Source organism: Mytilus edulis, chromosome 2, assembly GCF_963676685.1.
Source record: "Mytilus edulis chromosome 2, xbMytEdul2.2, whole genome shotgun sequence".
NCBI lineage: Eukaryota > Metazoa > Mollusca > Bivalvia > Mytilida > Mytilidae > Mytilus > Mytilus edulis.
In genome coordinates, this window is record NC_092345.1 from 14375283 (window position 1) to 14439267 (window position 63985).

The 63985-nt window shown below is 33.2% G+C and overlaps 2 protein-coding genes across 2 annotated transcripts; both read left to right on the forward strand.

Moving 5' to 3' along the window:
• The first annotated feature begins 8018 nt into the window (after positions 1 to 8018).
• Positions 8019 to 33186, forward strand: LOC139511514 (epidermal growth factor-like protein 7). The gene is made up of 8 exons (XM_071298310.1): positions 8019 to 8450; positions 10136 to 10246; positions 19562 to 19683; positions 26230 to 26325; positions 27237 to 27356; positions 30511 to 30599; positions 30896 to 31127; positions 32387 to 33186. The coding sequence occupies exons 1-8, from the start codon at positions 8371 to 8373 to the stop codon at positions 32422 to 32424; spliced, it is 888 nt and encodes a 295-aa protein (XP_071154411.1). The 5' UTR covers positions 8019 to 8370; the 3' UTR covers positions 32425 to 33186.
• A 7944-nt stretch (positions 33187 to 41130) lies between these two features.
• LOC139511534 (Golgi-associated plant pathogenesis-related protein 1-like) lies at positions 41131 to 54188 on the forward strand. Its single transcript, XM_071298356.1, has 4 exons — positions 41131 to 41445; positions 49636 to 49797; positions 51781 to 51903; positions 53750 to 54188. The coding sequence occupies exons 1-4, from the start codon at positions 41433 to 41435 to the stop codon at positions 53917 to 53919; spliced, it is 468 nt and encodes a 155-aa protein (XP_071154457.1). The 5' UTR covers positions 41131 to 41432; the 3' UTR covers positions 53920 to 54188.
• Positions 54189 to 63985: the final 9797 nt, after the last annotated feature.

Genomic DNA, 63985 nt, shown 5'->3' on the forward strand with positions numbered 1-63985 from the left:
GCGGATTTACCCGAGTATTGCCGATTGAATTAAGATGCTGTGTTCATTTTGTATCTATCATTAGTTTTAAACATGACAAAAAAGAGAAAGGCCCTTTTTTAAGAAACACGATGGTTTTTTTTTATTCATGTTATTATGAAACAATGATTTTAAAAATTGAATGCTTCTTTTTGTAACTTCATTGGGGTGTAAAAGCGTTGACCGTTGACGTACATATTGTATTGTACTGCCTATACTACAATATATATGAATTCGTTCTAATCGGCCTTGTCTGGCTATACAGCCCTTACACGGTCGGCTCCAATATTCAATAAGTGGAAGTTTTTGCCGACCTTGACTGGCTATAGGATGATATTAGATTATAATAAACAAGAATGTGCCCCCAGTACACGGATGCCCCACTCGCATTATCATTTTCTATGTTCAGTGGACCGTGAAATTGGGGTCAGAACTCTAATTTGGCATTAAAATTAGAAAGATCATATCATAAGGAACATGCATACTAAGTTTCAGATTGATTGGACTTCAACTTCATCAAAAACTACCTTGACCACTGAAAAACTTTAACCTGAAGCAGCGGGACAGACGAACGGACGGACAAACGGACGGTACAACAGACGAACGGACGCACAGACCAGAAAACATAATGACCCTCTACTATCGTAGGTGGGGCATAAAGATAAAGTTAAATAAGTAAAGGAGGTATAGATTAAAGAAGTAATTTTCAAATATCTTTATTTGTTAATTGTTCTAAGCCCACGGTAGAAAAATAGTAAAAGTATTATTATGCCCCATTTAAATGGGCATTATGTTTTCTGGTCGGTGTGACCGTTCGTTTGTCCGTCTGTTCTGTCGTCTGTACGTTCCTCCGACCCGCTTCAGGTTAAAGTTTTGGTTAAAGTTTTAATCGAGGTAGTTTTTGGTGAACTTGAAGTCCAACCAACTTGAAATTTGTAAAACATATAAATTGTTCTTTATGATATGATCTTTCTAAATTTAACGTCAAATTAGAGATTTTACCCCATTTTCACGGTCCAATGAACAGATTGAGAAAATGATAGTGAGGATGGGGCATCCGTGTACTTGGGACACATCCTTGTTCTGATATGTTTTTGCATACAATTTAGATTTAATCTTCTTAAAATTAAAATAAAACAACATACGTTGAAGGAGTACATTGTGAAAGGTGAAAAATTATTATTTGAAAACAACTTTGAAAGACACAACTATTTTAAAACGACATAAAGCTTAGGTAATGACTGTTAATCAACAGTGTGCTTGACACCAAAGCTGTCAAATGAAGCCATGCACTGAAAGTGAAATGGGTCAGTTAATTTGAGTTTACACAGCTATAGTAGAACTTCTTGTCCAAGGAGAAATACGAATTTACCGGTATTGCAATCGCTTATGATATCAGTCTGAAGGCTTTGAATCCAGGTGAAAACGGGTCATTTTCAAAATTCCCGGGTTATCTTTTCTCAGGTTACATCCGCAGGATACGGGTCAGTTTAGGGACGACATCAAAAGTTCAATGTAGGATAAAAAACTTAATTCACATAGTTTTTTCGCTGACCCCCCCCCCCCCCCCCCCCTACCCCCCTTCTTAACTTAATTTGGGAAAAATTGATTTACCTATATGGATATATGTAAAATCGATTTTAGATTAACAAAACTTGCAGCAATGTTGACCCCCCACCCCCAAACTATTCGATTTAAGTTTTTTATCCTACATCGATCTTTTGATGTCGTCCCTTACAGGTATGAAGACGTCATACTGATCGATTTGACACATGATGTTTTGTGTAAAAAAAATGTACAATCGTTCCATGTCTTTATAGGCATGCTTTTCACAGACAAGTGACTGTATGTCGGACTATCGGGCTGTCGGATTATAGGACTGTCGGACTATCGGTCTGTCGGATTATAGGACTGTCGGACTACAGTACTGTCGGATTATGGGACTGTCGGATTATGGGTCTGACCCCGTATCTTGTACAATTGATTATAGGCGAAATTATACTGGTTTGTGCACCGATTATATTTCTGTAAATTATTCCTGCACATGCACATAGTTGCTTACATTAATCAGTTGCTTATCAGTGCTACACTTCAAAAGTAGTGGTACTCCAGATAGTGGAGGAAAGAATAAAGAAGAAGAAGTAGTAATTAAGTAATTTTAATTGAAATAAAGTCCAGACAGCAGGCTTAAAGAACATCAGTTGTTCCGACCTGTTAGTCAAATGCGTTTTGTTTAAATTTACTTTTTCACTATTTTTGGTCTTTTGGAAAATGTTGTTTGTGCTGTATTTAGACCCTTCTACAACGAAATTTGTTTTACATGCACACGTATAAAAATTGCGATTTTTATCCAACGCAATCATAGTTTTGAACGTAGTTTTCAATTTAGACTTGTATATATATATATCTGTAGTCAAGATAATCATGCCGTCTGCTGTGGGTATTTTTTTTTTTATCCCACATTGTCGCAGGAAGGCGTCTTAGAAAAAAAATTAAAATAGCCTTGCCAGACGTCACAATTATTTGGACTTATGTCACTGGTGTTATATATTTATATCTTAGTTATTATACCAAATTTGAAAAAAAACAGGTAATCTCCATTAATTGAATAAAGGCAACAGTAGTATACCGCTGTTCGAAATTCATAAATCGATTGAGAAAAAAACAAATCTGGGCTACAAACTAAAACTGAGGGAAACACATCAATGAAAATACTTTAATACAAAATCCGACGACAATGCACAAGCCTATCTCATGAAAAAGGTAGTCGGACCTCACATTCTATTATTAAAGAGGTGACATAAAATAAGAATTTTGGAAATCGATTTCCAACGTGCAACATTTGTTTTTTAACATTCAATATTCCTTTTCCAAATTCTAGTTTTAATATCCAATATTCGATTTCAACATTCAGACAGCATTCAAAAATAATTCCCATTTCTTTTTTTTTTACCATTAACATTCGTTTTCCAACTCTCGTCATTCGTTTTTAACATTCGACATTCGTTTAAGGAAATACACTTTGTATGGATAATATTGATTCTCATGTTGATCTCATGATGTTGTAAAAAGGAATCGTGCAAAAAAAATGTTTTACAGTACGGATTACATTATCTATCATTTTTTATAAACTTGTAGATTCGAAAGATTCTGATTGTTAACAACTTTGTTGACGAATAATTCATTTTAACCCCTCCCTCTAAAGCACAACATATGGGTGGCGGTACTTTCGACCGTTTATGCAAGCCTTTTTGCAGCGGCTCTTGGTATCGTTATATTGATATTGATGAATAGACATCATCTTTTGTATTGGTGCCATGTAGTATGTACATTGAAGCCATAGGTTAACGTGGTTTGATTAACAATGAGGCAACTTTCCAACAGAGACGAGCTATAGTGACATAGAGGTAATGTTCGTAGGCCATTCCCATAAGATCACCATTGTTTCAGTGTAAACACACCATCTCTGAGGGGGGGTAGGACCTTTATCGGGACTCCGGGATCGGGTGTTTTTAAGCTCGGGATTTCGGGATTGACTCTTTCGGGATCCGGAAATTCTTTTTTTCTGATTTCGGGACCTCGGGATATACTTTATTTAAATTCGGGACCTCGGGATTTCGTGTTTTTAAGCCCGGGATTTCGGGATCAGGACCCCTCCTATCCCCCTCATCTCTGCATTTGAACAACAACGATTTTCAAAATGATATACTGAGTGAGAATCTGTATCAGTTCAAAATAGTCCCAAAAAAGATGATACGTTGATTAATTTTTAGTGTTCTTTTCAGTGTTTTGTTTATTGTAGTATGTCCGTCTTTTACCTGTGTTTTGGTGATTATCTTTCATCTTCCTCTCTCTGTTCTTGATTATCTCTTTCGTATCATGTCGTCGCCTTTTTTTTTGTGCAGATGCATTAAATTAGTGATAAAAGTTTAAATTTGTGTTGATTTTTGTTTTGAATTGAAATTACTTTAAACAATTTGTATTAGGCTTGTTTTTGTGATTTTAATTAAAAAAGTGTTTAGATCATCTGACCCATAGATACTGACCCCATCAATTGGCGTCTTCCATCGTCCGTAAACTTTTGCAAAAATATTATCCTCTAAAAACTACAGGGTGAATTGACACAATCCGTAGCAAGTATCATCATCAGGGTATCTTTACCAACAGGGCTAAAACAGAAAATAGGGATAAAATGGACTCGGTATGTTCTATTATCATGAAAGTTGCTATAGTTACAGAAATTAAAAAGGAAAGATTGACGGAATCAGATCTAACTGTAGTTCATTTCGTTAAAAAAAAATGCACAGACAACTCCTTTTTTGAGTCATTGCCCTTTAATTAAGATTTTTACATTTTTAAGTTTTCTTTTGCCTTTAATTTTGAAAAACCAGAAATTTAAAAATGCAAACATTATCAGCAAACCAAGATCTACAAATGAAACATGTAGACAATTTCTATAGATTGAAGAGTTATTGCCCTTAAGTATATTTCTTTTTTTCGCGAAAACAGATAAAGAGAAACTTCAAGCAGTAAAAATGATTAGCAGGACAAGATCTACATATTTGTCAACATGTCTTTGGGTCGACTCGATCATCATATGAGTAATTGGTCCGAAATGATGATTTTCAACATTTTTTGCGGCTTTTGCTCATCATCTCGAAAAAGAGAGGAGAAAAATACAAAAGGGACATTCAAATTCACAACTAGAGAATAACCTGAAACTGCCATGACTGAAAACGAAATACACAAACAGACAAAGAACAGTATACAAAAAACAACATAGAAAATCAATCTGGAAGGATGAACAGATTCTGCTCCACATTGTGCAGCCGTCGTGTTGCACATGTTAGTACAAACACAGATGATATTTCTTATTCGGTTGGTCATCTTCGGAGGAAAGGGAACATGATTGTATTTATGACAATTGGAACATATCTGTCGTCATTTGTGAAACAGATATTCCATAATGATCAACCAACTCGTGATAGCATCAATAAGATTAAGAAAGAGACGATTTTAACAGCAGCAGTGGGAATGCTTGGTCTGACCATTTCCTCGTGAGCAGCAACCATTTAACATGATAGGTAATAACAGCCTTGGAATATCATATTGACTGAAGGATATATATTCCGTATCCAGGCGCTGCTGGAATGTTGCAACATATTAAAGAAATATTCACAATTAGGGAGCTAAAAACATATGTTTTGTTGTTAAGATTTGCTTTCAACCTACCTTTATTGTCAATTTCTCGATGTGAGTCAAGATATGAGGCAGACTTAACTGTACCACTATCTGTTTCATTCTTCATCTCAAATTCGATGGAGAAGATGCGTTCAAAATAGTCACCAAATTTTGAATTCTCAAGTGAGAGAACATCATCTTTATAGTGGAAAATAAAGTTAAAGGATACTGCTCACTTCTTTCTTTCTCCCATACAAGTTCATGTCAATGACATCCTCACATGAATATAGAACAAGACGACAAGAAGAGGAGCACAGTTGTTTCCCATGGGGATGTCCATTGGTTTTTTTAAAACACGTCATTCAAACGTTACAAAATGTTGTCAATCAACTAATGAAGCACCGTGATGATCATATCAATTTCATAGGTTTTTTTTTGTTTGATTCAAAGTACAATTTATCCTCCATAAGAAAAGATATTTATTGTATCTACTTTGGCCAATTTTTTTTTTAATGAAACAAAATAGAACCAATAGATGATAAATGAAGAATAACAATTAATTTGAAAAGTTGTCAACAGGACTAGATCTAAAAATTTGCAAGATGGAAAATCTAGACTAGCCTTTTATATATTTGATAAAATCTGTAGAAGATAAAGAAAATTTCAAACAGTAAAAATGAAGAAAGAAATCTACAAAACTGCCTAAATTAGTAGTTGACTTTTTTAGTTATTGCACTTTACTGACAAAATAACTTATTTTTATCCTTTTATATACATTTGAAGATTATTGGAAACTTTGAAAATCAATATGATCAGCGAAGGCATACACAACAGAAATAGTAAGTCCACTTCTTATAGAAGTTATTGCATTGAACGACTCTCATTTTACCCCAGGTATAACTCACCATGACCATTTATTAAGAAAATACCAGATTGATATTGTCAGTTTTGATGGACTTCCCCTTCTTTAATTTACCTTGAAGTTCGGCAATTCTCCCCTTCTTTAATTTACCTTGGAGTTCGGTAATTCTCCCCTTCTTTAATTTACCTTGGAGTTCGGCAATTCTCCCCTTCTTTAATTTACCTTGGAGTTCGGCAATTCTCCCCTTCTTTAATTTACCTTGGAGTTCGGCAATTCTCCCCTTCTTTAATTAACCTTAGAGCTCGGCAATTCTCCCCTTCTTTAATTTACCTTGGAGTTCGGCAATTCTCCCCTTCTTTAATTTACCTTGGAGTTCGGCAATTCTCCCCTTCTTTAATTTACCTTGGAGTTCGGCAATTCTCCCCTTCTTTAATTTACCTTAGAGCTCGACAATTCTCCCCTTCTTTAATTTACCTTGGATCCCCCCTTCTTTAATTTACCTTAGAGCTCGACAATTCTCCCCTTCTTTAATTTACCTTGGAGTTCGGTAATTCTCCCCTTCTTTAATTTACCTTAGAGCTCGGCAATTCTCCCCTTCTTTAATTTACCTTGGAGTTCGGCAATTTTGTTATATTTTTTCATTCATTTTATTGTATTTTGAACAAAATCTATCATAGTAGGTAGAGATAAACTAAAAACAGAAGAAAAAAATATCTGCAAAACAAGATCATCAAAAAAGAACTTAGTCAAGAACTGTTTTTAAATGTTGGACAGTAGACTTTTTTGAGTCTCTAATATTACTAGAACATTAATGAAAATAGTGATTAAACTTATAAAAATAAAAGCAAACACAGTGTTGTTGCATAGTTCGATGTTAGGTCGTTTCATGCATGTGCGGTTCTGTTAATAAAATTTTTATTTTCTTATAATAACATTGCATACACGCTTATTGAAAGTATGGATCTTTAAAATTTTATGTTTTAGACAAATTTATACACACTTGTATATCGTCGTTCAATTAAGTAGAGCCATTAAATTAACACTATTGCTTAACCGGTGGGAATTTATTTACCAACAAAAAAAATCAGATAAAAGAGATTAGACACATCATTCATCAAAGCATGATAATTCAGATACGTGTTGCAGGTGCACTGATAAGTCGTAATTAAAGATAAAAGATCCAAGCATTCTGAAAACTTTAAAGTTTTTTTTTTAATTTTCCTATTTCATACAAACTGTAGTATTTAGTAGATATTGTCCATCCTTTGATTTCCCATGTTGAAAACTGAATGTCTAGAAGAATGGAACTATCGGAGTGTTTTTTTTTTTTCCAAATCTGCTAAGAATATTTTCACCACTAAAGAGACACTGTGTTTTCTTTTAATTAAACGAAAATGTCTTTATTAACTTTTCTGTTTTTCATTGATACTCTAATTGATTTATTTTCCAAAAGAAAGGAAAAAATCGAATACTATTTTAAAAGCTTGTCACGTTTAAAAGGTTTAAGTTTTTTTAAAGTCCAGTTATGATAAGTTATGTCTATTTTGAAGTAATTTAGCATACATATCTTTAGTTCTGGGAAATAACAGCTAACGGAACATGTCTATTTCGAAGTAATTTAGCATACATATCTTAAGTTCTGGGAAATAACAGATCGCGTCACAAGATCTGGTTTAGCCTCTCTTTCAACGGTTTTCTTATTACAGCCAGAAAATATGGCGTAATTTACACTATTCCACCAGTGAATATGTTTCATTGTGTTTTTAAACTTTTGCATTCTCTTAAATTTACATTTTCGTGTTACTCCTGAAAAACTATTGTTTTTAAGTTATAAATTTATTACCTTTATTTCATTTTTCAAAATTCTGATTGCACACAAAGGTACCATTCTACGAATTATTAACTATGCAAATTTTATTTCCTTAAAGCATATTGCCCACTATTTTCGTTTAAGATAAAATGAAATTAAAACTAAGTGGTAACATGATCATTTTCTGTTTGTCAGAAGCTATGAGGTACTGAGTGTTAATCAAATTAATGATGTAACATATCCGTATATACTACAGTGTTTTATCATAAATTCTTTAATTTCATTTTGCAATAGTATTGCTGAATAATATTTTATATAACAGAGCAACAGGAACAGAAGGTTAAAAAGTGATAAAGAAAAAATTCTTAGTGTCTGACAAATGTAAAGAAATGTCAGAAATTAAGTGTTTTTGATAAGGATTCTAGACGACTGGTAGTTTTTGTTTTACAGTAGGATTTATAAGAATTTCATTCAATTTTATACACGTTACAAAGTAAGAATGCAGAGCTTTCTAAATGAAACTGTCCTAATTGTGTTTATGATTTGGTTGGATGTTACAACATCTTTAATAAAACCAGGGTATGTATTGAATTTGACATTTTAAATATAAATTAACTGGTGATAGAATTGTGAAAACACTTAGGTTTTTCGTCACACAGTGTTTTACTAATCGTTTTTGGACTCCACTTTTTTTCAATACTTTAATATGCTCTTCAACATCGTATTTGATTTTGCGTTCCAACTATTTTGTAAAACAATGTTTCGATGAATCTTAAATAGTTGGAACGCGCGCCTGGCGGAACAAATTATAAACCTGGTATCTTTTTAATGAGTCTTTATATTCCTGAAATTAAAGTTTAAATGCCGCTAGCTACAGCTGAGAAAATTCTTTCTACAAGATAATGTGATGACTAAGGAAGTAAGTCTCGCGCATTTGATGTCTACGATGCAAATTAACTTGTGTTTGAAGCTATCATTAAAACATAAATACAGACTGACATATACATTTTCAATTCGTTTTTTTTTACAATATACACGTTATCTATTTCAGTGATCCTGATAACACTAATTTATTGTTTCATTAAAAGTTATTTTATGAAGAATTTTCTTTGTTTTAAACTAACACAATTCCCTAAACTTAAATTCACTTTTTAAATAAACTGATTTTTCTTCTTTACACAATAATCCTTTTTTTTTTTATTCTTACAACAATATCAAAAATGGTTTAAACTCTATCTAATCTTCTTTAAACGTCAATTTTATTTTATTGTGGAAAAAAACCCCAAGTTTAGAAATACGACAGTTTTTTTATGATTGTAAAAGTAAGAAAACTAGAATCTATTACTTTTGATTTTCCCATTGTAATATTTTCATGTTGAGTAGTTACTTTCAACCTGCCCGAACTAAGATATTATGTAATTCAGTTGATACAGTATGCTAAAACTTGTTTCTCATTTAGTTTATTTCAATAAAAGAGGTCTACACTGAACAAAAACTGATCAGTTATGATATGATGCAGAATAACTAAATTATTTATACTTCTACCATCACCATCGCAATTGATCGATACAGTATTTCGAAGAATAAGTCTCCACTGACTTTTGACAATAAACTCTGTTCAACATGTCAATACGACACGTAAAGTGAAAAACAATTCAACAGGCTATCAGATATCTATCAATACATACATTATTTCCTAAATCTCGGATGGGGGGAGGGGGGGGCACCCCTGTCAAATGAGTATTGAACTACACCCTCTCACAAGCCATAACTAGATACAAATATAACAAATATAACAAAACTCATTAAAGATACTAGGCTTATGAATAATGTTGAACGCGAGACACACGTCTTATCTTCACGAGGCTCATCATTGACGCTCGAATCGAAGTAGTTGTTGGGCAAAATCAAAAACTAAATAAACATAAACGACAACCGCTGGAAAGGTTCCTTATTCGGTACACAGTTTTATGAAAACCCATAATCAAATTTGAATTTCGATCAGCAATTAAAATGTTTCTCTATATTAGTGAAGTAGTGGATAACATAAAAACCCAGGAAAAGGAAAAAATAATAAAACAAAATACAACAAAAGAATACGAGTTTGTCTCGTTTTCCCCTGATTTATCAAAAACTTAAATTAAAAACTGCATGTAAACCAGCAGTAAATATTAGGTAAAAATAAAACGAAAAAAACAATGTTTTGAATATTACATTAGGTTTTATTTGTATTGGACTAATGATTGAGTTTTTATGATTTTCAGGAGAAGGGTTTGTCCAATTTCGCGTGCTTCATCTCAAGTAGTTCCGTCACCACAAACTTACATTAGACCATTCATTGTACCATGCAATGGAGAGAAGTGTGGTAACTCAAGGTAATATTCAAAGAAATAGTAATATAAGATTATATCATGAGTTCTGTCACCACAAACTTACATTAGGCCATTCATTGAACCATACAATGAGGAGGAGTGATTTAACTCAAGGTTATGTACAAAGTATTATCAATATAAGATTATGCAATGAGTTTTGTCACCCCAAACTCAATACATTAGGTAATTCGTTGTATCCTACAATGGAGAGGAGTGTGGTAATTCAATATAATAACTAATAAATAGTAATATCAGATTATGCCATGAGTTCCGTCAGCACAAACTTACATTTGGTTATTCATTATACCATGCAATGGAGAGAAGTGTGGAAACTCAAGGTAATATACAAAGTAATAGTAATATAAGATTATGCTATGAGTTCCGTCACCTCAAACTAACATTAGGCCATTCGTTGTACCATGCAATGGTTAGAAGTGTGGTAACTCAAGGTAATATACAAAGTAATAGTAAAATAAGATTGTACCATGAGTTCCGTCAGCACAAACTTACATAAGGCAGCAACCATTGGTTTTTCTAGGGGGGGGGGGGGGTAGCATTAAATATAGTGGCAGCTGAGGGTGAAAAAAAACAATTCTTAGGGTCAAAAACAAATAATTTTTTTCTCCAAAAACTGGAAACAAACTTTTTTTTCCAAAAAAAATCCATAGCCCCCCAAACCCCCCCCGCCCAGGAAATCAAATGGTTGCTGCCTAAGGCCATTCATTGTACCATGCATCAGGGAGGAGAGTTGTAACTCAAGGTAATACTGTGGATCCATTTATATTCGTTGGATACCAATTTTCATGGATTTCGTGGGAACAGGCGAACCACGAATTAAATACTCAACGAATTACAAATTTGCTTAAGAATTGCATGCAGTCTTTGCCCGAACCACGAAATCAAATATCAACGAAAATGCAAGTTTTTCTCAAACCACGAAAATTGGTACCCACGAAAATAAATGAATCCACAGTATACAAAGTAATATCAATAAAAGATTATGGAATGAGTTCAGTCACCACAAACTCAATACATTCGGTCGATTATTGTACCATGCAATGGTACCTGAAGGTTATATACAACGTAATAGTAATATAAGATTATACCATAAGTTACATCACCACAAACTTACATAAGACCGTTTATTGTACCATGCAATTGGTAACTCAAGGTTATATACAAATGGTAATATAAGATTATGCCATGACATTCATGTGACATGGATTTACACTTTTAACGAGTTTAACTCCAGATAGGGAAGTACTAATCATTCAACTTTGTCTTTACAAAAAGAAATATTACCACAAAAAGAATCTACATAGATTCGCATTAACTTGTATTTCATTTGGCTTATGTTATGTGATTCGAATGTAATGTAACATATTTTAAATAGAAAGTGAAAATGAAAACCCGTGGCTGTAAAATTGTTTTACCAACATGTCGGTGAGAATAGTTAAGACAAAATGGTGTTGTGTAATAAAATTAACGGTACCAATTTTGTACATGTTGTGTACTGTATTTTCATAGTCTAAAGTTCTAGGTGTTCTTACCAATCGTTGAATATTTATGCAAATGATAATAAATACACTCCTGGGGCCTGGTTTTCGAAAGTATCTTTTGACTAAGACATGTCTTATGATGGTCTGTGGACATGTCATAGTCGTAAGATATGTTTACGAAAGTGTCCCAAGTTACGATTTGTCATAACTTTTGTCGCAAACTTAAGACCACTCGCGACATGACTTATGATGGTCTTATAATTGTCAACTAAGATTTTAATTACTTTTCATGTATAGTTCTATGTTAATTGCAATAAAAATATTTGTTGTGTTTCTCAGTTAGCTAAATAGTAAAGATTTTATTGTTCTCAACTACGTGAATTAAAATTTGAATCTCCTGCGACATACAATTTGGAATTCTTTTCTAACTCATTGTTTCATATAATAAATATACATATTATTTCGTTCCTAGTATAGTTAATAGTACTTTATTAACGTATGTGGACGGACATTTCGTTTAGCGGGTACTCGATGTACCGATTCTAAAAGTATTCACCGTTAAATTAAATAACAATGCGTGTATGCTAATACACGAAAGCGAAGTTCAAGATCTATTAAATATTACAAACTAAATTTAAACAAATTATCAACTCATATTTTAATTCCTGTTTGTATAAAATTTCATGTTTATTATAATGAAAAAAATAAAATATTCGTAAATATTAAGAATGGTAATAATTAATATGCTCATACTTTTCATTTTTATATTTATATTTATCACTTATTTAAAATAATAGAAAATAATGTTCACTTATGACAGTCATAAGAGCATCATAGCTATGACTCTCTTAAGACAGCTTTGATTTACATCCTATGATATATCACATGATAGTTATAAGATGATCATCAAATATGTCCTAAGATATATCTTACGACATATCTTATGATACTTTCGAAAAACAGGCCCCTCGAAGATAACTAATAAAAACGATAATGGAAATGGGGAATGTGACAAAGAGAGCTCAAACAACAACCCGACCAAACTTGATACTTCTCACATTTATAAGAAAAACAAGGAAATTGAAAATTAATAAAGATTGATTGAGATAAGTAAACTTCTTTTGACGAATGTTGAAATAAAAAAAAATCCAAAGGCAGTTTCAGATAGAAACAACAAATTTAAAGTTCAACACAAAAAAAAAACCCGGTTTTTCCATTTTTGAAATTTCTCTTTTTTTTTTTACTCATGACATGTACTTGAAAAAAACAGGTGTTGTTTCAAGATATCAAAAATTCTAAGTTCATGGATACGGTTTAGGAGTGCTTTTCAATTGTCTTTCTATAAAGTATATATAACATACCATCACGATTTCCAATTAGAATGGAATAATACACTTATAAACTCTCAATTTACTATTAACTAAGTAGGGTAAGTGTTTATAATAAGTTACAAAATTGTGTACAAGTTCCGTTACTGACGATTTAAAATGAAATTCATGTATTATTTCGTTATAATTTTTTACTTCGCTTTAAGTGGAAATTTTCAAAAATGAAATCGTTAGTCACCAAGGGTCTAAACAGCCCATTAGCTTAGTCATAAAATATGATATTTGATCGTTGAAATTTTATGTTTTTAGAATTTGTTTTAAGAAATCATTTAAATCAAATCACGATTACCTCTTGCATAGTTGCATAGCATTCTATGTCCGAGTGTGACTATACTTTTGATCTTTTTCTGTACAAGTTCCGTTTAAAGCGATTTAGATATTTAATTCATCCATAAATTATTTCGTTATTTTTGTTTTGTATTTCACAAAAGTAAAAAATTTGAACAACAAAAATATCGTTAATCATGGAGGGTATCAACAAGCCAATTAACTCAGTGCCTATGTATTGACATATTTTTTTTTATATTTGTAGCTAGGTTCAAAATCATATTTGAACCACAATGTTTAACATTAGAAAATGCCTGTACCAAATTAGTTATCTATACGAGAATATTTTGAATATTCCTCGGAGTTTGGTCTTTTTAATATTTTATTTTTTGCTGTTGTAAAATATAGAAAATCATTTAAATCAATGAATGTATCTCCATCATGCAAATCTTTGATTTCTTTTCTGAGTTAATCTATACTTTTAGTCCTTTATGGTATACAATCTTTTTGTATCTAAAGATTATACCAGTTACAAGCAATAACAATTATTGTGAATACCGAAATTACTAATTAGAAAACAATATTTATTCATGAAAAAATTTATTTCTTTAAAACATTTTGATATTTAGATATACTTGACTTTCGTAAAAGGGTTTTACCACAGCAATAAAAACACGATAGATTTACTCAATACGAGTTACTGCAAAATATTAGTTAGGACTACTGGATTAGACAATAGGGAACTGCGACACCATATGGTTGCACTGACAAAAATTATGGTATAGGTATTCTATCTAGTCCTTCGTGCAGCTCGGTGAATGTGATGAATATTTTCGACTCTACTCGTCGACGTAGACGCATTCATGGTCATCGTCATTATACATCACCTACTCTGCATGATGTCTCTATTAAAGACTTGCTGCCATTTATACAAAAGCCGTTAGGTATTCATCACATTCGCACGAAACTTTATTCATTACCCCTTTCAAAACTTTCTCTGTTCAATTTATGTTTGGAAACCACTGTTACAAACCCTCATTCAAACCAATAAAAACTTACAGCTATCATTTCGGATATTGCAAGTCACAAACTTTTCAAACCAGTTTGCATTGGAAAAGATGAAAAAGAGAAAAGATCTTTTCTTAATCCTTCCTTTGCCAAAAAAGGTCTCGATTTTGTCAATTTAGGCAATATCCTTCATCATAAATTAGTTCAGTCGAACATACCTCCTTATCTGTACCAATCATTTTTTATACCTATTCCAAAGCTATTGCAACTAAAATTTTCAATTACAAACACGTTTTGCAGGATCTCAATATTGACGACTTCAAGTCTAAACCTCCTGATTGCTGTACATGTTTTCAATTCACATATAATCCGGCTGGCCACCATATTACCGGTGACTTCAACATTGTCAATAATACTTCCCTGCAAAATGTGTTATCGAAAGGTCCGAAATATCGTGAGCCTAAATCCATCAATTAGAAAGAGACAACTTCAAAATTTTAATGAATTCAGTCGAGGATTATGCCAGGCAATGGACTAAGCACGAGAAGGAAGATGTAGACACTCTTTCCGAATGGATTAAGGCTGTGATGTCGTTGATACCAATCAGAATAAAGAAACTAAATGGGTCTATCAATGCCCATGCTATGTCAATCTTTAAAGATCCAAATGTTGCAAAACACTTATCCTACCTCCATGACAAATATGTTGTTGTCCCCGCAGATAAAGCCCCAAACAAAATCGTTTTTGTGTGGAAATCGGATTACATTAACTGCTTGATCAACGAATTAGGTTTTGACTTGGAAACTCAACATTTACCCTCACGACACTTACCGAAGAGGAAATCCTGGATAATCATAGGTCTGTTCTATGTTCCTTTGGAATTTCAACCAAAGATGAAGAACTGGATCTTCCATCACTGTATTGAATACCTTAACTACATAAGTGTCCTTACACACAACAGTATATTGCTGGGTCTCCCAAGAGCTCCACGAAACCTCTTTCTAAATTATTAACATATATTTTATCAGCAATTAAAGCCGGGCTTCAGAATTATTGTGAAACAGCCTATTCTAGAGGTGGCGTAAATCAGATGTGGATACTAAAAAATTCCAAAGATCTTTTAGAGTACATTTAATCTTACTCTCTTTCATCTTGCAATAGTATTAAACATTTGACTGTTCTACACTGCAAACAAGTATTCCACATTCTAAACTAAAAGAGTTGGTATTGATTTGTTTTATAAAAAAGAATGGCAAACGTAGATACAAGTATTTTGTCTTGGGGAGGGATAAATCCTTCTTTGTAAAGGATCACTCTGATTCAAACTAAAAAATCTCTAAATCTGACATTATCAAGATGCTTGATTTCTTGATTGACAACATATTTGTTACGTTCGGAGGACGTGTTTGTCAGACTGTCGGCATTCCCATGGGAACCAATTGTGCCCCTCTTCTTGCCGACTTGTTTCGTCATTTTTATGAGACTGACTTCATACAGGAACTTCATAAGAAGAAAGATAAAAAGTTAGAAATATCCTTTAACTTTACTTTCCGCTATATATACTATATAGATTATGTTCTCTCACTACATAATTCAAAATTTGGTGACTGTGGAACGCATCAATCCAATCGAACTAGAGAAAAAGGATACAGTTAAGTCGGCATATCTTGACTTACATCTAGACATTGACAATGAGGGTCGGTTGAAAACAAAGTTTTACGACAAAAGAGATGATTTCAACTTTCCAATTGTGAACTTTACATTTTTAAGTAGCAACATTCCAGCAGCACCTGCATACAGGGTATATATCTCCAAATTGATACGATATTCCCGTGCTTGTATTTCCTATTATAATTTTCTTCATAGAGGGTTGCTGCTTACAAGGAAGCTATCAAACCAAGAGTTCCAAATGGTGGAGTTGATATCACCCCTTCGTAAATTTTACGGACGCCATCACGAGTTGGTTAACCGTTATGAATAATCGTTTCACATATGATATCGGAAATGTTTCTTACGTCTTAACTACACTCCCCTTCCTTATCATGAATATGGCCTAGCAAATTAGACTTTTTAACGGATTTGTTATAACATGGGCACCACGACGGGTGCCACATGTGGAGCAGGATCTGCTTACCCTTCCGGGGCACCTGATATCACCCCCAGTTTTTGGTAGGGTTCGTGTTGCTTATTCTTTAGTTTTATATGTTGTGTCATGTGTACTATTGTGTGTCTGTTTGTCTTTTTCATTTTAAGCCATGGCGTTGTCAGTTTATTTTCGTTTTATGAGTTTGACTGTCCCTCTGGTATCTTTCGTCCCCTTTTTACATCTGAATGAAACTTGCCTAGATGAGGCCATTGCTTTTGTATATATCCAACGTTCAATTTTTCTCCTTTCATCGGACGAATTTCTTTCATATTTCACCTCTGATAGTGTATTTTCACGATTATATCTCTTAGTATCATCTCTTTTGTGATATATGTAATAACGACATACGCTGCTGACCCTACATGTAGACGCTTGGTCATCTGTGATATCATTAAACGAAGATATTTGGCTAGTGTATTGTTGGGGGAGGGGGGGGGGGGAAACTGGAGTTATATTTCAATTGTTTATCTTCACTGCTCCCTCTGTTGATATTCAATGTATAATATTTAAAACTTATATATCATAATCTGGAGGGCTACAATTTATTGACGAAGAAATTTACATTGAATATTGCCTCAAGAAATTTTGTCTTTTCATGACTGTTATGTTATAAACATAATCGTCCTGAACATGTTATATCGGATCAATATATACATTATAATTCCAATTCATGCATATTCCCAAATTGTGTTTCATAAGAAAGAGAACCGCAATCAAATTTAAGATAAGGCTACGTGTATATTCCGTATGTCACTTCTTATGTATAATTTATGGTATGATGTAAATTACCATGTCTTGCGTGGGTTTTTCTCATGTATGTAGTTTTGGTCTTTTTAAGTTATTTTTGATTCGAGCGTCACTGATGAGTTTTTTGTAGATGAAACGCGCGTCTGGCGTAAATAAAAAATTGAATCCCAGTATCAGTGATGAGTTTATTTACAACCACTGGGTTGATGCCACTGCTGGTGGAGTTATAATTCCCCGAAGGTATCACCAGCCCAGTAGTCTGCACTGACATGAGTTATCATTGATATGGTCATATTTATAAATTAACTGTTTACAAATTATTTGGAATTTTTGAAATACTAAGGATTTTCTACCTCAGGAATAGATTATCGTAGCTTTATTTGGCAAACTTTTAGGAATTTTGGTCATCAACACTCTTCAACTTCGTATTTTATTTGGCTTTCTTTACTTTTTTGGGGGGATTCGAGCGTTATTGATGAGTCTTTTGTAGACGAAACGCGCGTCTGGCATTAATATGGAATTTAATCATTGTATCTATGATGAGTTTATTCGTATTTGCAAACCCTACTTAGAATTCGACACTCATTGCATTATTCATCGGTGAAGTCCAGTAAAATTCACTGACAGTGAAACAGGTTAACTGTAGTACGTAAATAAGAAATTATTTCACTACGGTTTCGAAAAGGATTTACGTGTTTTGAAGATTCGTTCAATACTGTTGCCTTCTATTCCAAAGTGTGTGTAAAACACATCACGATCCGTGAATCCATTCATTGTGACGTGAATGAAATGTCTGCAGTGATGTTTTTAATTCACTGCTTATAAAAAGTTTAAAAAAACTGATAGTAGCAAAATAAAACAAACAAATGTAAAAAGCAAGAAAATTGAGTACGGACAAATTAAAACATAGAACATAACAAAAAACAAACGTTTTGGGTAATGTACAAATCTCTACAAAAATGTAATCTAACAGACCATTCAGAATGGTAAGAGTGTCATACAATTCATATCGATAGACGTGTTGAATAGTGATATGATTTGTATATCTTTCTATCATGACATGCTAATCGTTTAACGGTTTAAATCTTAGACAATCTATTCCAAAGTAAATAAAAACAATGACAATACCTCTGACATTCCATGATTCATTTAAAGCATTTTGTGATTTTATCTCTGGGCTATCTGAAACGGCTTTTAAAATAGACGCCCAAGCTTTTTTAACCCTTTGCAGATCCAGGAATACACTTTGGGTTTTAACATTTTTATTCCCCCGTTATTAGATTTTTTTTTTTTTGAAAACTTCGATCATGTGTCTTCTTTTAGGACTATATTACATAACATGGATTTGCTAGGTTTTTTTTACGTTGCTCGTCCATGGGATTTCGTCAGTCGAATATATGAAAGGTTGTGTAAACGTAGACAAGTGACAGCGGTAATCTGACTGAAGCAGACACCTCTTAGACAACTAGAGGTATTTTTCAGTATAACTCTGTCCATACAGTGTGTTAACGAGGATAACCCTTTTTAAATTTGGTCCGAAGCGCCTTTCTATGTTTATTACATGGGGAATACTTAACCTTAAATTTAGCGGAATGTGAGAAGCTAATTGACAAAAAGGAACTATAAAGAATAACTTAATCAAATCTTACGTCAACTTAACATGAGGTAGCTGGAACTTTAGAGTTTACTGTTTTCCTTTTAATCCTTTTTCTGTTGGTCATTATGTTGTCTGTCCTTTTACGACTTTTTATTTTTTTTGTCGTCATATTTGTAACTCGGCCATGTTTGCAACACCTACAGAAAATGGCTGAGTAGTTACGTGTACGATTGTTTTTTTTTATTCAACTTCAGTACAAACACGATATGAATATCTACTGCAAGAAACAAAATATATAACTGTCAAATAATTTTTGTCTTAAGTAAAGATGTTTGAAATTACCTACATCGCAGTTAATTCAAATAGACGTTGACATATTCAAAAAGAGGCAACAGATACCAAGGAACAATCAAAATCCCACAGTGGAAGACGATGCTTACGAACCTAAGGTTTTAACTCGCTTACTTTACCTTAAAGTGAGACAGAACAAGGTAGACTATCAAAGCTGAACAAGGACGAATACCACGATAAACGAAAAACAACGAAAGGTCCACAAAACACCACACGAAAAAATAAAAATTGAGCAACCCAAACTCCATCGAAAACTATTTCAAGGCAAGCAGCCTAGTTTGAGTGTGTCATTGACTCAATGTTTTACTTTTGTAGTCGAGTAGTTTATAAAACAGCTGTACGAACTGTGTTCTATCGTCAGGTTGTCCATGATGCCGTGAGGAAGTGCTGTCCAGGGTGGACAAACTTTGAACCAAATGATGAACTATGCATGAAGCGTAAGTTATGTTGTGTTTAAATTGATACAAATATTAGATGGATTTATAGTATCTTGATATCTTTATATGTCTTTTGTTATGATGTGTTTTTGCAAACACAATTTGGCACTGGCAAGGATTTAGAAAAAAATTAGTGTTGTCAACGATTAACCGGTTAACCGGTTAACCGGTCGAACGACCGAATACCGAATACCAAAAATGCTAACCGGTTAACCGGACTTTTTTTCAATTTTGATAGATTTGATATAAATTTGTATTGAAATCAATAAATAGTTATATTTTATTTAAAAAATGTCGTCGTGGTAATTAATTTGACAGATCAATTGTCCAGTATATTGATTGCTATTGTTAATCCTAAAAACATAAAATTACTAGTAATTAGAGCTCGGGCAGGATCTTAAAGAAAGATAATTAGTATACATGTTTTTTTAGCAGTAACTTTAAATCAGTGATGCGATTAAATTTTACTAATTACTTTATTATTTCGTTTTTGATCTAATATTGTGTAAACCTACATCTAAATGTGCAACCTCCGTTGTGCTAGACTTAGTCTTATTTTAAACGAAATGCTAACTCAAAAATTAAGAAATGCAAATCAATGTGAATGTTCTCAATGTATACATGATAGTACGAGTGTTGTACGGTCACCTATAGTTGTTCATTTCTGTGTCATTTTGGTCTCTTGTGGAGAATTGTCTCATTGGCAATCATACCACATCTTCTTTTTTTTTTTTTAATGATCAATCATTTCAAATTGAAACGCTCCACATTATTTTCGGAGACAACAAGAGAAAAGGAAAAAAAATAATCGGTTTCAGACATATTCAATTCTACGAGATCAAGAAGTTTTTTTTTTATTTTTCAATCTGAAGTTGGTACAACCGCTATATAGTTGATACGGTGTATTCGATTATTAAAAGTCAAACTTCGCTAGGAATCCTCACAGACAAGCCTTATAATGCCAAAGGACAAACTTTAATTCCATGAACGTAAATTTATGACTTGGATCTATGTGTAGGGTACTATTGATAAAGCTTTCAAACACCAACTTAAACTACCGGTTAACCGGTTAATCGATCGAACGATTATCCGAGTAACCGGTTAGGAAAAAGTGTACGATTTGACAACACTAAAAAAAATACATAGATTTCTTAGAAAACGAGTGAAAACTAAATTTGTGAGTAGAACTATTTTCGATTTAAATTCCTTAAATTAATCTAAGAAAATATAAAATTGAATTGATACATTTATTACATAATGTACGTGTAAACTTTTGAATTTCTCAAGTGGGAGATCTAAAATTGGGAAACATTCCTGAGAGACAAGCAACCAACTCAACCTATGTTAGATTCTGTTATACTAGTATTTATAATCTTATACTTTTTGCAGTTAATTAAAAATCGTTTAAAATATATTAGATTTAAAGCGTTACTGATTAGAAATATATTTCGAACTGAGCATATTGTACACCAAGTTACATTATTATTTTGTTGTCGTTTATGATACAACCACTGCGTCAATGATACTGACTGCTATTGGACACTGAAGGTATCAGTGTCTTTAATAGCCTACTTTTATACTGATATGTACAGTACCTTTAGAATTTTCTGTAAAATTGAGAAATTATGAGGTTATCTTTACGATGTACTTGGGCTGCGTTTTTTTATTTTGATGTTCAGCGTACAATTCTAAATTCCAATGATGAGATAAATAAACGCACATGGTGCATCGAGTACTGTAACATTGGTATCTTGTAGGTTGGTACATTGTATTTAGATAATTCTTACAATTAACATTCAGAGGAATCCATTCATTAATGATCTTACTAGCTAAACCTACATTTCAGTGTTTTGCTACCTACTTGTAACTGTGAATTATTTTTTTTTTATTAGCACGCCGTTCTTCAAAGGAACATTAATTTCAATACCGGTATTTCGATGACTCTTACAGTAATTTCTTGAATTAAGGGCATCCGATACAGTTTCAAGGGAGTTAACTCTTGGCGCGACGTTAAGCGTTTGAACTCCCGCAAAACGTCACTTTTTGCGGGACGTAATGCGTGTAATTTTCCGTAATAAGAAACTTAATGTGGATTTTCCGATGCTCCAATTTCTGTTTCTCCTGCATGCTAACTTCTACACCATTATATTAGTGCATTTAATTCTAAAAGGACAACAGTCTAATAAAATCATAAGAAATAAAACACATTACTGTTTCTGTGAGATCTTCAACAAATTAATATATCGTAAAGTTAGCAATCTCAAGATGACTTAACCTTTTGATGTTACTAATATAATGCATGTCAATTATCATTTTCATATGAGGAAGGCGCTACCTTAAATTCCAGCTTTATACCAAAACTATGTTCAATAAATTGATTGAATGTTGTTTGCTTAACGTCCAGTGGCAAATATTTCATGCATGTTCAGGACGTATGTCCTACATATGATATAGTTTTTGTCTAAAATAAAATAATAAATTCAGATGGAAAATATTTATGGAACGATCATTGCACTTCAAAAGGTTCAAGGAGGTATGGTATTTTACTAGTCCAAACGTCTTGAAAGGCTATTATATCTCTTTTCTTTCACGCGTCACAGGAAGGCTGGTCGTCAAAGCAAAAAATATAATATACCCTTCCTTACTGTCATAATTATTTTGACTATTAGTAGTGTTTGTCTTGAAAACATATTCTGATTCCCAAATTGATGGGGAAAATATTCTGTTCAAGCATAGGACATTTTTACTATCATTCATCATCCACAATTTAGTCCGATTCCGATTTTTTGTCGTGTTTTTTATAGCACAGAAAACCAACAATGATATTTTAAAACTAATACCGAAAATTTAGGTACAAGAAGAAGTAAACTTCCTAGCTGAACAATTTATTTATGTTAGATAAATAATGGTATTCCGCTAATATCAACAATGATACAACTTCAATAAAATTCCTATTTACCTCCACGTAACACGTATTTTATGTAACAAAAAGTAAAACGACAAAAAATACTTAAGTCCACGGAAAATTCAAAAGGTAATAGCCAACAATATTTTCATACGCCCGTACAAATTTTGACAGGACGTATTACGGTACACAAATGTGCGGCGTCCGTCTGTACGTCGTAAAATGGTACAGCATATTTTCCTAAAGTCATTAAACTTAATATGATTGGTTTTTTTCATGATGGTCAAACGATCTGTATATTCTTTTGGTGAACTTTTTTGAGTTACAAGACTTTGTAACTAAAACAGGGGAAAGGGAGGGGGGTCACAGTACGCGCTGTATCTCAAAAATGATTATTGCTTAAAACCTTACACACTTCTTAGTTAAATGAATCTGAAGATCTGTATACTTTTTGAGGATGATTCTTTTTTTTTTTGAGTTATTGAGTTTATGAAAAAAGTGGGTGTTTTCACATGTCGATCTGTATCGAAGAAACTATTAATAATTATTGCATAAAATTTCATATGCTCGTAGTGCAGTTGTTTATTCTGTTTTTTTTACAAATATATTAGAGAAATGATGGAATGACAGCAAATACAATGCAATTTCCAATATAATCAATATTTCCAAATGCCATAACTCTTTTAAAGAATAGTTGATATGCACTGATTTTCGAATGTGTCCATACGATATCAGTTTTATAGAAATTTGGCAAGAACTGTACACTTTAAAAATCTAGTTAACCATAAGGACCGAAAGGACAGACAGAGGAATGAACGTGCGATATTTTCTGTACCCCGCAATGCGTCGCGCTTTGGTGAAAATATATATAGCTATTTACCAATGAAATTACGCATAGGTAATATGTCCAGTCCTCTCGCTATTAATTCAATAGTTTTTGCGAAATCCAAAAATTTCTCAAAATATGGTATAGTTTCTCTCTCTGGACAAAAGCATCCTTTAGCATATTCCTTGATAAGATTTTGTTTTTGTTTTCTGACAACATAAAAAAAATTATGGTATAATTTCCAATGAGACAACTCTGAACAAGAGACAAACATGTCACAGAAATTAACAACTATAGGTCACAGTACGGTCTTCAACTATGTGCAATGCCCATACCACATAGTCAACTATAAAAACTGTGAACTTAAAAATATTTAGAAGCCTCCCAATTTTATTCAATTGTAATCATTGACCAGAATAAAAGTTTAATTTTATGAATAAATGTGAATTCTAAACAGTGATTAAAACGTGAATAGAAGGATTTAAAGGAGTATTGTAATGAAATAGCAGCCAACCAAACAAAACAAAACAAAAACTAAAAAACAACATCTAGAGGTCAACATGTGCTATAAATTAATACATAAATTAATGCACGAGTGTGTACAGTACATGTAACCTGTATGTCAAGTTTTAAATTGCCGAGTCTTTAATTTTCAACAGTCCGTAGTCACTTTTCTTGGGATGTTTCTCACTTAGACCACAAACAAAGAGATGTATTTATGATTCACATGATTTTATTTCCGAAAACAATATTACCAATTTTTAGTTAGCTCTTTACAAACAATATTTATACATCTGAAAAATGTCGCCGGTAATTTGCAACGATTACGTCGAAAAAGTCTGCCAGCGACGTCGTGCACTTTAGCGATAACGTTGAGGTTACAAAGGGGGGGACGCAATTTTTAGGATAAATCGCGTTTATCATAGAATCCAGCACGGTGACATATATTTTTTATTTCAGATTTGGATAAAGCATGATAAAATGCAGTTCATGCAGAAAAATGATAAAAATGACATTTTCAGAAACACTTTATTTCTATATTTTTTAGATTAAAAAAATTCCATTTTCAGCATCTGGTTCGCAATGTCAAGAAAAGCTTGAACATTTGTATAGTCATTCGTGTAGGGATTTATTTTTTCCTTATTGCTACTTATCACAGCTTTAAATTGAACCCGATCTTAATAATTTACGACAAAGAATTTTTGCTCCAAAAATTTTATAACATTGTTTAACTTTTTGGCAAAATTGTACAAATCCCCAATTTTCAGCCTCAATTTTCTCGAAAACGAGCACGGTGACCTATGTTTTATTTTGCGTTTTATTTTATGACTCGCCAAGGCCTACAACATATTTAAAAATTTAGAAAATGACATTTTATCGAGAAACTGTATCGGATGCCCTTAAAGTAGACACATGTCAGTGTATTTCTCTAATTTGTGTGCTATTTTCACATTTCCTGACCGGTGTGAGAAAAATATTTCTCCTCACTAGTGAAAAATCTGTTCTCGGCAAATGATTAGTCGAATTTTGATTATGACGTCTAAATGTTTTGTTTTCTTCTGAATTTTCCTATTGTGACGTCACGAAAAAAGGCGACCATGCCTGATGACGTCACATATAAAGAACACAAGTTTCTGAAAATCTTTGAAAAAGAAGGATAAAGATCATTAGAGAAACAGATTCCGACACTATAACTTGTGTATTACGATATTTCTCCACTCTCGACAGTTAAATTTTAGTTATTTAATGAGCTCGGCAAGCCTCGCGCTTTAAATAATAAAATTTAACTGTCTCGAGTGGAGAAATATCGTAATACACTTGTTGCAGTGTAGGAATCTATATTTATACCATTGCATGAGTTGATGTGTTGATAGCAGAAATGAATATTTTTTTGTATTTTGTGCTCTTGTGAATAGTTTTTTTTTTTTTTTTTTCAATTTGTTTCCTAACAAACTAATAATATATTAAGTCACATATAAACCCAGTATGACCTACAATCTTTAAAAATTATTGAAAGGCGATCCGAGGTTAATGTCAAGCAGACAGCAACCCTTCAGCATAAGAAGGTCAATACACTTCATGAGGTCAACATACATTCTTCGGTAATAGACAATTGTTTATACAATACATGTATACTTATAAAGCTCTTAAGGTGGTACCAAACACCTTGACTAAATTTAATTTGGCTCGTTTAATTTCCATAAAATGTTGGCAAAATATTAACTTTGACAAAAATATGAAAATTTCAAAAAACTTTAACCACACAGGTTCTCGGAAATATGGGTATATAATAGCAGCTACGCAGACACTAATTTTGTTAATTGATATGCTTAACAATACAACGTGATTTTAAAAACGTTTAGCTGGGTTGAGTTCAAGATCGTATCAGCTACGTAGCGGCTACGTAGCTGCTCCGCTACATAGCTGCTATCAATATCTATGTAATAACTAGTTTTTAACTACACGTTCAATAGTCAAAATATACTTAGCACTACGTACATTGTAGCTGCTACAATATTGAACTCAACCCTGATTATACAGAGTTATCTCCTTGTATTTTTAGGTACCACCTTAATCGCCCCGAGTCTGGAAAAGTTGTGAAATATATTTTATACTTCTCTGGATCTGCCAATTAACAAATTCTTTGAAATGAACTTATTAAACATGCGCATATAAAGAATTGTCTCAATTTCTGAAAGCAGTGTAAAAGCATTAAACCTGCTAAATTAATATCAAACACTCTAATATCGGTCACTGTACTTCGGAAAATATTTCATTAAGGAATAGTATTATATACAAACTATATATTTTTCAGCTGTGTGTAAAAGTGAATGCTTAAATGGAGGCTCATGTAGAGGACCTGACTACTGCGCATGTCCACAAAACTTTACAGGTCCTTTGTGTGAACTAGGTAAGCAAGAACACAAGGATGTTAGTCAATTTTATTTTATCAGAATTTCTTTTTCGAAGTTGTTTATATCCATCTCTAGAAATTGTTTACACTTGTAACATCTTTGAATTCATTACTACTGTTTCTGCTAAAATCAATACATGTTTTAATTACTTCGTTTCAAATTCAAACTTAAACTGTAAATGCATGTTTCAATTTTACTTGCCAAGTACAAAACAATACGCACATTAAAATTCAGTTCAAGAGAAGTCCGAGTCTGATGTCAGAAGATGTAACCAAAGAAAATAAACAAAATGACAATAATACATAAATAACAACAGACTATTAGCAGTTAAATGACATGCCAGCTCCAGACTTCAATTAAACTGACTGAAAGATTATGATTTCATCATATGAACATCAGGCACGATCCTTCCCGTTAGGGGTTTAGTATAATACCATCATAACATATAGGAGAAGAACATAACCCGTGTCATGCCAACAACTGGTTTTTGAATAAATGTGTTTAGTTCCGTTTGTTTGTTTTTGGGTGAAGACTTTTGGTAAATATTCATCAGACAACAATTTCATGAAATGCTTTGAAGGTCTTTGAAATAACCAATTAAATCATTATATAAAAAAACATGGACAGATCATTCAACGGTCGAGGCATTAAAACCCAGACTTTACAGCACGACAGCTACAACTACTATAGCTATGGTTGTATCTGGTTGATTTGTTGGAATAAGTTATGACAAAAACACACAGTCAATCTCCCCTATAATAATCATCAGTTATCTACTCCTAAAAAGTATCGGTCCATTTAATTCGCGATTTTGTGCCAAAACAGGGAAAACAGCATTCTAAAATAAGAATTGTTTATGTGTATCCATGTTTTCTGTATGCCATAAGGATACTATTATTTCTTACAGATGTAAATGAATGTGATACTGGGAACCACAAATGTCAACAACTATGTAACAACACCATTGGTGGTTATTCTTGCAGTTGTTATGATGGATTTCGACCAACAAACGATAGAGAATGTGAATGTAAGTTACCCTTTTCACTTTAGTTATGGTCGCAGGTTTTAACACACGAGAGAGAATGTAAATGTAAGTTACACTTTTCACTTTAGTTATGGTCGCAGGTTTTAACACACGAGAGAGAATGTAAATGTAAGTTACACTTTTCACTTTAGTTATGGTCGCAGGTTTTAACACACGAGAGGGAATGTAAATGTAAGTTACACTTTTCACTTTAGTTATGGTCGCAGGTTTTAACACACGAGAGGGAATGTAAATGTAAGTGACACTTTTCACTTTAGTTATGGTCGCAGGTTTTAACACACGAGAGAGAATGTAAATGTAAGTTACACTTTTCACTTTAGTTATGGTCGCAGGTTTTGACACACGAGAGGGAATGTAAATGTAAGTTACACTTTTCACTTTAGTTATGGTCGCAGGTTTTGACACACGAGAGAGAATGTAAATGTAAGTTACCCTTTTCACTTTAGTTATGGTCGCAGGTTTTGACACACGAGAGGGAATGTAAATGTAAGTTACCCTTTTCACTTTAGTTATGGTCGCAGGTTTTAACACACGAGAGAGAATGTAAATGTAAGTTACACTTTTCACTTTAGTTATGGTCGCAGGTTTTAACACACGAGAGAGAATGTAAATGTAAGTTACACTTTTCACTTTAGTTATGGTCGCAGGTTTTGACACACGAGAGAGAATGTAAATGTTAGTTACCCTTTTCATTCAGGTAAACCACTGTTAATCTGATAATGTTGTCAGCTGACGACTGTACTGGTCATAGATATAGGAAGATGTGGTATGAGTGCCAATGAGACATGGATTTTGATTTAACTCAAATTCAGGAATACATCGCAGTCACTTGTCTTTGGAAAAATATTTACTTTATCTATACTATTAAACGAGAAGACCTAATTTTGGGTGTCGCTTCTCTTCTTTCCACAATAAATTAACCATAACGCCTCTGTGTCCTATAGGTACAGTGCATAGTCGCATTTGTCATCCATTCATATGATTATTCAGATTGAGTTATTTTGGGAGAAAAACGAGAAAAAGGGCATCCGGATATTGTCCCGTCATTGGACCAAATTTTAAGTCAGATTATACTTCCGGTTTGCGTTTTTCTGTATACTTTGAACATACCAATAAAGTGTATTTTCAGAATTCTATCTGCTATCATTTTCAAGTTTACTATCCATGGTGGTCACAGAGTTTATAAATAGAGAGGGTCTGTATACTATATCAATGACCACCATGGATCGATTAGAAACTTAGAATTGAAAGTAAATACACTTTATATATATAGTGAATGTTCATAATATACAGATAAGCGCTAAAATTATTCATGTGCACTTTTGATACCTTTTCTGAAATTCTCCAGTCATCAAATCTTTTACAAAATTCATTGATTACAAAAAAAAGAAGATGTGGTATGATTGCCATGTTGACAACTCTCCACAAGAGACCAAAATGACACAGAAATTAACAACTATAGGTCACCGTACGGCCTTCAACAACGAGCAAAGACCATACCGCATACTCAGCTTTAAAAGGCACCAAAATGACAATGTAAAACAATTCAAACGAGAAAACTAGCGGCCTTAAATATGTACAAAACATGAACGAAAAACAAATATGTAACACATAAACAAACGGCAACCACTGAACGGTACAGGCTCCTTACTTAAATGTTCATAACATACTAAATATATATTTATATTGAAATTGATAGAAAACCACAAATTGGGAATTTTGGAAATAAAGGAGGAGGGATTAGAAAAAATATGTTCCTGTCCCCAATAACCTATGAGTTATGATACTTTTGCTGAAATTCTCCAGTCATTCAATATTTCACAAAATTCTTCCAACAACACTTTACATACTTTAAACTACGCTCTGAATGCCCGCGATTTCGCGGGTGTGTTCTAGTATATCTTAAAATAACACAGAAAGTTTCTTAGAAAAAAATACCTACAAGTATATATCTTAATATAACACAGGCACTTTTCTCTGAAAAAAATCCTATACATCATATTATTCATTCTGCAGTTTTCTGTCTTGTGCAATATTTGGGATGGACGGGGATATAACATGATCCTTGTTTGATAAGTAAAGAGAAAAGGAAATTCATTAGAAATTAACCAGTCTTAAAAATAAAAAAAATAAACTTGCTGTCTTGATAATAAACGATGATAGAGACATTCCATTTGCAAGGACATGTCCTTTAAAGAAAATTGCATGCTTATATATTTTCCAAATCAATCCTCAAATCGCCACTTTATTCAGTTTCAAGCTTATTTAGAAAATGTCTGTGTCGTTAATTCAATTTTTTCGATAAAATTTGTATGCAAATAGTCTTGTTGATAAAACGTACGTTATGACATCAAATAGTTCACCATTTTATTTTTCTAGTTAATTGTTATGATGTATGTGGATTTTTAATATTTGGTCCGAGTTGGGTACTACCTTAAAAAGATCATTTCAAAATCACCTTCTGCAATAATTGAAATTGGTATCATATACCCATATTAGAATTTTATTAATATCATATGAACTATGAATTCAAAAGATCAATTGGAAGAGACGTTCCCTCAAAAATACGATATTATATATCATTTGCTAAAACGTTTAATTTTCAGAATGATTCGTATTTTTGGGGTATTTGTCTTAAAATGAAAAGTTAGGCAATTCAGGAACATATATATTGTTAGATATAATGTTCCCAGGGCAATCCGTGTGAATACTAAAATTCAACCTAAACGGTGTTTTAATTTTATGAAGTACACATCATAGATTTTTAATTTGCAAACATGTTTTATGATAAAAATTAATTCATACTGACTGATATCTTTCGAAATATTTGGAAATATATATCGAAAATCTAAACGATAATTTAAAAATTTTAACTTTTTAACTTTATGATACAATATATCTAGATTTTGATTGCCTTTATTTTACTATTGAACTTAAATTCAACTTTCAGATTTTAAACAAAACAGATGATAGCAATCTGTGTCTCCCCCCCCCCAAAAAAAAACAAGCATAAAAAGCACTGATCGTTGTAATTGTATTTTCTATTTCTAGCAGTGTTTAAAATTATTTATGTTTACAAAGTCAGAATTTATAATATAAGTAAACACATCTTTAAAAAGAAGTTATATCTTTCTAGTTTGTCCGTTATGCTTAAGAGAGTTTGAGAGCGTAATGAACAAAGTTGATGAACTACAAACAAGACTAAAGACTGTGGAAAGTTCAAAGGTAATGGTGAATACTTTGATGTTATGAAAAGCTTATCTTTACATAATTACTACCTTAATATATATTAAATTAAATCAAAATTGTTGAACCTTAGCATTTATTTTATCAAATAAACTTTTAAATCTTTTGACCAACTTGCTTTTACTTACAATTTGGTTTATAATAATTGTACTTGTTCCATTTTTTATAGAAATAAAGCGTTATCTCCCTTCTAATATAATCTATTTCTTTCACAATTCTGACGATGACATAATTTTCAAAACCTCACAAAATAATAAATAATCTTTATTCGATAGGAAGAATTTAAGGACGATGTTCAGGACTTAGAAAGAAATTATCGCGAAGCAATGGATATGGTCGGAGAACTGCGAGCTGCTCAGTCAAAAGCTCCGTCTACAACTCCAGCACTATCTAAAGATGACAGCCGAATAAACCCAAGAAATAATTTTGAACTTATAACATCTTTGAGTGATCAGCTTGGTGCGATAGAGGAACAAATAGGTTTTATGATGGGTCAGATAGATTCTGGTAATCATTTTTTTATTAAGTGTCTGATAACAATGTTTCAGAATGTGTGTAATTCTGTGCATCAAAAAAATACGATTGCATAAAAAAAGCTTTTAAATTTGACATGCAACTAAAACAGATTTTTTTATCTCTTTTGTTGTTAGAATAATGAACAAGAACAACGTTTAACGGCGAATTATGAAAATAATTTATAACAGTTACTTACAAAATTCAGATAATAGTAAACGTTAGGTCATAACTTGCTATACTAGAGAAATTGCTTTAACTCAACATATGCACAAATAAACATTCAATTACGATATACGCCGTGCGCATTGAAGTATGAATTTTATACGTAAGTTTTGTCTTAAAAAAAAAGAGTAAGACTTCCTCGCGATTTAATACGGCTTATGAATACTTTGTTCGATGTAACGCAACATGCACAAAAGAAAGGCAAAAAGTTATCTCTACTCCATACATGGCACTCATCGTATTGCTTAAATAAGTTAGTAATAACGGTAATAAGTCTAAATTGGTAGGTCACATTCGGGGAAAACGAGAGGGTACTTACGACATTTGGAACTTATCCATTATTATCTTTCAAACGGATATTGCATAACGGTCAACATATTTGTGATGGCGTCCGTAACTTTTACGAAGGGATGATTTCAACTTTACCACTTGGAACTCTTTGTTAAATAGCTTCCATGTGAGCAGCAATTATCTATCAATGAAATTTTGAAACACAAACCCTGGAATATCATATCAACTGGAAGATATGTACTCCGTATGCAGGTGTTGCTTGAATATGCTATACTGATAGAAATAGAAAGTTCACAACTCGGGAGATTTTGTCGTAAAGTGTTGTTTTAAACATACCCTCATTGTCACTGAATTTCTAGATGTTAGTCAAGATATGAGCAAGACTTAACTGTATCTGTTGTATCCTTTATCCAAAGTTCGATGGAATCAATGCTTTCAACATAGTCACCAAATTGAATTATTTAATAAGAGAACGTCATCTATATAGCGGAAAGTAAAGTTAAAGGATACTGATTTCTTCTTTTAATTCTTCTTTAAAAGTTCTTGATTGAAGTCAAAAAATGTTCGCATATAATACCGACAGTATTTTCATTACACAGGAAAATGAGAGATTGAGAGAAAAAGAGAGAAAAACTTTAGAATAGTTAGTACTTTATGTTGTATTAAGTACTAATAAGATAGAACTAGAAGCATAAATAAGATCAGAACAAATGAATTAGATAACTAATATTTTCCAGATGATAATGACCATGGACGAAGACGAGGACGTGGATAAGTGTCCCACTGTATATGCACTATGGGAAGAAGGTCTACAAAAGCACTTAAAGATAACATTGACAAAAATGACATTGCCTTAAAATTACACTGATTGTGTTTCTGTGTTTTACTTCCTATTTCACTTCTTGGTTAAATGCATGTGTTGTGATTGATTCAATATGCTTTTAGAAAAATTTGCAAATGTGTTCATACTTTAATAATTGATTTACTTGTGTTTTCCCTAGAATGTTTGGATTGTGACATAGCTGTGATTTAGGGCACATCATTTAGCTTTCTTGCACCATGAAACAGTAAATATTTTTATACGTTAAGCTTATCCGAACTTTTCTGTTTTTAGTGATCATCTAGACATGTTATATGTCCTATCTTTTTTTTTCAATTTTATCCCTTTAATAATTTTACTGCTATATTCAAGAGACTGCTATTATCTTCACACCTGCAGAGGAAAGCCTTTCCCCAAGAATAATCAGTATACTTGTGCATTCAGTATCATGACATTTTTAGTAAACACATATATGTGTGAGACAGAAATGAAAGAAAGTGAATTAACGCAAGTCTAGAGATCCTCTGCAAGATGTTTACATAAGCTAAAGCTTGGGATATATAATGGCATATTTACGATGAAATCTCCAATGGTTATTTTGATTCACGAATTTCTATATTTTAATAAAAGGATTTAACTGACTAATAAACTTGTTAAGCATTGTTAGGTTACATATATCATAATGTACAAAAACTAAAATAAACACATTTTTCTTTCCTTTTTAAGTTTTGGATCAACTTGGTCGTATTTAAGATGGCCTCTGGTGAATCAAATTTGACAAAAAAGAGGTTGGGCATCTATTTCTTTTTTATTTATTTGCATTTAGTTTTAAAACGGCTGTTAAAAGATGTTGTTATTTTACAAAAGAGAGGTCGGGCATATGGAAAGTTTTGATTTTTCTGCGTTTGATATTTAAAAAAAATGATAGATGGATTTTTAACTCCCAGAGGGTAAAGTCCGTCAACCATATACATAGCGAGAACATGCTAATGAGATTTAAATTGTAATCCTGCTGTTTTAATATATGGAGCGAAACACTAATGTGACCGCAAAAATTTTGCGGTCGTATAATACTGCGTTTGTTTATTGTCATATCATATAAGTTAGGAAATACTTATATACATGCAAATAATAATAATAACTGTATTAATAACAACAACAACAACAACAACAACAACAACAAACTGATTTGAATACATGCATGTAAATGACGTATAGTATACATATTTTGATATGAGCGTCACTGGTGAGTCTTATGTAGTCGAAACGCGCGTCTGGCGTACTGAATTATAATCCTGGTACCTTTGATAACTATGTATATATATATATATATAATGATATATATGCGAAAGCAAATTTACAGATCTAACATTGTTGGGTTGATGTTTTGACGAGTTGTATATACATTATGTTCACAGCCATGTATCACCATCATTGATGGCGATCCGATGGATACATCTGTTGTAGAGTTGTCACTGACTCAGACGTACTTATATATATAATGATATATATATATAATATGATACACAAGCAAAAATAGCTTAAAGTCCCCAGTCCTCAGCTTCAATGATTGTTGTACTTGGTTTTTATTTAATGGATTAGCATGACTACTAGTTTTCAGTATCAGAAAGATTTAGATATATAGATTAAATAATTGTATGATAGGTGGACATAAACCAGAGGGACATTCAAATTCACAAATCGAAAATAACCTGACAACGCCCTGGTTCAAAAAAAAAAGACAAACAGATAAACTATAGTACATAACCCACAACATAGAAAAATAAAGACTAAGCAACACGAACCCCATCAAAGACGTGATGTGATCTCATGTACTTCAGAAAAGTAAGCAGATCCTGCTCCACATGAGGCACCAGTCGTGTTGCTCATGTTAGTACAAACCCGGTAATAAATCTTAATTCGGTAAGTCACATTCGTGAAAAGGGAACAGGATTGTAGTTACGACATAAGTAACATATTTGCTATCATCTATGAAACAAGATATTCAATAACGGTCAATCAACTTGTGATGGCGTCCGTAAAATTTACGAAGGGACGGTTTCAACTTCGTCATTTTGAATTCTTAGTTTAAAAGCTTCCTTTTGAGCAGCAACCCTCTTTTATGGAAATCATGATAGGAAATAAAAGCCTTGGAATATTGTATCAATTGTGAGATATATACTCTGTGTGTAGGCACTGCTGGAATGTTGCTACATATAAATGGAACGTTCACAATTTGGAAGCTGAAATAATCTCTATTGTCGTGAAGTTTTGTTTTCAACCGACCCTTGTTGTCAATTTCTAGATGTAAGTCAAGATATTAGGCAGACTTAAATTTATCTGTTGATCAAATATTTCTAGTTCGATGAACTAGATGCATTCAATATAGTCGCCAAAATTAGAATTAGTTAGTGAGAAAACATCATCTATATAGCGGAAATTAAAGTTTAGGGCCGGGATGCTGCTAACTTTTTTTCTTTTTTCTTTTAAAAGAAGTTCATGTATGATGTCAAACTCATATGAATAAAGGAACAAGTCGATTAGAAGAGGGGCACAGTTGGTTTGCAAAGGAACGCCAATAGTTTGTTGAAAAAAATGCCATCAAAACGTAACGAATATGTTGTCTATCAAAAAAATCAAGCATCTTGATAATGTCAGTTTCAGAGAATTTTTTGTTTGAATCAGAGTGATTTTTTCAAAATAGGAGTTTTTACTATAACTTTGAAGCCGGGCTTTGATTGCTGATAAAATTGAGGTCAATAATTTAGAAAGAGGTTTCGTGGAACATTTTGAAGATCCAGCAATATACTGTTGCTTGTAAGGACACTTATGTGGATTAAGGTATCATGATGGATGATCCCGTTCTTCATCTTTGGTTGAAATTCAAAAGACCTATAATTATCCAGTCACGGATAAAATCACAAGACTCATTATCCCAAGACGAAGGTTGTGATTGATTTTTGTTGTATAACTGTTTAGGTATTAGTATTAAAAAAAAACATTCTTTTGTTTCAGGACAATAGTTATAACTTGTGAATAAATGTATGTACTCCTTTGAAATTATACCGATAAAGGCTGGTTTTGGATTGATTTCATGGTTGTGGCCTGTACCGTTTAGGAAAAATGAATTCTTGGGTTCGTTGATATGCCGAATCTAAACATGTAATTCGATTTTTGACTTCATTTTCGAATTGGTCCAATCGGCGTACAAAATTAATCTGTGTTTGATCACAACAATAAATGGAAAAATTGGGTTCTTTGATACGATGAATTTAGCAATGTATTCAAAATTTGTATAATAGACCAAATAATAGGTAAATATCCAATTTCAAATTATAAGTTCTTATACCATATTCACTCTGTGTTGGAAACCTATGCTGTGTCACATTTTTAAGTTAATGGCAATCAAAATTCAATCAAGCTTGAGTGTTGTGTCCATACTTGCCCGAACTGTGCAGGGTTCAACCTTTGTGGTTGCATCAAGCTGTGTCCTTCTGATAATTTTATTTTAATTTACTAAATACTAATTACTCAAAAGTAAACTATTCACCCATGGACAAAAATTCAGATGACTAGCATACCAGTCTCTATTCTTAATGCAGATGCTACATGCTCGGCGGAGACGCAGCAAATACCAAAAACGTTAGATTATCCAAGCTGGAATTCGAAACGCACAGTTACTTGTGCACGCTGCTAACGATGCTGTCTTAACAAAAACAACGGTGTTGATATCGTTGGTGTCTAGTTAACAGCGACAAAACCTTAATAGAACTTTGTCGTTTTCAATATTATAGAAAATGGTAAAATAACTACTGAGGAGGCCCATAAAACTAGACGCCACAGCATGATTAATTTCGGCATTTATTTTATTCTTGCCGGGAAAAAGTTCTATTAAATAGTTTCTTATATGAGCCTCAATACTATAAAAGAGGGGCGAAAGATACCAAAGGGACAGTCAAACTCATAAATCTAAAATAAACTGACAACGCCAAGGCTAAAAATGAAAAAAAAAAACATGTGGCACCCGTCCTGTTGCTTATGTGATAACAAATCCGGTAAATAGTCTAATTCGGTCTAAATAACGAATGTTTTATACAGTTAATGCAGAGCCTTTATATATGTCCTACTCCAAAAGTTGTCTAGCAGATGGGCATGGTCCTCCTTTCCAAAACCCTGGATCCGCATTTTATACACGAGTCGATAAAAGAACAGATTACATGTGTGAAACAATCACACGATACAACTACAAACAATAATTAAAAACCATGGTCTTTCCACCATTAAAGATATATTTTGATTTTAAAACATTAAAAATCAGTCTAAAATGTCAGTTCTTATGGCTTTATGATGTATGAATATGAATTTAAAGCAAAGGTCAAAATCTACAACGTCTAATTAAATGACCTTGACCTCAATTTCAAGATCACAAACCAAAGACCTCAAATCAAAAGACCACAGGTCTTTAATATGTATGGCTAATCAGTTATATCACTTTACGCATAATTCTAAATATAAGATGGGCGAAAACTCCCATTTATTGTCTACGCACCTTTTCAACCAAAATTTATAAGTTACGACATGTCGCAACTCGCAATTTAGTAAAATTAATTTGCGATATATTATAAGGTTTTTGAAAATAAGTGAATATAAGCCAAAATCAAAATTTATTATATGACCATGACCTTTGACCTTGACTTAATTATTATTGTTTTGGACCAAGGACCTTAAATCAAAAGACCCTAAGTCTATATTACTTATGGTTTACCAGTTAGAAATGGATATTGCTTATAAATAACTCTCATATGAAATCTCGAGAAAGCTTCAGTCCAAAAGAATATCCTAATCCTGAAGATGTAACGAGCAACTTGGTAAAATAAATGTGTCGTAATATTTTACGGTTGCGAAGGAGTAGTGGTAACAAGATTAACAATGTTTGGGGAGATAACTCTTACAACGTAAAGTGTTCGGTTAAGCGGTTGTCAATTTTTAAAGCGTATATATATATATAAACTATACGATATCAAATTCCAAATATCTAAGCGACATCTTATGAAACAACAATACTACGCAAGAAGAAAAAATAGGCGGAAGAAAAAAAAATAATAATCAGGGAAAGGTGGAAAGACCCAATTTTAGACCACTGAACAATACAGAGAAATTGAGCAATACAAACCCTACTGAAGAGATAATTAAACATATATTCTCCATGAAGGTGAACACCCTTCTCTGTGGTGAAAAAAATATAAAAGGATAAAATAAAAATAAAAAACTTTATTGAATATAGGAAATACCGTCAAAGAAATATATATATGTGGGTGTTAATAATAGTTACAAAGTTGCAAGTGGTTGATATCACAATATTGCAAAAAGTCATCCTGGCATCCTTGCCAAACCTCCTCTTCGCGTTGACAATTGTCTAAATATCTATAAGTCGAAAACTATACAAGTCATGTGTAAGAATATTCTTGAATTAAAGTACGAGGTTAGTTGAGTACATGTTCTCTTACAATTGTATTATCCTTAGCTATTTACGTTTCAGAATCGTATCCACTCTGCGGTGTAATAACCTCGCCATAAATAACGGAGTAACAATTTATTTTCTGTTATGTTTACAAATGGCCTTTTATGTCACAAACTTTATTCACAGTGCATGTGCATTTATATCACAGTATTAGTTCTCTGTTAGTTTTACGATTTCCTTAGAAAGATCTTAAGGATATTCTGGCCGCTTAAGATCACCAACAAAGACCTCCATGAAACAACATGGAGACTCTACTGAAGCGAAAAAGATGGAGATGGATCATTGGCCATGTTCTAAGAAGACCATTAGAGGACTTAACCAGGGTCGCCTTAAGATGGACACATGAGGGGAAAAGAAAGAAAGGACGCTAAACACAACTTGGAGAAGCACAGTTGAAGATGAAATGAAAGAACATGGAATCAGCTTGAGCGAAATAGAAAAGAAAGCAAAGACAGAGATGAGTGGAAAGATCTATAGTCCTTGCCCTATGTGCCTTTGGGCATAGTAAGGACTAGGCAGGTAGAAAGGTAGGTTTACGATTGGGCATTTGTGTCACAGACTTTATTCACTGTTAGGTTTACGGTTGGGTACTTGCGTCACAGATTTTTTTGTCGGTTAGGTTTACGATTGGGTATTTGCGTCATAGACTTTTTTGTCGGTTAGGTTTACGATTGGGTATTTGCGTCACAGACTATTTTGTCGGTTAGGTTTACGATTGGGTATTTGCGTCACAGACTTTTTTGTCGGTTAGGTTTACGATTGGGTATTTGCGTCACAGACTTTTTTGTCGGTTAGGTTTACGATTGGGTATTTGTGTCAAACAGTTCATCATCTTTTAGGTTTGAGATTGGGCATTTGTGTCACAGATTTTTTGTCGGTTAGGTTTACGATTGGGCATTTGTGTCTCGGACTTTTTTGTCGGTTAGGTTTACGATTGGGCATTTGTGTCACAGACTTTATTCTCTGTTAGGCTACGATTGTGCATTTTTGTCACAGACTCTCTTCTCTGTTAGGTTAACGTGTGGGCATTCGTGTCACAGATTTTTATTCTCTGTTAGGTTTACGATTGAGCATTTGTGTCACAGACTTTATTCTCTGTTAGGCTACGATTGTGCATTTTTGTCACAGACTCTCTTCTCTGTTAGGTTAACGTGTGGGCATTCGTGTCACAGATTTTTATTCTCTGTTAGGTTTACGATTGGCCATTTGTGTCACAGACTTTATTCTCTGTTAGGCTACGATTGGGCATTTGTGTCACAAACTTTATTTTCTGCAAGGGTTACGATTGGGCATTTGTGTCACAGACTTTATTCTCTGTTAGGTTTACGATTGGCCATTTGTGTCACAGACTTTATTCTCTGTTAGGCTACGATTGGGCATTTGTGTCACAGACTTTATTCTCTGTTAGGTTTACGATTGGGCATTTGTGTCACAGATTTTATTCTCTGTTAGGTTTACGATTGGCCATTTGTGTCACAGACTTTATTCTCTGTTAGGCTATACGATTGGGCACTTTTGTCACAGACTCTCTTCTCTGTTAGGTTTACGATTGGGCACTTGTGTCACAGATTTTTTGTCGGTTAGGTTTACGATTGGGCATTTGTGTCACAGACTTTATTCTCTGTTAGGCTACGATTGGGCATTTTTGTCACAGACTCTCTTCTCTGTTAGGTTAACGTGTGAGCATTCGTGTCACAGATTTTTATTCTCTGTTAGGTTTACGATTGGGTATTTGTGTCACAGACTCTCTTCTCTGTTAGGTTAACGTGTGGGCATTTGTGTTACAGATTTTTATTCTCTGTAAGGTTTAAGATTGGCCATTTGTGTCACAGACTTTATTCTCTTTTAGGTTTACGATTGGGCATCTGTGTCACAGACTTTATTCTCTGTTAGGTTTACGATTGGGCATTTGTGTCACAGACTTTATTCTCTGTTAGGCTACGATTGTGCATTTTTGTCACAGACTCTCTTCTCTGTTGGGTTAACGTGTGGGCATTCGTGTCACAGATTTTTATTCTCTGTTAGGTTTACGATTGGCCATTTGTGTCACAGACTTTATTTTCTGTTAGGTTTACGATTGGGCATTTGTGTCACAGACTTTATTCTCTGTTAGGTTTACGATTGGGCATTTGTGTCACAGACTTTATTCTCTGTTAGGGTTATGATTGGGCATTTGTGTCACAGACTTTATTCTCTGTTAGGTTTACGATTGGCCATTTTTGTCACAGACTTTATTCTCTGTTAGGCTACGATTGGGCATTTGTGTCACAGACTTTATTCTCTGTTAGGTTTACGATTGGGTATTTGTGTCACAGACTTTATTCTCTGTTAGGCTACGATTGGGTATTTGTGTCACAGACTTTATTCTCTGTTAGGTTTACGATTGGCCATTTGTGTCACAGACTTTATTCTCTGTTAGGTTTACGATTGGCCATTTTTGTCACAGACTTTATTCTCTGTTAGGGTTATGATTGGGCATTTGTGTCACAGACTTTATTCTCTGTTAGGTTTACGATTGGCCATTTGTGTCACAGACTTTATTCTCTGTTAGGGTTATGATTGGGCATTTGTGTCACAGACTTTATTCTCTGTTAGGTTTACGATTGGCCATTTTTGTCACAGACTTTATTCTCTGTTAGGCTACGATTGGGCATTTGTGTCACAGACTTTATTCTCTGTTAGGTTTACGATTGGGCATCTGTGTCACAGACTTTATTCTCTTTTAGGTTAACGTGTGGGCATTGTGTCACAGATTTTTATTCTCTGTAAGGTTTAAGATTGGCCATTTGTGTCACAGACTTTATTCTCTGTTAGGGTTTTCGATTTAGCATTTGTGTCTCAGACTTCAAAAGTGAAGAACGAATAACATAGCTGTTTAATTGCATGTCAATATTATATAGTAAAAAGCCACCAATGGAATTGAGCTAATTGCGTTTAATTCAAAAAGTGCTTGCACTGTCATTTTATATTAATTTGAAAATGGATCTGTTAAAAAATATTCAAAAAGTTCTTTTCGTGAAAATTTACTTATGAAATCTCACCCCCGATATACAAAAAAAGATGAAAATTGATACATGTGATATATAATCATGATAATTACAAGTCATAAAAAGTATGATTAAGATGAAATAAAAACTACATTTAGAATGTGACGGTAGCTATGGCATGTATCATCCGTCCGCCATTATGTCAGAATGACACACAGTTATATATACGATCAATAATTTTACGAATCATTTCTCTATTTTGTAATTAAGATACAGGTCACAGATTTGAAAACAAATATGTTTTGTAGTATAAGAAATCTACTGTTGACAATCTGATCGTGGTCCTGATTAATGAAATGAACATATCGAGCGCCCAGGTAATGTGATAAATTGGTAGAATGTTGTAAAGTAACCAACGGTTGATTTCTCGCTGGAAAATAATCACTTTATACTTAATGGATGAGAAAGGTAAGTGTGTTTATCAATTATTATTTTACGCATTAAAATAATAAATTAATTAAAATGTATGTTATTGTACAATTCTCTATCTTCTGTGAAAAGTTTATGAAAAAATGAAAAATAATAATAATAAAAAAAATGTATGAGATAGTGTCAAAGATCTGAATATTTGTAAAAAAAAAATTAAATGATTTGTAAAAGCAAGATGGACCTTCATCATTAAAATTGTAAAAGCTCTGTTTGTGTGTAAGCGCGATTCATATTTTTTCACGTTACAACGATGTGTTTTATGCTGTTACTTTGAGTACAAAGATAGAAAAAAGGGAACTATACCCAAGTACACTCGTCCAAAAATATTTGCCACTGAACGTTAAGCAAACAACAATAAATTAATTAAGTCTTTCGTGGTCCGTCTCAGGATAAGGTTGGTGACATGCATGTACTTATTTTGACCTTAAAAAAACAACGAAAATTAAATTTTAAAGAGTGTAATTTAAGTAGCATACAATGCTGAGCTTTTCATTTTTGATTTTTTCTTCATATCATTGAAGAAAGCACCTTAAGTTTATAGCAAATAGCAGCAAAGTTTTTGGAAGTATGAAAAACGAACTGTACATGCAATGTCAGAAATGTACATCTCAACTTCACCGAAGACACGCTAATTAATAATACGTTGATAATTCTGAGCATAGCATGCTATCCTTTCTATACCAATTATAATGTGCTCTCTTCATAATTTATACGATCTTAGAATGTTTGTTACTTCTACATTGTAATTACGTGAATTAAGACGCTGTTGTTTGTATAAAAATAAGAGAGACGTGGCATTTTTGCCAATAACTATCCACCAGAGACCAGAATATAAACAATAATAGGTCACCGCACGGACTTCAACGACCAGTCAACCCCATACCGTGTAGTAAACTATATAATTACAAGTACTAGACGATATTTTTTAAATATATGTATATATCATAGTGAATACACGATTTAATTAGTTAGTGTATTTGGTAATATATACATATATTAAAAAATCTCGTCTTGTAACTGCGTATAAAATGAATCAGTAAATGTAAAAGAGAAAATCAACGGTCTTGTTGGAATCTAAAGATTAGGGAATAATGCTAAAAATATAAAGAATATAGATAAATCAACCTATAAAAAGTAAAGATTACAGAAATGAAGGACTCCCCTTTTTAGCTCACCAGGCCCGAAGGGCCAAGTAAGCTTTTCTCATCACTTGGCGTCCGTCGTCCGTCGTCGTTAACTTTTACAAAAATCTTCTCCTCTGAAACTGCTAGGCCAAATTTAACCAAATATGGCCAAAATCATTATTAGGGTATCTAGTTTAAAAATTGTGTCCGGTGACCCGCCCAACCAACTAAGATGGCCGCCATGGCTAAAAATAGAACATAGGGGTAAAATGCAGTTTTTGGCTTATAACTCAAAAACCAAAGCATTTAGAGCAAATCTGACAAGTTAAAATTGTTTATCAGGCCAAGATCTATCTGCCCTGAAATTTTCAGATGAATCGGACAACCAGTTGTTGGGTTGCTGCCCCTGAATTGGTAATTTAATGGAAATTTTGCTGTTTTTGGTTATTATCTTGAATATTATTATAGATAGAGATAAACTGTAAACAGCAATAATGTTCAGCAAAGTAAGATTTACAAATAAGTCGTCAACATGACCGAAATGGTCAGTTGACCCCTTAAGGAGTTATTGCCCTTTATAGTCAATTTTTAACCATTTTTCGTAAATCTTAGTTATCTTTTACAAAAATCTTCTCCTCTGAAACTACTAGGCCAAATTAAACCAAACTTGGCCACAATCATCATTGGGGTATCTTGTTTAAAAAGTGTCCGGTGACCTGGCCAACCAACCAAGATGGCCGCCATGGCTAAACATAGAACATGGGGGTAAAATGCAGTTTTTGGCTTATATCTCAAAAACCAAAGCATTTAGAGCAATCTGACATGGGATAAAATTGTTAATCAGGTCAAGATCTATCTGCCCTTAAATTTTCAGATGATTCGGACAACCCATTGTTAGGTTGCTGTCCCTGAAATGGTAATTTTAAGGAAATTTTGCCGTTTTTGGTTATTATCTTGAATATTATTATAGATAAACTGTAAACAGCAATAATGTACAGCAAAGTATGACCTTAAAATGAGCAAGGAGTTATTGCCCTTTATAGTCAATTTTTAACAATTTTCATAAAATTTGTAAATTTTTACTAACTTTCCACTGACACTGTAACTACTGGGCCAAGTTTATTATAGGTAGAGATAATTGTAAGCAGCAAGAAGTTTCAGTAAAGTGAGATCTACAAACACATCACCATCACCAAAACCCATTTTTGTCATGAATCAATCTGTGTCCTTTGTTTAATATTCACATAGACCAAGGTGAGCGACACAGGCTCTTTAGAGCCTCTAGTTTCATACCCTTCTACATGGGACAGTGATGAAATAGTAGAATGTGAGAAGGAACTCTAAAATCAGTTTGAAAGGGCTTGAGTTGTCAGATTGTTACTAAGCACAAAAACTAACAAAAGGACAAAAGGGACAAAAACCATATCCAAGAGTACCCGCAAATACTTCATCATGTTTTGACAGATAATTGTAATCTCTGCCTTCGATATGCACATCTGGTGTAATCACATTTTTTCTGTTTAAGTTATTCCACGAGTCTTAATAAACTGAAAAGCGCGTTTGGAGTACTAAACAAAAAGCAAAATAAAAATAAATACTGAACTCCGAGGAAAATTCAAAACGGAAAGTTACTGATCAAATGGCAAAATCAAACGTTCAAACACATCAAATGAATGGATAACAACTGTCATATTCTTGACTTGGTACAGGCATTCTCTAGATTCTGTAGAAAATGGTGGATCAAACCTGGTTTTATAGCGTTAAACCTCTCACTTGTATGACAGTTGCATCAATTAGATTATATTGACGCGGGACAAAAATGTCGTAAATAGGGGTACATAAACAACACGAACCCTACAAAAACTGGGGGCGATTTCACATGTGGTACCCTTCGTTTTGCTCATGTTATTACAAAGCCGGTAAATAGTCTAATTCGGCGGGTCCCATTCGTGGAAAGGGAACGGGATTGTAGTTACGACAGAAGGAACATATCTGATAGCATCTGTAAAACGGATATTCCAAAACGGTCAACCAACTCGTGATGGCGTCTGTAAATTCTCTTTTGTCGTAAAGTTTTGTTTTTAACCGACCCACATACAAATGCATAGTCAATTTCTTGATATCTGTTCTAATCAAATGGCAAAATCAAAAGCTCAAACACATCAAACGAATGGATAACAACTGTCATATATTCCTGACTTGGAACAGGCATTTTCTCATGTAGACAAACAAAAAACCACTGTATTTTTTATGATACTGAGTATGCCTGAGCCAATGCGTTCTTGCTTAATGTTCTGTCAAATTAAACCAGGAGATGTGGTAAGAGATTGTTTAACCATCCGTTAAACAGTCATATAATCACGGATCAATATGACATTTAGTTTCAATTAGATAAATGAAGACAGAATCAAATGATTGATACCTATTTCTGTGCTTTCTCAATGTGTAAATGGTAGATGTATAATACATAAACAAACAACGGACATCTAATGAGGATGGTCAAGTCCAAATAGCAAATTGCGAACAGCATCTGTATGCAATAATCTATTATAAACAAATTAACAAATGAACAAATAAACTAAATGGTAGGTGAATGAACCGAAGGTGATACAGTACACTATAATATGAAAATAATAATGCAGCTTAGAGAATTTTGTATTTGTAATTCAGTGGTTGTCGCTGTTTCATATTTGTTTTTGGTTATTGTTTGGTCATTAATCAAGCCGTTGTTTATTTCGTTTGATTTTTTTTCACATTTTGTTTTGATAGGACCTTTTATATCTGACTATACACAGTGGGTTTTGCTCGTTGTTGCCTGCTTTAGGCCAAACGGTGACCTATAATACTTAAATCCGCTCCAATTGGACTCTTTTATATAGTTGTTCCCTTGGTTATCATACTACATCTAAATTTTTTGTATTCCCTTAAAGCTCGGCTTTCCTTCTGAAATATAATAGAAGTGTTTATATATATAGCCGGAATAACAGCAGGAGTTTTTCTGTGCAAATAAGTGCGAGTTGTCATCAAAGTGCGCAGTTTTGAGACTAGGGCTACAAGCGCTTAGCATGCAGTTTGACGTCGGAACCTAATTAGTCTGCAGCACTGGAAAAGTGCAAAGTTAAAGACTTCAACCATATCTAAATGGCAATATATGCATGCAACTGTCTAATTAACGTTTACCGTTTATCTCATTTCAATTGTACAGTACAAAAAGGTACACATATTACATCAAGTACTTTTGTTCTTGCACAAAACATAGACTTTATTCGCAAACAAATGAACTGTCATATTAATATGAAAAATATGTATATTACATTTCTACTTTGTCAAGTGAAATATTTTAAATTGTTCTTTTTGCTTATTCATTGCATATTAAATTAATTTAAACAAATACCGACATATCTTATCTCAAAATACAATCTCCATCTTATACATTAGAAAGCAAATAAAGTAAGGCTTTGTTTGGTAATAAACATGCGCCTGTTTTAAATGGAAATAAGCGACCCCTCCCAATATATGATATACAGATGATTTAGATCAAAAGGTTTATGCATTGTGTAACAAATAAGGTTGTTATGTTACCATAAACAGAAGCTTTTTTTAATTCAATATACTGAAATTGATTTCGACAATCAAAAAGGTCAAACAAACACAAATAAACTGTGACAAACTGTTGAGTTTAAGCCACGAATCATTCAGTGCGCAATCAACGCCCGATCCGAACAGTGTCAAATTGTTTTTGATAATATTTTGTTTTATAATTTTCACAGCAATTTACATTTGACTGTGCGTTTATTATTTCTAATTCAATCTACGAAAATGTGTGTATCCCATATCTGAAAATTTAAGATTTTTAACATATATAAATAGATATTTTGAATAAAAGAAGGTATTGGGTAGGTGTTTCAACGTCAGCAAGCAAACAACATATTATAAGAACACAAAAGACGTCTATAAGTAGAAGATATGCTGACTTTAATACTTTGAACAGGGTATCGAGGGTAATGTTTCAGAGGACGATCTATGAGTGTTGACTCAAAGGTGAACGGTATACGGGGACTACATTGAACCGTTTGATATTCTGGGGGGAGGCAAAGAGAGTTTTTGCGAATTGACTATCCGTATTCGGTTTCATCAGGTGCTATGCTTGCTATGTTTTGTTTTAATTTGTTTTGGTTTTGTTTTGCTGTGGGAATATTTATTTTCAGTTTTGTACATATTAGCATCTCGTGTTTTGTGTAGCAGGATATTATTTGCATCCTGCCTTGTGAACAACGTTATTCGTTTCAACCTTTACCAGGCCAGGATATTCATTTTCAAAATCCCCTCCCCAAACTCAGAAAATTACATCGTCCGATAACAAAGACGGACGCATACGAATGACAAACAAGAAGTAGTATCAGATTCCACAGAACGGCTAGCACGTAGGAAGTATTACTATAGGAGCCACAGAACAGCTAGCTAATGCATTATTGAACTAAATTAAAGTGAACGTTCAGTTAAAGACCGTCAAAATTAAGGGATAGTAAATAACACAACAAGCAGTATTATATGTTTACCAAACACTTCCTGCAATGTTTACTCAGAAATGTGAACCATCTGTCCATTGGACAATCACTATTTTCTGGTGACTTCGATAAATTAACGGTATTGGATTTTGTTTCATTGATTATTCATTCATAGAATATTGTAATCGTTGCATGAGATAACTATGACTATTCATTCATAAATAATTGTAAATGTTGTATTAGAAAAATATTACCACAAGTACATGCGAAAAAAAGTGATGTTTCAATTGTACAAAGTCCAACGACAATCTTTCATTGATATTCAGGACAATATCGTGATAAACAATTAATTGTTCTAGAAAATTCTGAAAAATGGACCTTTTAAATGGTGTACATCGATAACATAAAGTTCCGCAAATTCGACATTGCAAATAAAATAGAATTTGCATTACCACTAGTCAAATCCAATTTGTTGAGTGCAAAGTATAAAATGGGTCGCAAAAGACGGATGAAAGAAAATTTGTACCGCTGATGGAAAGAACGATTATTTTATTATGCCATCGACGTAGCGTAGTGGGGCATAAAGTTTTATCCTTGTTCGACTGTACGTCCGTCCCAAAGACGGTTTTCATTCTCTAACTTTACAAATGGTAGCGTCACTTTCACCGTTCCTCAGTTGGGTCCCTTTATAACAAAATAAAGCAGAGACATACTGATCATCTATGTCCCATAGACATATTCCCCATTTATTTTACAATGGATCCGTCAAAATTCTTGCAAAGGTGCATTTACGTACAGTTAGTCTGGTATCTATATCGTCCCTATTACGACCAGACGTGACAGTGTATTTATAGATTATGATGCCAACATCGCCAGTTAGTGTCACTGACGGACGGAAGAAGTGCTGAACTGTGTGTCAAAAAGAAAATATTACGACTAAAATTAAATGTAAAAATTTATGATCAACAAGAATTTAGTCGAAAGATTTTTTGTAAAACGCAGACTAGGTGACAACTTTATACTTTGCACTCAACACCTTGGATTTGACTAGAGGTAATGCATATTCTATTTTATTTGCAATGTCGAATTCGCGGAACTTTATGTTATCGGTGTACACCATTTATTGCACTCAAACATAACTGCATATAATAGATGTCTTTTTAAATTTTATTGGTTTGCTGTCTCATTGCCGTATAACCTACTTCCTGTTTCATTTTACATGTATCTAAATATTTCGACGATTTCGGTCTTTTGGGTATCCTCTCATATTTCTTTTTAACCTTTTGTCTTTGATACAGTGTGTTTTATACGTAATAGTAGACTGAGGCGTATGGTGATATTGTATTATAGTGTTATTGGCTGTTTCTGTTTCTGTATTGGTATAGATTCAAGACTCAGAAACAGTCAGTTCATAACACTTTTAGGGTCTTTTATTAAATGATTATAAGAAAATTAAAACCCGTAATCAATACAGGGCCAATACGGCTTTTCCCCCGCTTTTTCTGTATTGTCCCTGTTTTTCTTTGGAAGAAGTATGATGCTATGTCCAATATTTATGTCAAATATCTGTCACAATATATGACCTAGAAGCAGCTGTATTGTTTTTGTTATTTATACTTTGTCATTGATGGTTCTGTGTCTTTTTAAACTAACCCATATATTTAATTAAGATAGTTTAAACAAATTGAAAACAACACGTTTAATAATTTCTTTCGTCCGAAGCGCTTTTCTGGATTAACCATCATCAGGAATGCTCATTTGAAATCCGAAGATGTATAAATACCGAAACCGTTGAAGAGCTTTATGTAAAAAAAGAACTAAAATAAATAGCCAAATTCATCTAAAGCCAACTTTGCCTGAGGGAGTTGAAACCTTAGTTTCTTAATAATTTCAAAATTTATAAACGGACAATTTTAGTTAAGTTTGTTAAATCATGTCAGTACCGAAGTACTAACTACTGAGCTGATGATACCCCCGGGGACTGATAGTGCACCAGCAGAGGTATCGACCCAGTGATTTAAAAAAAATGAAAACAACACGTTTAATAATCTTGCGTCCGAAGCGCTTTTCTTTTAAACAAACGTCATAAAGAGATATTGTAGACTTACTTTGTACTACCATTATTGAACTACAAATCTTAAGAATTATCTAGCATATCTCAAAAATAAAACTAATCGATCCTGTTTAATTTTCAGTTCTTAAATAAATATTGTTTTCATAATTATTTTCCTTCTGGTTTAAAATCTGTTTTCCTGGTTGGTAGCTTCATTGTATTTGCCGTTAAACTTTTCCAATTGATCTGGACGTGCCTGTTAATGTCCATGACCTCAAAGAGAAACAAATTTAAAGCAAACGAAACAATTTGGCTATAGGACCGCATCCCCTTTGCACTAAATGGACTGAATATTTATCAATTTTTCCACTTAATACAATAAAGTTCGTAATAAAACACCATTAGCTTTTACTGTTATACTTTACCATGTTGACAACCTGAAAATGCACAGTGTACTAGTATTACATTTGATTATATATTGTAGTGTGTGCCGAGTTTCGCGATGAAATGGTTAAATCCCATAATACACTGCGAAATCAACATGGAAGTAAACAACTGAGAATATCTGAGGACCTGAACAGGGATACTCAGATGTGGGCGAATATCATCGCAGACAAAGGATATGTTCAGTTTAGTGAATTTCCAGGTACACTACTTTTTTCATGAACTACTTATCTAAAGAAGTAACTAGCACATCTCAAAGGACAGCAGGAAATGGATTATAAACTCTGTTATAGCTATCAATCTACATACATCTCCTTAATCTTTACTATCAGAGTATAATTGAAAAAAATCAAAAAAATCTATTGGCTGATTAAAGGTGGTGTGCATTAATTCGTCATTTACAATATCAATTCGAGATAATAAAATCACGACCCTATGAGTTGGGGATATCCAAATAAATTATCAACCCTAAAAAGGCTGACAATTTTGTATACCTTCTCCTTAGACGCCCGTATTGTATAATGTTCGTGAAAAGCGGTATACTCGTAATATTTGTGTTTTTTTTGTTTTTAATTTCGAAATTTTTCGTTCTGTCACCATACTAGGAAAACTTTACAATTCTATGTAGATATCCAATATTCATCTAAATGATATCATGATTTTCACACATTTTGAGAAACAATGTTTTTTGTCATGCATATTTATAAATTTAAAAGGTAATAATAGTCGAATAGTATTAGAGCGGGAACTTTTAGATTACGTCACTGGAAGTAAGGGTGACAGAAAATTTGGGTTGTAACAGAGAAAGTATTCACAACCTTTAATAAAGTTGTTGCAAGGGATCTTTAAGGTGTAGTAAACTATACATTTTTCTATACAAAGCATCGGTATTTTAACTTACCAATTTAGTCCAGGTCTCATGCTTTTCCCATGAACTGGAAAGTGAAACCCCAAAAATAATGACAAAAAGGAGGCGCACAATGGCATTCATTGGATGACGAGGATTCTTTGAAAGTTTCAATAAATTCTTATAAGAGGTTTAGGAAATTTGCGGATAAAAAGAAATTGGTACCTCTAGTGCAAATTATGCAACATTAATAAAATTAAGAATGGAAATGGGGAATGTGTCAAAGAGACAACAACCCGACAAAAGTTAGTCTATATGATTTGCTAAGGCAAACCCAAAAATTTTATCGGTTCAAAACCAAAAGGGAAGTGCAAAATATTCTATATGATTAGGATTCACAGAAAAGGGTCAATACGTTATAATACAGGATTAAGGGTCAGTTGATGTTACAAACGAGTGATCCCAGATAAAGCAATTGGCAAAGTCCTTTATTTGCAAAAGAACACCCCCAAATTGATTTGGATCAAGTTAAGAATAAACACTATGCTTCTTGAGTACATTTCAATATTGTCATATAATGGTAGTTCATCATCCACGCAGTAACATTGTACACAATAATATATATACAAGAAATCTGGTGAAGAGAAATTCAAGCAACTTAAAGACGATGATGCGAATCAAATTGAATTTTCAAAACATTTAAAACGCGCACTGCAAATTTACTACATATAATTGTCTGATTTGATCAACTTATTTTGTCATTTCATGTTGAAATAGAAGACATCTCTTAACTTAATATACACATTTACATCATTAGCTCCGTCTTTCAGTCCTTCAGGAGTCTAGAACCTTTTAAAATTACACATTTTTATGCGAGATTGGTTTTAACCATTAAGTTTTCAATTCGTGTTTGCTGCATTTCAAAACGTTTGATTTGGAAAGCACGATGTCACAAATTGATTTAAATATGATAGCTTTTTATACTCAAGTGAGTAAATTTACATAACATAAAACTGAGTACTTAAGCTCCATTTTACAAACACCATTGAAACAAGTGGTCATCCAAGATAAAATAGCAATGGACTAATTAAAAGGCTACCTCCATGTGTCATCACATTTTCAATAACCTAGTTAGGTTTTGTGTACAATTTTTGTCCGGTTTTGAATAATCACTTTTCCCAATGTTCATTGAGCAAACAAAAACCAATAAAAATACATGTAGTATATGTTCTTCATCGTGTTCTATAAATCTTAATCACACAACAACTGTACAACATCTTCCAATACCCGATTAATCTTTTTTTGAACATTTTTCAATACAATATCTCCTTGCCTTAGGTAGAGGTGAAAATGTGATATTTGTGGAAACGAATGGACAAAGGCCGAGTGGAGATACCGTCACAGAATTATGGTATAAGGAAATTGAAAACTATGATCACCTACATCCTAAATGGAATAAAGGTAATAGGCCGTTTCAGAATCTATTTAAAGCACTATGGGTAATTTCATTGTTCGTACCCCAAAATGAAAATAACATCACGTCATTGGCTGAATTTTAATTGTTTGGGACGTTTTAAACCAATCACCACGCTTTGGTGTACACTTTTGAAAATATTACCCAGAATACATTAGATTCTGAAACGGCGAATTGTAGGCACTTATTTACTTATAGTTACGCTTGATTGATTGGTTAGTTGATGTTACACAAGGACTATGTCGCTGTGAAAACTAATTGTGTCAAAGATGAACTTTAACTAGTGGCACAGGAACAGTTTCTTTAATTTCTTTAACTGCTGACCCTTCCGAAGCACCTAATTCTGTTTTCTTGATGGGCTCGAGTTGCTCGGTGTTTTTGATTGCACCGTTATTAGTGATACTGTTCCCAGATAATACATAATCAAGAAGATGTGGAATTATTGTCAATGAGACAACCAGAGACTAAACGAAAAAGAATTAACAACTTTAGGTCACCATACGGCCTTCAGTGAAAAGAAAAACCAACTCACCGCATAGTAAGCTATAAAAAGTCTCGAAATGACAATTTTAAAACATTTCAAGCGAGACAAACTTACGGCCTGACCTATGTACAAACAGTTATAAACAAAAACAAAATATGATATATAGCAACAATCGACAACCAATGATGCACAGGCTTTTAGATTAAGACAGTCGCATATAGAATACGGCTGGGTAAAGCGTGTTTGCTTGACACCAACCTTCTCCTTACTTGGACAGTGGTGTTACAGTACTGTAACATAAGATAGAAAAAAAACCCATAAAAATCGATAACTAAGCGCGTAAGGGCGTCACTCATCAGACCTTCATAAAGCATATACCAAACGCTATTTGAAGTTCTACAGTTATTATAGAGACACGTGTATTATCACAAAAACTCATGCATGTAACTTAGTTGAAGATTCACTGCTTTAAAATAAGGTGTTAAACGCTAACCATCTTTCAAATACCTGCAAATACCAGGAATGTACACCCACGAAGATAATCCATGTACTAGTACAACATTGGTTCTACGCCTGAGAATTTTTATTACAAATCAAGGAATATCCATTTAACTGCAAGATGTTTAAGTACGCAGCCACGTTCGACAGTTTGTCTCTCGTGACGCGAAAAGATACATAATATATTTGAATATAAAAGAAACCACGAGAAAATCACAATAAAAGAGCGGCAACTAGAGTTTAATTGATGTATTCCGTTTTAGCTTGTCGCATGTTGCAGGTCTTTTTAAACATTACATGCAAATTTATGCTCATTTATTTTCTTAATTTTAAAGGTGTAATCCTAATATTATAATGTACGTTGTTGATGCTACACACCAAGCCACTGCAAGCCGCAATATATATTCATGTCAATCCATATACTGTCCAAAATGTGTCTCTTGTGTCTACACATAAAATTGAGAATGGAAATGGGGAATGTGCCAGAGACAACAACCCGACCATAGAAAAAAACAACAGCAGAAGGTCACCAACAGGTCTTCAATGTAGCGAGAAATTCCCGCACCCGGAGGCGTCCTTCAACTGTCCCCTAAACAAATACAAATATATACATGTCCGTTTTACGTTGCTTCTTCACTACATTATATATATATATGTGTAAAATACTGTTCCCAATATCTTATTTTGGTTAATCACATATATGTTTGGGAGTGCCCAAGAAATATGTGCCTATGGACCATTGCATACCCCACCCCTAACCTATGTATCGACACGAATTATTTCAATTACAGGTTTATATGGGAAATATTCATTTATATATTTATTGGTCCTAGTCGTAATTTCTTTTCCAGATTCTATGAACTTTACACAGATGATATGGAAATCTTCTAACGAGATGGGTATCGGCATCTCTAAAGTTAAAGGACAGAACAAATACGTTATTGTTGCTCATTACAAACCTTCCGGTAATATCAATACTCCAGGAGAGTTCCGAAAGAATGTTTTACCGCCAAATTCTTAAAGTAATACAATTGAAAAGTCGAACGAAAGGTACCCAATGCAATGTAGAAAAATTTGAAAGGACTTCACTGAAGGTAATTTAGAAGTGGACATGCAATTATTGCAATATAAAGGCAAAGTTGACCAATCAAGAAAATATCGCAATCATATGTAGGTTTTGTGAAAATGCTTCCATGCATATGATATGTAATTAACGAGTGTATTGTTTTTTAATTGTCGTTCATTGTGTATTTGAACACATATATGTAATAAAAATAAATATACAATCCATTTAAGCATATATAGATATTCTAGAGCTTGTAGCTGCTACTCAGACTGAAAAATATCACATGTGTCTGAGAAGAAAGTCGATGAACTAGGGGTATGTCAAAGAACATGATAAATATTCCGTATCAGCTTCACAAATGATACACCATGGTCTTGATGTATAGATTCAGTGTACTGACGTTGATTATCAAGTTAATAACGTGTAATGACATTGGTGTTCTCTTATTTGTCGTTATAAATATTACTTTTACTGTTTAGTCTGTATTTGGTGATATTATGACAATAATGCAGAATAGGTATAAGACAATAACAATCAAAACCAAGGAGTAAACAAAGACTCACAAAACCAAGGAACATTTACATCATCAGTTATAAATAATAAATAAGAAACAACACGAACTCCACTAAAAACCGGGAGTGAAATCAGGTGCTCCTGAAGAGTAAGCATTACCTGCACCGTATACGGCACCCGTCGTGTTATTTCTTTGTTCAGTTCAGTAATGATGGAAGGTTATTATGACTGAGGAAGAATATCAGATATTATTTCTGACACACTTTTTTCATAATGGCAAATCAGCTCATGATGGCGATCGTAAAATTTCTTGAGTGATGACCTTAATTTGATTGATTCATAGCCCTGTTTTAGCAACTTTTGAGAAAGCAGTATTCCTCGTTCAACGTACTTTAAGTTAGCTCTAGAGTAACGTATTAATTGAGACACATATACGCCATGTGCTGGTGCCGCTGGGATGTTGCTACACAGACATGGAAAATTGACTTTAGGAAAATTAAAATCATCGCGTTTGTCATAAATTTTGGTATTCAACCTACCATCAGTAGTCATTTCGAGAAAAAGGTCTAAATATGTTTATCTTCAGCTGTGTCGGTAGTATCTTTAATTTCAAGTTCACTTGGATATATTAAATGTAAGTGGTCACTGAATCTATTATTATTAAGAGACAGTACATCATCAATATACCGAAGGTGAAATTAAAAGACCGGGCTAATTTCTTTTCTCCTTTCTGTACAAGCCCTTGGATAAAGTCTGCTTCATAGGAATACAAAACCAAAACTGCAAGTAGAGGAGCGCAATTGGTACCATTGGGATTCCAATAGTACCAAGCCTCCACATTCAACAAATATGTTGTCAATTAAAAAGTCCAGCATGGCAGTGATATCCTCTTCGGTGTATTTTTTCAGTATTTGTAGTTCATTGTTGAATTGCTATTGGTATATATACACAGATTCATAGTGCAAGTTCGCTCATTTGTTATTTGGCTGTTGATGGATAAGCATCGGAAAGTGAATACCAGCAAATAAAGAAGGTAGAATTATGAAGTTTTTTAAACCTAGTTCGAGTTGAAAGCTTGTGGTTTTGAAGCAAGTGGTTTAGAAGTCTTTACGATTGTTACAAGCTACCGGGTTATTCTGAAACTGTAATGTCCCACGGGATTTGTCGCAGTCCCTCGAACAAGTATTTAGTAAAAGTCTGGATCGGAGATAAGTTGTCTCAGGAACTAGGTGCTTCAAAAACTAGAAGACCTAGTTATCTCAGGACATATGGTTTTGAAGCTTGTCCTCTTATAGTTTTTGAAAGGTTATACGAGTTGAGCAAATCAGTTGGGACCTCGGAGTAAGTGAAAGGATTAAAGATAAATTGAGGTTATAGTTTTTAGACTACTTTTTAAGTTAATTGTGAAAATATTGTTGTTTCTTTATTAAGTTTCAAAGTTTAAAGGTTGGTCTGGTAGTTATTTAGTAAAGTCTTCAAGTTGTAATTGGGTTTTGAGTTAATTAAAAGATTGATATTTAAGTATCTCAGATTCTGTAAAAACGGATACGAACAGATAGTGTATGATCCAAACACGTTACAATATTCAGTTGACGTGGATCGGTACTTAAACATCCCTTCATTGTGCAATTGTAATATGATACATTTTTGTATTCTTTTTTATTCATTTTAGCTCACATGGCCCGCAGGGCCAAGTGAGCCTTCTTAACACTTGGCCCAAACGAGCTTTTCTTATCACTTGGGTCCGTCGTCCGTCGTCGTCTGTTTACATTTGGAAAAACCCTCCCTTTAAACAAATTTGGCCACAATCATCATTGGGAAATCTTGTTTATAATTTGTGTCCGATGACCCGGCCAACCGAACAAGACGGCTGCCATGGCTAAAAATAGAACATATAGGGTAAAATGTAGATTTCGGTTATATCTCTGAAACCAAAGCATTTAGGGCAACTCTGATACGGTTTAAAACTGTTTATCAGGTCACGAGATATCTGTCTTGAATTTTTCAGACGAATCGGACTACCCATTGTTGGGTTGCTGCCCCCGAATTGGTGATTTTAAGGAAATTTTGCAGTTTTTGGTTATTATCCTTAAATGTTTATAGAAGGAGATAAACTGTAAACAGCAAAAATGTTCAGCAAAGTAAGATCTATAAATAAGTCAAACATGACAAAAATTTCCAACTGACCTCATGAGGAGTTACATGTATTACCCTTTAAAGTCAAATTCAATAATTTTTCTTAATTTTTTGTAATCTTTTACAAAAGTCTTCTCCTGAAACAACTGAGACAAATTTAACCAAACTCGGCCATAAATAAGCTTTAGGGTATTTTGTTTTTAAAAATGTGTCCGATGACCCTGCCTGCCAACCAACATGGCAAACATGGCTAAAAATAGAAATTAGGGGGGAAATGCTGTTTTTGACTTACAAGTATCTCTGAAACAAGAGCAAAAGTTTAACGGTTGCATTATCCTGATTATTTCATGCATCAATTGTTAATAAAATATCTAGTTGTTAATGTGCTTTGTATTCCTTTTTGTGTTTCTTTGGTACATATGATGTGGCTCTGTACTTATACATCCCGTCAATATGTCATGGTAAATTATTATGCATTTTTTGTGTTTCTTTCTTACATGTTTGTTTGTTTTTTTAATGTGATTAAGATTATAACACAAACGACAAATTTGCAACCTCTGATTGGACGAAGAGTATACTAGTTATTTAAATCAACGGCATAAGACCTTGTCTAGTTCTGCTGTAAACACCGTTTTTCTTATGAAACGTCTTTTTAGTTAATCTAGTACAAAGGATTACTTCGAAACAGTTTGAATATCCTAGATAGGGTTTTAAAAAATGGACAATAGAAGCTATCATAAACAATAAATTGGAAAGATCATATAATAGGGAACATGTGTACTAGGACTTCAACTTCATTAAAAACTACCTTGACCAAAAACTTTAACCTGAAGCGGGACAGACGAACGGACGTACATACCATAAATGAGGCATACAAATCTGATGTTCATGTCTGAAAATAAATAATGATCTTTGATTTTAAAACAAGTAAACTACGGTTGAGGAAAAATAATGCGCCATTTAATGTTAAGTTGGCATTGGTTGTATTATGTAAACATCTTGAGCACATTATCTCAGCCATATTGACGATGAGCTAATTCAATACAAAAATATAAGGATAATTTCATCTGTTAAAAAACAAATTACCCACAGTTCGTACTTTAAAAAACTCAAGTTATACTCTACACGCATATTGTATATCAAAGCGATGTAGACTTATCTGTTTTCTGGCCTATTTCTATTTCTATATTCAAGAAATTTGCTATGGATATCACATTTTTTGGTTCACACGAGACTTCTTTGTCGCCACTGTTCTTTATGCAGAATTTCTTTGACATCTTTATACAATGAATATGCATAATATCTCGGAATCTCTTGGCAAATAAACAGTATATGACAAAGTTAAATGCTGACTGGATGATATACAACAACCGAATTATGACGGACGTTCGGGTAATTGTTGTGAAATCTTCTAAATATATCTCCCTCGTAATAAAAGATATAATTATCACAAACACGTTATGTGGTAATTGGAAAAATATCAAAACAACAATAAGCAAAGAAACATTCACTTCGTTTCGCTCTACCTTTTTCGTATGCTTTGCCATTCTAAGAGACTTTCGGTATGACCTTATTTTCCACAGCAACAAAAAATTCAAAATCAACATGAAAACACATATAAATAAACTTGAAATAACATAAAATCTCTCGTAGGTTGAGCGATAAGAAAGAATTAAACCATTCCCAGACTCGAATAATTCACTTGGATTCTCGTACAATAGATATATTTCTTTAATTAACTGTGGCCCGTGAACCAATATACTCATACACACGGCTAATATGATTACTATTCGAGTACGCCTTATTGTCAAGCAATTTCCAACTTTCATTGGAAATATCACTGCAATACATCTCTCAGATGTCAAACAGAATGCAAATAAAAGCCCGATGTAAATTATATTATAACCAATAAAACGCTCTATGCTTCGAATAATGAATTGTTTACGATCGTCATTTGTAATTGAAGGAAATGGATTCTTTATGGTGGACGATAGTATATTCTTAGAAGTTGTTATCATAGAATCATTATTTGTCAACTCATTTCTCGAATTTGTTTTGATGGAGTGCAAGACCAATGATTGATTCATCTGTGACTCATAATATTGCAAAAACTGTTGTAAAGACGTAAAATTAAGTCCTTCCAAAGATGACAAAACGTCATCTTGAGTTTTCCTCCTAATTTGTAAGTTCTGTACAAAATTATTGGCTTTATTGTAACTTTTTATAGCTGGATAGACATCCGAATAAATTGCATACAACATATTTAAAATATCATGTATTGCCAAAGCCTGAAGTAGACAAACAGGGGAACTACGCAATGATTTCCCACATAGTACAATTAAAATAACAATATTCCCGATCAATCCGAGTCCTATAAAGACGGGCATCACAACTCCAGACGTAATGTACATAAAGTGTATCTCAGATAGAATATCATCAATAGCTAAATCCATTTTTATGTCTTTCTGATGAATAGGTTATTTCCCTGATAGACTATCATAAAAATAGACGATCAGACGTTTCCTAAGCATGATGAAACACCTTTGTGGATTTATTTGACTAATTTTTCATTCCCAGTGTCTTTCTTAATAGGTTCTGTCAGATAGCTTGTAGATGAGAGATGTGTAAATCAACTACCTACAAAAGAAAGTCAAATCAAAAACAGTTTTTCTATCATCAGAAAAAGTGTACAAATAACAAACGCATAAAAACTATAATTATGTCTTAAAGCAAGTTGAAAACAGTTGTGGTTGTGTTCGTGTTTATGTATTGTACAAGTATTGCTTTCTTATCGCTGAGCACTGTGTGCTTATGTGAGGAATATAATCTTACTTTAATTGAAACTGACATGCACATTGATTATTAGTTGTAAAATTTAATTCACAGTTTGAACTAATGTTCAATTTTTCTGTTGATAAATTAAGAAATAATTGAGAAAACTAAGATTCCAGTTCCCTCTGTCAAAGTTGACTTTAGATGATTTTTTTCATATTAGTTTCGTGTCCCTTTGGTGATAAAGCTCTTCGTGTATCTTATATACATCTTGCTTTCAGACGTTTGGGATTGAGGGTTTGCTGATGAAGGTAAATCAAATAACTTCTTTATACGTCTTTGGATTTACCAGGCTGAGAAGCAAACCCATAACCTACCGAACGTCAGAGGAGAATGGGACCACGAGATAACCAATGTGCTTGCTGAATTTGGTAACTCATAACTATCTTCTCCAGATCTCATAATTTTGGAATACTAGTAAATAAATGTATCTTTGATAAATAAAAAGGTTTCTTTAAGGTCACATAATTATACACATATGTAGTTTCTTTTCAAATTAGTTATAAAAAACCTGTATATGACACCGGGACATCGTAAATAGCGAAAAAAAAGAAGGCTCGAAAATTCTCCGGTTTACAGTTAGTCGTTATGTTTTAACGTATTTCCAGGACGAAAACGATTGAATTGTATGAGCTTTTTAAAAATAATACCTGCGATGCTTTTTATTTGTTCCAGGAAGGAATAATCTAGGTTGGAGTCTATTAAACCTCAACGTTATACGTTTTTGTCCTCAAATATACGAGGATATGGACTGGTGGTTCTTTATTTCTGCATTCTTTAATTTTGTTTGCGATTTTCTCTATTAGTTTAATTTTTCTTACTTACTTCTCTTTTCTTTTTAATTAGACTCTCATTGTTCTCTATTTTTATTTGTTTTGCTCTGTTTTTCTCTTAATATGCTTTCAATTATTAGATATAAGAAGATGTGGTATGCGCGCCAATGAGTCAACTCTCCGTCAAAGCCCATTAGTCTTCCCCTTTTGCTCATAATCTCTATTTTGTAAACCAAACCAAGACCCACATATAGGTGGTTCAGTTTCTTTTTCCTTAAAACTTAAAATCATACGATTCAATAAGTACACACTGTGTGCTGTATGCTAAAAATCTGTCAAACCCAAGGTACCACCCACCGGACCAATAGTAAGCGCTTCGGCATAGACAATTTGTGCGCTGCATTTTTGCGTCGAATCACGGTGCTAAGCTATTAAATCCATATGATGTTCACGCGTCATCTTGAAATGTTTACGAAACAAATATTGGTTCTGATAGTTTGCCTTATAATGTTGTAAAGATTATATTGACAAGAATTAGTTATAGAATTGGGAACGTGTCCCGGACAGAAGAAAACAAGATGAAACAACACGTTGTAAATTTCATTCGTTTGAAAAGCTTTTCTAGATTTATATTCATCAGGATTCCTCCAAGCCGAATATTTGATAGCCATGAATACATAAGAACAGAAATAGTTAAACATCTATATAAATGAAAAGGACCTAAATAAATAGGCAAATCAGAAAGTTTCTCTTAAACTGCTAAAAGGTTCATTATTATTTGAAATCCTATTGTATCGCCTTGTTCTAGAACGTATACATGCATGAACGGAGTCTGGGCCACTTACGATAGATCCCGTCGTTCAGTTTAATATCCTACATGAATCTGCCACAAAAAACGAAGCACAAGGATGCGAACACCTGTAGTCGAACCAAGGAGCGGGTTCAGGAGATAGAATTCCCCTTTTTATTTGACAATTAATGCTTTTGTATTTGGATATAATTTATCATGGTTGAAATCCCTACTTTTATAAATAATTGAAGCAGTGCATGAAAAACTGTACATTGTCAACATGGGTAAATTAAACCCACGTAGTAACCTATATGAGATCATTATGACAGACAGTCACCAACGACAACCACTGGTTTACATGCTCCTAACATGAGACAGGCACATACATAATGTAGCAGGGTTAAACATTTGTGTTAGCGCTCAACCACCACCAAAACTGGAGCAGTGTTGTAATATTACTGTAATAACAATAAAAACAAATGTATTTTTTTTAAGAAGGTGCTATTTAAGTCTCAGATCAGTACTTAGCACAAAAATTATAACAAAATGACACAAGACATACATTTCCAACCTAGGAGTACTTTCACCTTCAAAAATCTAGTCCAAAACACAATTTCAACTAATAAATTGACCATGTTTTTATTTTCCCAGACATAAAAATCAACCAGATTACTTCCAATGGATTTAGTATGGAGACGTAAAACATGCGCATGAAGTCTGGGAAATGAATGACATTCAAGTATTGTTACATGTTTCTATGACGAAGTGTTCCTGATGAAGATTAATCAAGAAAAGTGTCTTGAATGCAGTTTATAAACATTATTTTCATTTTAAATTGACAACAGTTACTATTTAATATATCAGTTTATTCAAAGGACAAATAAGTTTACATAGGTCAAATCTTTATTCACACAATTTTTTTTTAATTTAAAATGAAAGTTCGTTCACTTAGTTAATGAACAAAAAATGATTGTGATCTAATGCTTTAAATTGATAATTCGTTTTAAACTATTCGCACTGTTTCAGCTTCGGGTAGTATATTTGATGGTTTTTTTTCAGGTCTGGTTTTACGGCTGCCATTGAAGTGTTAACGGTTTAATAAATATGTAGATAGTCCATGAAATCAATTAATGAGTTTTATCAAAATATGTATATAGTTGATGACACCCAAAAAATTAAGACTGTAGACTCAACTTGAATATGATATAAGTGTGAAAAGCAGTTGCATGATTCATATTGCTTGATGTAATAAATCAATACTTTTTAAAAGTCTATTTTTATTAGGTCTTTCCACTTTTCCGTGGAAAGACCTATTGGTTTTCTTCTGATTATTATTTTTTTTCTTCCGCCAACTTTTTGTTCCTTTGCTGTTTTTTTGTTTCGCAAGATGTCGCTTAGACATATGGTATATGATATCGAACAGTTATTACGCTTTTGTATCTGACACCGCGTAACCAAAATCTTTTCAGTGTAAGAGTTATCTCCCCGAACACTGTTTTTCTTGTTATCGCTTAATATTCGCAACCGTATAAGAAACCGACAAATTTATTTTACCAATTTGCTCGTTATATCCTCAGGATGATTTGATTTATTGTGACCGAAGCTATCCGGAGACTCCATATGAGAGTTATTTCCCCTTTTATATTTGATATAAGTGATATGCATTTTTAACTGGAAAACCATAAGTGTTAGAGGCCTAGGGTCTTTTGATTTGAGGTCCTTGGTCCAAAAAAATGAAAATGAGGTCAAGGTCAAAGGTCAAGGTCATGATTAAATTTTTGATTTTGGCTTGTTATCTCTTATTTTCAGAAATCTTATAGATATCGACAAAATATTTTCACATAATTGTTAGTCGCGACATGTAGTTACACATCAATTTTAGTCGAAAGAGTACGTAAACATTTGCTGCGAGTTTTTCCGCCTTTTATATCTAATATCAGTCGTATGGTAATATAACTCATTAACAATATAAAGTAAAGACCTCGAGTCTTTTGATTTGAGGTCCTTGGTTCATGACCTTGAAATTGAGCTCAAGGTCATATGTTAATTTAACGTTCTAGATTTTGACCTTTGCTTTTACCTCATATGTATTCATGTTAAAGCTATTAGACTTTTTGCATTAGGTTGCATGCAGTATGAAATTGAAAAAGCTAACCGGAAGTGACCTTTTGTTAACTGGAAGTAGGTAATTTTTGTAATAAATTATTGTAAAAGTATGTAAAACCATATATTTTTGGAATCAGCGTCAAGTAAACCAGGGGCGTAGCTAGGCAATTTTGATGTGTACGCAATGCCGGAGAAGGTAGTCATAAGGCCGGGGGTTTGGGGGCCGCTTAAGGCCCCCATAAGTTCTGGGGTAAATGGTGCAAAATCCTGCATTCTCGCAATTTCCGAGGACTTAAAATGACCTCACAGAAATCTTACCACAGAAATCTTACTTCCAGGAGAAACAAGTCAACTTTGGAAATAAATAATCAGAGAAAAACAAAGAAACCCGTACTATTGGCTTGACAATTTGTTTTTTTTTTCTCTTATGTGTAGTGGGTTAAAATGGCTTGATTAGGTATATTTTATTTATTACCTAATCATGCTGAACCCACTTTACATTAGAAAATAAACTAATTTCTAAGCCAACACTGTGCAACTTAAATGGTATGTTTTTTTTTATTGAGAAAATACATAAATAAAATTCGAACCAGACACATATCTTTATGTTTTATTTTATGAGTGAACACACAGTGTTTTTTTTTCTCTCAAAGTTAATTCTGAAAAATCAATGCCCATTTCCTTTCTTTTTTTCTACTAAAGATTCCAAAAGCCGTGTCTGTTTTAATTTTTTTTCTTAGTATATGTTCAAAAGACCGAGTCCAGATAAACGATTCGTTTTCATTGTATTTCTCAACTAGGTCTTCACTCTTCTCATGGTACTAAAGAACCGTTCTGCCCGCGTTGCCGTCGAGACCGGCATTTTGCTTAC

Coding starts and splice junctions, on each gene's coding strand:
- LOC139511514 (XM_071298310.1), top strand. CDS start 8,371: ATGCAGAGCTTTCTAAATGAAACTGTCCTAATTGTGTTTATGATTTGG. Junction 8,451..10,135: donor ACATCTTTAATAAAACCAGG/GTATGTATTGAA, acceptor TATGATTTTCAG/GAGAAGGGTTTGTCCAATTT. Junction 31,128..32,386: donor GATGGGTCAGATAGATTCTG/GTAATCATTTTT, acceptor AATATTTTCCAG/ATGATAATGACCATGGACGA.
- LOC139511534 (XM_071298356.1), top strand. Junction 49,798..51,780: donor TCAGTTTAGTGAATTTCCAG/GTACACTACTTT, acceptor TCCTTGCCTTAG/GTAGAGGTGAAAATGTGATA. Junction 51,904..53,749: donor ACATCCTAAATGGAATAAAG/GTAATAGGCCGT, acceptor TTTCTTTTCCAG/ATTCTATGAACTTTACACAG.